The sequence below is a fragment of the Oryza glaberrima genome, chromosome 10 (genome assembly GCF_000147395.1).
Source record: "Oryza glaberrima chromosome 10, OglaRS2, whole genome shotgun sequence".
NCBI lineage: Eukaryota > Viridiplantae > Streptophyta > Magnoliopsida > Poales > Poaceae > Oryza > Oryza glaberrima.
The window spans coordinates 9,609,454-9,670,823 of record NC_068335.1 but is presented as its reverse complement, the minus strand read 5'-3'; the positions used below and the strand labels follow the sequence as shown (position 1 = coordinate 9,670,823).

Sequence of the window (61,370 nt, the reverse complement as noted above, 5' to 3'; positions counted from 1 at the left end):
GGGTCTGTTATCAAGCAGAAACTTCACCCATCAGGTGGGCCGGGTCCTAGAACGTTTTCTACCCACCCGAACCCATTAACCCGTGGGTGAAAAATACCCATAGGCCTCAGCCCAGCAAATATGTGCAGCCCAAGGCCCAACAACAACCCTAGGTATAAAAACCTCCCACCCACTTCCTCTCCCTCACTCCCTCTCCCTCCCCTGTAGCCTGTAGGGTGGATAGCCGACCGCCGCCCACGCCACCTGCGTCGCCGCACGCGAGCCCGCGCTCGTCCGCGCCGCCACGCGCCCGCGCAAAGCTCGCCCATGCTACCCCGCCGCCGCACTCCACCACCGCACGCGCCGCACGCCATCCTCACGCCGCTGCACGTAGTACAGGCCCGCGCGTCGCCATCCCGTGGGCCGTGGCTAGGGAAAGCTAGCCGGCGCGCGCACACGACACCACTGTCCTCGCCGCACGCACGGAGGCCATGGCCGACGCCCGACGCAAGCCGAGGTGCCGAGGCCACAACCGCGTCGTCATCTCTCACCCCCTTGGCCTCTGTGTGACTGTGTGAACACTTGAACTCCAAAACATGTATATGTGGCTGTTGTTGACTATTTAGGCTGTAATGTTATGTGCCATTGAATTGGTTGGAATGTTTCTGGATTGAGAGTTTGAGACTAGATGATGGATGTATCTTGAGAGTTTGAAACTTAATGGGTTATATTATATCATTGTTCGAATTATCAGTTGATTTGTTGGCTGTGCAATGTGGCCGGATGGTTTGTTTATGTGCCCTTTAATCCTAGTTTGTAAAAATCTTTGCTATGGTGCTACACTGGTGTCTAACTAATGGATTGGTGTGCTCAATTTGATAGCTCCAATGGGTATGGGTACCCAATGGGTACCCGTCACCCGTGCGGGTGTGGGTATGGGGGAATTTTTCAACCGTGAGTGGGTGTGGGTAATAGAGCGGGCGCATTTCATTTTAATGGGTGTGGGTATGGGGTATGCGAACCCGATGGGTACGCACCCGTTGCCATCTCTAGTAGTAAGGGGTCTTACTACCCACTTTTCATCCACATTGTCCTCTACTGCCCACTTTCACAATTGTAAAGTAGGTAGTAAGGGGTCTTACTGCCCATTTTTTATCCACATTATGGATGCCCTTAGTTCTCTTTGGATGATTGAGCTATGCAATTGGCCAATTGGCATGGGAGAAGAGCATATTATAGCTTACGAATTAGGCATTTGGTTAGGCCCTTGTTTATTGCTTCTGCTTGCATAATAACACAAGGAACGGAAATAGAAAATACTCTAGCTTCAAGCAACAAGCAATACAAACCTCTGTCTGACACGAGGCACCTCATCAGTCTATTATTCAAGAGCTTACAGGCTATAGCTCACAATTAAAGGGTAAAATGGGAATAGAAAAATCTCTTGCAATTTTAAAAGAAATGGAAATGGATAAGGAATGAACTGATATGTGGCAAATCTGAAAGAAACATCATGGAAAGATTGACATATTGAATTATCCCATAATAGAATTATTGGGAAGCATTATTAAAGGGGTGATAGAAACATGGAATAATTGATAACTCTAGCTATCAAATCCTATATAATAGTGGATACATTAGTTTGGAAGTGTAGTAGCTGATGTGGTTACACATGCAAGATAGTAGAATGAAGCAAGGGGAAACATTATATAAATGTGCTAATATGTCACACCCTGAAGTTCTTCTCCCAAGCCTAAATTTAATTTATAAGCGTCTTGAGAAATTACCGGTGTAAAAGCAAGAGTGAAACCCTAATTAAATTAATGCAAATAATAATCGGAAATGGCATGTGGAATTTTTCTTGAGTTTTACATGTCGAAATATGCTAACAAGATTTTTAGTGGAATTTTCAGAGCTATAGAAATAATTTTAACCAATTAAAAATGAGCACAAGCATTATTTAAAATCCCTGGAAATCCATTTCCCTTTTTCTTTTTCTTCCCCCCCCCCACCCCCCTTTCTCCTAATGGGCCGCCGGCCCATTCTTTTTCCCCCTTCCCCCGGTGAGCCGGCCGAAGGCCACGGCCCAGCCGGCCGCCCGAGCCCCTCCTCTCTCTCCCGGGGTCGCCAATAGGTGGGGCCCACCTGTCGGGTCCTCCCCCAACCTCTGGCCGGTGCCGCCGCACCCCGCAACCGCCGCCCCGCCCGCTCCCGCGCCTCCCGGGCCACGTCGCCCATGTCGCCGCCTTTCCCGCTCACTCCCCGCGCCCACTCCCTCTCTCTCCCGCCCACGCCCGCGTTCGAGACGGCCGAGATTCAAAAATTGAATCCCGCCTCTCTCTCCACCTCCACCTCCCCACGTCGGACGGTGAAATCGGGCCGTTCCCGGCCACGTCCGAGACCCCTCTCCCCTATTTAAGCATCACCGCTTCCCCCTCTCTCTTTTTCTCCATTTCGCCAAGCCCTCTCGTGCCTTCCACCGCTCTAGCGTCGTTGCCCTCCTTTCCGCTGCCGCCACTGCCGCTTCGGTGGCTGCTAGCCACCGCGCCAAGCCGCGCCGTCGACGCCGTCACATTCGCCGTCGTGCGGGCCGCCTCGTCTACCCCTCCTTCATCGGATTCCGCCACCGGAACCCACTCCGCACCGTGCACCAGTGAGTTCAGCCCTGGCCGCCGCCTTCGGCCGGCGTCCCCGCCTTCTATGATCTCTCTCTCCCCCTCTAACTTCTCCCATTTTGCTCCTTAGGTCATCCAGGACCCCGTCCGCCGCTCGTCGACCTCCCTCCGTCGTTCCTCGTCGCTGTTCGCCGTCGTCTCCCTCCACACTGGTCGGACCACTTCGGTGAGGACACCCCCCCCTCCTTCTTCCTCCTCTCTTTTCCTCTGGTAGCGCCGCCGCATAGCGGCCACCGCGCCATCCGCCACATCGCCGCGCCGCTCGCTGCATCGCCGCCCGCTACATCGCCGCCGCCGTCTACCGGTCACCGCCGGTGCCGCGCCGTTGCGCGCCATGGCGCCGGGCCGGCTTGAGCCAAGCCCCGTGCGCGCCGGCCACACGCTCCCGCTACTGTTCGATCTACCGGGGGTAGATGGAGGCCGTCCGCCTCGCCGCCCACGTGGCAGCCGCGTGGCCGCCATGCCGGCGCCACGTCAGCGCCACGTGGTGCGCTGTCTTTCCCCGGTCCGTGGACCCGGTCCACCACGAACCGCCACCCCAAGCCACTACCATGTGGGGCCCGCCTGTCGGCGCCGCCTCCTCTCTCTCCGATGACATCACCAGGGTTAAATATTGCGCAATAAATCAATTAAGGACTTTTCTCTTTACAGTAAAAACACAGTGAACCTTCTAAAATTCATAGAAAATTCATCCGAGCTCCGTTTAAGCACATTCAAGTCTCAGTAAATCAAGAAAAATGCAAAGAATCCACTAAAAATGGTTTTGTTCTCTGTTTCAGTAGTCTTGTAGCCTGTTTGTGTTGTTTGCTTTGTATGTCGCTTAGATTCCGGCTCTCCCACTGCTCCGGTGTACTTTGAAATTGTCACCGATGATCCTCCAACAGCAGAGCAAGGCAAGTCATGCTTGTCACTTGAACTTTTTTAAGCTATATTGCAAATGCTCTATCGTTTTCCCTTAAATAGTGCATTGTTTTATAATGTTACTATGGGATGTTTACCTACTGTTACAGCAATGCTATTTTTGTACCTTGCTCCTTTGTTAGCTTGGGATTGTAACATGATTAGATGTTGGATTAGGAAGTGCTTAGCCATGCTTAGTTCAACTAGCACACAATGGGGGACTACATTAATGCATAGATATCAGATTCTAGTAGTGATGTTGGTTTAGTGCCACCGTTCTGGTGTTGGTTAATTAAAATATACCATATGGTGAGCTGTGGGTGCATGGTTTTGATGGTCGTGCTTATGGCAATTAAGGACTAGTTCACGGGAAACCCTGGAAGAATTCCTCGTACTTACCACAAGCCAGCGTGGGCAATGGCTGGGCTTGTAGTGTAGCTTTCCTCTAGTTGACGCATCCATGCAAGGGTGGGCGTGATGGATGTCACGCCTTGAAAATCGCCTAATTTAATAATTCATTCTTTAATGCATTTTTTTTAGAAATTATTTTAAAAGCTTACAAGTTAAACTCTAATAATCTAGGAGAAATTGTAACATAAAACTGAGTTAGATAAAATCTCATTAAATACTTTTCTTGTTTATCTATTTTCTAGATTTTTCAGGGAATTATTTGAGCAAGGAAAGTATTTTTAATAAATGAAACACCATTTCACGAATTATTTTAATTGAAAAAGTTTTTAAATCTTCCCCTAAGCCATTGGGCTGATTCCAGCCCATCTCCCTCCTTTGGGTGCACGGCTGTGCAGCCCAGTTAGCCCAGCCGAGCTCCCCCTTCTCTTTCTTTCATTGCTTTGTTTTCAGCCAGCCCAAGACGGAAAGTCTACTTTCCCTCCCTGTCGCTAGCTGACCTGAGACCGAATTGGCTCGGTTTTTCCCCTCCAAATCCGGCCTTTCCTCTCGTGCATTTCTAAAATTAGTTGAGGGGAAATTATCTCCTCCTTATCCTCTTTCTTTCCCCTAAAGTTTCGGAGATCAATTTTGCCTGGATAAACCGAATCGAATTCGTTTTCGAGTTTATCTCTCCACCTAACCCTTGGATTTTCCGGCTCAAATCCTTTCGTTTGGAGTCCGATCTCCCTCACCCATGCCTATATAAAGCATCCCCTAGTCATCTTCTTCCGTTTGCCTCAAGTCCAAGCCGCAGCCGTCGCCCGTAGCGCCGCCGCCACGCTAGCCGTCGTCCTCTTCGCAGAGGTGTCCTCGGATAGCCCGGCCGAGTCCTCTATCGCCGGTGGTCGCGTGGTCCAGTGCCATGGCCGGCGATGATGTCGTGATGACATCATAAATCATTTATTTAATTCGTAATAATTTTATGTATTAGATGAAAATCTGATTAAACTTCGGAAATTCATAACTAAATCATCGTAACTCAGATTCAAGTGGTTCAAGTTGCTAAATTCATCTAAAATCAAGATCTACATGTTAAAAATATCCACATATACTGTTTATGCTTGTTTTTGTACTTTTTTTTTATTTTGTTCATTTGCTTTAGTTTCCGACGTTCCGGAGGAGAGCGTTTACATTGAGGAAGGTTCAGAAGCGTTTGAAGAAGCTCAAGGCAAGTCACACAGATCCCAAACAACCCTTTGAGCATGTTGAACCCGTTTAAAGTTAATGTTTTATTTCATCTTATGCATTACTTTCGAATATCATCGGGTGGTGAGCCTTTCCCATTTAATTATGGCCAACAATGACTTTATTTTCCTATGGGTAATAAATTGATTAGCTTGAACCTTATATATTGGTTTGGTTCAGCTAAATGCTATATATATAATTGCTTAGCCATGCTTAGAAACATTAGCTCATTAATGGGATGAATCATATTACATTATTATTTATGGTTAGATTTAATGGTAGCTCACGATGGTTAATCGTGTTATGATAATTAATTGATAATTAAAACCTGATTAAAGGTGGGTTGTGAGCACATGGTTTTGATGGTCATGCTCATGACAATTAAGGACCGGTTCGCAAGCTATTGTTGTGAAACATTAACCGTGCCAACCACAAGCCAGCGTGGGCAATAGCTTTACCTTTTGTATAGCATGATTCATTGCGGGGTACCAGACTGAGAAGCGGCGAGAAGTCCGTGGGGGTCCCTGGGGAGTCCATGCCTCTGGTTGTAGAGGGGGTGATTATGATCCAGGTATGGTGCACTGTGGTGAGTTGTGTTGTGCGAGGGGTATTGTCACAGTTCCTTTCCGAGGTACCGTGGTGGTATTGAGGCGTATGGTAACATGTTGTGGAACTGTGTCTTGTGGGTACAGTGGTACATCTCTGGCCAGAGTAAAACTATTCGAATAACCGTGCCCGCGGTTATGGGCAGGTCTAACAATGTTTTTCGTGATTAATCTCACACTACTCATTAATGATAATACTGTGATAATTAATTTGACTCCTGGTTTGGAATGATATATTCCTGGTATGGAGGTTTGATTTGTACAACTGGGTTGGTTGTTCAGATGAGGTTAGGCCTATGCAATACGGGTGTGTTGTATAGTGTTTATTTAATATTGCTTAATTACTTAACTGTTTTACTATTCTCTTAAATGTTTATTAAATGTTGTTTATGCAATTGAGTTGTATTATGCCATCCTTTGTTATCCTGTGCACTTGCATATTTGCTGTGTGGCTTGTTGAGTATGTCATATGCTCATTCTTGCAATATTCATTCATCAGAGGAGGGGTACTTTAGTGAAGGTGATGATCAGGAGGGTTAGGCTTTGTTCGGGTCAAGTTGCTTGTGGAGTGAAGTCGCCATAGCTGTTCTGTCTTTTGTTTTTATTTCCGCTGCGTAGAATTTTATTCTTTTGAGAGGAACTATCCACCTTTCTAATAATTTATTATTTTGCGAATATTAATTAGTAGTTTGATAGTACTCTATTATCAATTTGTTATTGTGTGCCTCGGCTGATTCCTGGACGAGGATTTAACGCACGTGTAAGCGTTTGGAATTTTGGATAGAAATTCCGGGCGTGACAATGGAGCGGGGCGGGCCCTGCGACGGCCTTTGTCGCTTCCGGATTCACCTAGGTACGAGAGGGGACTGCCCGTTGCCCGCTGGGGACGGGGGTGAAACCTGAGGTGTGGTGTGCTTGGCTAGAGGAGGTTATGCAAAGGGTCCTGTCACGGCCTCTTTCCGGTATGTCGTGGTGGCATGTCGGCGCACGGTAACGTGTCGTGGGGCTGTGTCTTGTGGGTACAGTTATACACCTCTGATCAGAGTAAAACTATTCGAATAGTCGTGCTCGCAGTTATGGGCAGTCAACCAGATTCACCGTGATTAGTCTCACCATAGTTTAGTCTAATGGAATTGATTAGTTCAGATGGATGGTTGGGCATGTTGCAACATGGTGTAGCGTTGGACAGTGGATGGTTAACATTAATTAATTATTACAATTGTTTTACTGCTTTCAACTACTGTTTATAAATGCTCGCTTTTATGCAAATGAACCATTCTAGCTATCCTTTGGTTATATCCTGCATCATACCCCAGTTCTGGTATGACTTGCTGAGTACAGTGGGTAGTACTCAGTCTTTCTCTATTTTCCTCAACCCCAGAGTTTGAGTATGCGTCAGATGGTGGCTTTTCTGAGGACTAGGCTTCGTCCGTGCCGTCGAGGATGCCTGTGGAGTGGTGTTCCCGCTGCAGTCCAAGTCAAGGCTTAGCTCCAGTTATCTTTTTATTTTTCCGCTGCATTTATGTAAGACTTTTATGATGTTTGTAAGACGTGGATCTGTATGTCAACTTTGTCGTTTGTGTACCCTGGCCGGTCCTGGACAGGGGTTTTAATGCACATTCTGCTTGGGATTCTATTCGGGAATTTCTGGGCGTGACATAATACTTCCCCTTTGAGCATTTGATGCCTAAGAGCAAGTACAATACAAGGTTGTAAGCCAGCTATAAGTACATGCGTCGGATGGTCGGAGATAAGAGATGAGAGAGAAAAGTGGCTACATATTTGTAGCCAGCTACAACACAGACTCCAAGACGATATTTATGTATGAGAGGTAGAACCAAGTATTAGTTGTGTAGTATATATTTATATGTAACTATTATACGGACATGCTATTCAATTTGTTGTAGATGATATATCAATTTTTGGAGCTAGTAGTTGGCTATAGTTTTGAGGAAAAAATGGGAGTCGAATGCTACATGTGAGTGATAAGAAGCAGTGTGTGGGTCCATGCGTTGAGAAATTGATGCAAGCTAGCAGAAGCATCATGGAGCGCATCATATCTTACTATAAAGTTATAACCCACTAACTCCTAAAGCTTAACATGCAAAGATGCCACGTCATTATCCACTAACAAGTTGACACATCATCATCCACTAACAATCAATACATTTAATACCATGCAAACATGCTATATTATCTATAATTTAAAATTTATTACATTTTAGAGCTTTTAAAATGAAAGCATATTAAATCATCATTCCACATAATTCACATAATATTTTCAATATATATCTTCATTATTTTTTATAATATCTTATGTACCTATGTAAGTTCATCCTCACTTGGTTAATGCTATTTCTCTCTTCTCTAATTAAGCCATATCACATCAATTGATTTTGGTGCTTATATAAGTTTATGTTGTTTAGCTATCTAACATATTATTATTACTTATTATTATCATACTGAACTCCCGCAGTAATGCGCGGGGTTTCATCTAGTAATTCAGATACTCACAACCAGCGGCCCATTTTATAGAAAAATAAGGTGGAGTATCCAGAGGGTCAAACCCATAACTTCAAGCTCTTCTTTGCACACTCTAAGCTGAGCTAGTGCAGTTTATTGGTATTAGCGTTATTTCATCTTCCTTTATACTTGCAAATGTCGATTTCAACGGTGAAACTCAATGTTTTATATGTGATCGGAATGTCTTAACAAGGATTTGTCTATTTTCAATATTTTATCTTTGATTTTTATAATATTAACTTGTGGATAACTGTTTCTTAGATTTGGGAGGAATCTTTCAACCATGATTGATTGTTTCTGTTTTACCATTTTAATATTTTAATTTTACAATTTTTGCCAATGTTTCTTTTTTTTTTGAGATTTAAGCGGTAAAAGATTTGCCGAATATATTAAGGAAGGGATGATGGATTCACTTATAGGTTACAAATTCAAGCAAGAAATTGCTGAGGAGAACATAGACAACTAAAAACATCTTACAAGGGCCCATTAGAAGGGCCTTTTAGAGAGGCTTATTTGGTTTATAATTTCCTGAATCAAGAAGGCCACCTGGTTCTCAGTTTTCTCAACGTGTTGAAAAATCCTTCGATTGCGCTCAATCCAGATATTCCACCATGTAACAATCAAGTCCCCAAGAATCTTCTTTCGTCTAGGTGCTGGAGAAATTTGGCATAGCATGTTCCACCACTCCGCGAGGGAGTTTGCTGTTTGTTGTTGGGGGATGTTGCAGTGTCCCTGCCATTGACAGATTTTATCCCACACTGCAGTTGAGAAGGGGCATTCCTTAGCTAAATGACAATTATCTTCAAAAGCGCTTGTACAAAGGCAACAGATCCAATCACATGGCTAACGTCTTTTGAATAGATTTTCTGTAGTTAGAGCCCTTTGATGAAGTAAGATCCAACCAAAAAACCTCTGTTTCGGTTCAACCTGTGTTGTCCAAATTGGTTTGAAAGGAGCATGGGTGATATACCCTTGAAATTGTGCTAAGTATGCACTCTTTGCTGAGTATTGACCATTGTCCGTCCATTTCCACGAGATGTCATCAGGGCAATCTTGTAAGAGTGTTACATTTTGCAATTGAGACCCTAACTGAATCAGTTCATCAATCTCTTCTAGAGAAGTAATCTGATTCAGCAGACTTAACCAGTGATTATTCTCCAAGTCCATCTTTAGGCAATTCGACTTTCTCTTTGCCAGTCAGTAAATTAATGGCGCCAGCTCCTTGGGCGATCTTCCATCCAACCAGTTATCTTTCCAGAACTTAATCTTCTTCCCATTTCCAATCAAGATAGAGGTGCCTGCTCTAAAGAGAGCTCTATCAATTTCATCACACGGCGTCTGCATGTTAATCCAAGGTTTTGAATCTTCTTTCCACTCAAACCAAAGCCATCGCAATCTGAGAGCTCTTGCAAATTTTTCTAGATTTAAAATTCCAATTCCGCCCAAATCTTTTGGTCTGCAAACATAATTCCAGTTTAGGAGACAGTTTCCCCCATTTACCTTCTCTGGATCATCTCCCTTCCAAAGAAAAGCCCTTCTGAAACAATCGATCCTTTTATAAAGCCATTTATTTTGGGGGAGGATTGTAAGATGATAGATTGGTGTTGCCGATAGAGTTGATTTTACCAAGACTTCTCTACCCGCCGAAGTGAAAAATCTACCTTTCCAACCAGGGATCCTTGATCCAATCTTGTCCACTAAAGGTTGCAAATCAATCTTGTTCAATTTTCTGGTGTGCAGAGGCAACCCAAGGTATTTGCAGGGGAAATTCTTTTTGTTTCCAGGGAAGAAGGTCAGAATGTTATCCAAATCTATATCAGAGCATGAGATTGGATAAATCTTAGTTTTACTCATATTGGTGTGCAGGCCACTAATTTGAGCGAAAAAAAGTAGAATCCTCTTCAAGGCTATTAGTTCATCTTCCATTGGGAGCGCAAACAGGGCTACATCGTCAGCATACAAAGAACAACAGAAGCGTCCTTGTCGCTGACATAGATTGGAAATTATGTTTGCATCCTCTGCTGCCTTTATTATCTGATGAAGCGGCTCCATCACCAGTATGAATAGCATCGGGGATAAAGGATCTCCTTGTCTTAGTCCTCTTGCATGGAAAATATGATCTCCTGGTATGCCATTCAACAAGATTCTAGAAGAGGAACTGCCCAAGAGATTAGCAATCCAGTTAATCCATTTCTGTCCAAATCCAAAATGTTGAAGAGTTTCTAAAAGGTAGGCCCAATTAACTGAATCAAAAGCTCTTGAGATGTCCACTTTGATTAAGAGGGAAGCTTTCTTTTTCCTGTTTAACTGTTTAACCATATTTTGAGTGTACAGGAAATTATCATGGATTGCTCTCTTCCTAATAAAAGCACTCTGATTTTGTGAGACCAACTCATTGAGCTTGGGAGCTAATCTGTTAGCTAGCATCTTTGAGATGAGTTTAGCGAAACTATGAATGAGACTAATTGGCCTGTAGTCTTCCAGGCTGCGGACTTCCTCTTTTTTGGGGATCGGACAGATATCTGCCGAGTTCAGGTCTTGCAGTCTGTGTGAGTGGAGATTCCCAAAATGAGTAATTGCCATCAAGAGGTCTGTCTTTATAATTTCCCATGCACACTTGAAGAAAGCACCGGTAAAGCCATCCGGCCCAGGGGCCTTTTCCGGCACTAGGTTTAAGATTGCATCCTTAATCTCCTCTTCATCAAAATCTGCTTCCAACTCTGACAGATCAACTGATGGAAGGTTTATCCTTGCCCAATTTAGTCTGTTCAACCTTGTACTCGGCACTCCCAATCTGAGATTGAAAAATCTGTTTAGCTCAATCATTTTTTGATCCTTTGTAACAGCCAATCCAGATGGAGTTTCTAGTGAATGAATGTAATTCTTTCTTCTCCTAGAGTTAGCTTTTAAATGGAAGAATTTCGAATTAACATCCCTCGTTTTTAGCCATGTTAAACGAGAGCGTTGTCGTATTGTGATTTTTTTCCATGCTAGCCAAGCCAAGAACCTTCAACTTTAGATCTTTTCGCAACTGATATTCCTCATCTGACAAAATTCTGGATTCTTGGGCTACCTCGAGTTGAAAAATAACTTCATTTGCAATTGCTAACCGAAGTTTAATGTCTCCAACATGAGTTCTGCTCCACCTCTTGAGATCCCTTCCTAGGCGACAAAGCTTTAGATGAAATTTTGCTAGTGGATTGGTAGCACCAATTGGTCTATTCCAGGATTGTGCAGTTACCTCCATGAAATCCGGCAACTTGAGCCAAAACGATTCAAAACGAAAGCTCTTATTTACTTCTCTAGGCTCAGAGCCAACAATGAAAAACGGTGCATGATCAGAGCTTGAGGAAGATAGAGCCGACATATGAGAAGAATCAAACATTAAATCCCAATCAGGTGTATGAAAAAGCTCTATCAATCTTTGTTTGGACTGGATTTCTTCCTTCTTTTGTCCAGGTAAAGCGACGACCAGATAGGTTTAGCTCCTTGATTCCCAGACGATCAATGGTGCCTTTGAAATGTTGCATCATTCTTCTGTTAAGACGGTCATTATTTTTGTGTGGCTTTGTAGATTAGATTAAAGTCTCCAATAATTAACCACGCTGGATGCATGTTTGGTTGTAGATCCTGAATCTTATTCAGAAATTGGACCTTCTGCTCTTCTAGTTAAGGGTCATAGACAACTGTGATTGACCAAGCTAGGATTTCCTCCTTCATCATAATTGTGGCTGATAGGCTATATTGCCTAAGGGTAATATCAGAGATGGAAAAATAGTTGTCATCATAGGCAAGCAAAATTCCCCCTCTTGAGCCATCCACTGGGAGGTAAGCATAGCTTCGGACAAAACAACCTATTAGAGTTCTCAACACCATAGAGTCTGAGACATCATCTAGTTTAGTTTCCTGAAGACACACAATTGAAGCTTTCATTTGATCTACTAGCAATTTAACATTATCCTTCTTCGCCGGGTTGTTGAGCCCACGTACATTCCAGTTCAGGATGAAAACAGATTTCTGAGACATAAGCAAAAGACGCCTTTAGAGATACATTCAGGTGCAAGACAGTAGATTGTAGAAGGAAGGCATAGACAATTGTCTCTGAAACACAACCATCAAAGGTGGCAGAAACACATAGAGACTTGTACTGTACTAAGAGCTTCCAATGGAGATGACTTGGACAGAGATCTTCTCGACCTGAGCTTTACACAAACTTCTTTTCCTTTTCATCGGCTCGAACAATCACCCGGTACTTTGGCGCTGGTGCTTACACCGGCGCTACCACCGCCTTCTTCCCTCCCTGAGCCGAACCGCCTTGCAACCTCCTTTCTCTACCAGGGCTACGATGGTCTTCATAGCAGCCGGGGAGAGCGGCTTCTTGTACTGTTGCAAGTAGAGAGATTTTATACGAGCATCAAGTCTCTTGTTATCATCTAGGACACCAAATTTATTTGCAAGAATTTCTTGCGCAAAGGATTCAAACTTTGAGTTTTGTCTAGCTTTTGTTGCAAGCCGTGCACTTTGGCGCTGCACTGAAATCGTCACCTTGTTGCGGCAAAGGCGTCGCTGTTTTTCGCCAGGCGCCGGGAGCAAGGGCTGCTGGAGTGGAGTGGAGAGGTCTGCAATGAAGGCATCAACCTGCTGCTCTCCTCAAACTGGCAAAGCCTGTGTTTCTTGCCCTGCACCAGAAAGAATGAAAACAGGGGAAACAGACGTGGAAGTGTAGTATCTGGAGAATACATTGCATGTGCCATTTCAGCTTCATGGATCATGAGGTCTAGGTGCTTCTCTAGGATATCTAGGACAGCACCCGAAACCTGCATTAGAGGGGCTAAATCAGGTGAGGCAACTGGGACAGTAGGAGAGGGGAGAGATGGAGCGGAGCCTGCATCCGGGCTCTTGCTTCTATTGCTTGAAAGAGACTTGTAGGGGGAGCCGACCTTTGTCGAGTTCTTGTTGGACTGCAGAGGAGCATGATTCTCTGAGGAGCGCTGAACTGCTGACACTGATTGTCTTCTAATTCTTGTTTCTCCTGGCTCGATCGAGCGAGAGAGGTGCCTGCTGAAGCCCCTACTGTCTCCTTCTTCACATGCCCTCTGTCGGCCTCTGTTTTCTTCAGTGAAAGTTCGTCGTCCTCCTTGAACTGGTTCCCTGCTTCTGCTAGATCGGCGGCCACCCAAACGATCCCATAGGGATCTGCTTCTGTGCCTTCTTCTTGAGCAGTGGTCACCATGATCATCTTCATCATCTGAACGCCTTTCCGGTGCAGGAAGGGTCTTGCAAGCTCCTAGCGGACGAGACACCATCCTTGCTCTAGCCACATCATCGGCCTCACCATAACGCCACTGATAGCCCCTGCAAAGGCGCGCCACCAAGTCTTGAACTGAATCAACATGAATGATAACTGGGTAAGTGAGTCCTTTCTTCGTGTCCCATGGTGCTGGCTGCTCCGGCTCGAGGTCGGGGAAAGGGGTGTCCACCGGCTCTCCTTCTACGTCAGGGTGGGTGATGGTGAAGCGTGACGCCTTGGGGATGGAGCTCGGGTCAGGCGTCCAAACCCAAACATCAAAAGTCCTGTTGTAGTTGTGACGTCGAGAGTACTCCTCCACATAATGCACTGAGCTCTTTGGACCAATAAGCTTTTCTACTGTTGCTTCTGATCTTGCATGCATAGGGACACCTTCAATACAGAGACGGACTCTGAACCGAGTGTCCACTGCCTCTGCATTCCTTCTCTCGTCCCAGGGACGAAAGAAGAATTAGATGCTTTCATGCATAACAGAAAACAAATCAACTAGAATTTTGACTGTGTTTTATTCAATTATTTTTTAGGCAAAATTGGTTATATAGCATCAAAAGTTCACGTTTTAGTTTTACAGCACCGAAAGTTACCAGTTCACTTTAAGAACACCCAAAGTTCACCCATTCCCATTTTCACACTTCCGTCAATTCTCGATCGTTTTCCATCTGCCTTAGATCGTTATTGACCTAGCCATGCACGCGATATGATGTTTCTACCCCTCACGAGTACAAGTAGAATGCATGGCAATGAGGGTTAGAGACGTCATATCATGTGCGTGGCTGGGTCCGTAGCGATCGAGGTGGACGGAAAACAATCGAGAATTGACGGAAGTGTTAAAAATGGGAACGGGGTGAACTTTGGGTGCTATTAAAGTGAACTGGTATTTTTCGGTGCTATAAAACCAAAAACATGAACTTTCAATGCTATATAACCAATTTTGCCTATTTTTTATATTGCATTGCATGATGATGACTACTCTCTCCGTCCCAAATTATAAGGTATTTTGGTTGGATAGGACATATCCTAATACTACGAATCTGGACATATTTCCTTTTCAGATTTGCATTACTAGTATATATCTCATTCAAACAAAATCTCTTATATTTTGGGACGGAGGGGTAATGTCTAAGTAACTTAATATTTTTTTTTCATGCTGTATAATGAATTTCCTTGCATGGTCAATCGAAATATTTTGATACCCTTTTTTCCTAAATGAAATGCTTGACACCTAGAAACCCATTACTAGTGTGCTTGTCTATATTCAAATCATGACATGTACAAATATAACAATTTAAGTAAATTACATGTACCAACTTGACAGGTGAGTACAATTTAATAAAAGAAACTTGAGAAGTAAGCGTTCTAGTGCAACAACTTGATAGATGAGTGTAATTTAGTGTAAGAACATAACAAGTGAGTATACGAGTGCACCAACTTGTAATGTGGGTGTGATTATGATAAAATAACTTGAAAAATAATGCAACAACTTAACATTTTCGAGTATTTTTCCCATACACATTCAATTCTTAAGTAATAATTTTATCAATGTACTTGCTCTGATTTGTATAAACATACTTCAATTGCGTCATTCTAATTAAATTGCACACACTGGCCAAGTTGCTATACTGCGTGCTATTTACTCCAATAATTTACTCTCTCCATCGTAAAATATATACATTTCTGGCTATGTATTTGGATAACGGATGAAATACAAATTTAACTAATACATTACCTACAAAGCTAAAAGTAGCTGCCTGGGCTACACATACTACGTAGCACACACCTTGGTTACAAACTACTTCCTGGTTGCTAAATAAAAACATTTATAATAGTTAAATTTGTATCCAGAGCATTTATTTTAATACTTAGACATTCTCAACCAATCATATACCTAGAAAAGGATGGAGCAGTTTAAATTTAAGACCTAAATGGAATCTTTCGCTCAACCATCATATTTTCTAAACAAACTAAAAGTCTATATATTTACAAATGTAAAAAGATTTATATTCAAGAAACGGAGGAAAGTACCTCCTATATTGCCCAAAGGCCAAAGGTTAAGGGGTGTTTAGATCAGAAGTGTAAAGTTTTGGTGTGTCACATCGGGTATTATATAGGGTGTCGCATAAAGTGTTCGGGCACTAATAAAAAAATAATTACAGAATCCGTCGGTAAACCGTAAGACGAATTTTTTAAGCCTAATTAATCCGTCATTAGCAAATATTTACTGTAGCACCACATTGTCAAATCATGGAGCAATTAGGCTTAAAAGATTCGTCTCGCAAATTAGTCGCAATCTGTATAATTAGGCCCTGTTTAGTTCACCAAAAACTTTTTTCAAAAACATCACATCGAATCTTTGGATACATATATGGAGAATTAAATATAGATAAAAAGAAAAACTAATAGCACAGTTTGTATGTAAATCGCGAGATGAAGCTATAAGTGCTACAGTAACCCACATGTGCTAATGACGGGTTAATTAGGCTCAAAGATTTATCTCGCGGTTTCCCGGCAAGTTATGAAATTAGTTTTTTCATTCGTGTCCGAAAACCCCTTCCGATATCCAGTCAAACATCCGATGTGACACCCAAAAATTTTCATTTCACTAACTAAACAGGCCCCTAGTTATTCTTTTAGCCTATATTTAATACTTTATGCTGCTGTTCAAACGTTCGATGTGATAGGACGAAAAATTTTAGGGTAGTATGTAAACAGTACCTAAGTTCACAAGATCGGTCTTGTACTCCAACTTCCACGTGGGCCATAGCGCGGTGGGACCAGCTTGTCATAGACATCTGAGCGGACCAGTAGGATGAAGTCATCATAGGGTGTGTTTAGTTCCTAAAAAAAGTTAGAAGTTTATGTGTGTAAAAAGATTTTGGATGTGATGGAAAGTTGAAAGTTTAGGGTGAAGTTAACGTGGCCATATTATAATGTTGGTAACACACATGAGGTTGTCTGTTCTCAAACCTGTTGGCGAACACTTCACTCCATTCCCTTATTTTTATTTATTTTTTTTCCTTTTTATAACTTGTGGCCGTTTGCTCCGCCGCTACAGGCTGCGGGGGCTCGTCGGCTAGTCGGCTCGGCTCGGCTCGTTCCCGATGGACGGCGACGGCGAGTGGGTGTGGGTGCGGCGGCCGGCGGAGGCGGAGGCCGTGGCGGCGGCGGCGGGGTGGCCGACGGCTTTGGAGGAGGCGCGGCCGCTGGAGGTGGTGTTTGCGTCGCCGTCGAGGTACTTCACGGACGCGGCGCCCATCGGGAACGGCAGCCTCGGCGCCCTGGTGTGGGGCGGCGTCGCATCCGAGAAGCTACAGCTCAACCGTGAGTAGCTCGATTCCCCCCCCCCCCCCCCTTCATCCCTAGCTCATCCACGGATGATGCTTCTGCTGCTGCTGCTGCTTTGGTTTGGCTCAACAATTGGGGGTGATTCACTCATGAACTGTTTAATTTGGGGCTGGTGATTTTCTGTTCGAGAAGGATGCGCCGGTGGAGGTTACATGGAGGATGTGGATATGTGATGTTTGTTTTGGTGGTTTTCGCTCTCCATTCCGTGCGGATGAGTCATGGACGATTGAATGTTGAATTGTTGATGCATTATCATCATAGGATTGGATATATAGGTTCAATGGGAATGTTGCTTTGGAATAAGTCGAATTGTACTTGTGCGAACTAAAATTAGGTGCCATAGGCATGGTTGGTTACCGACATGCATCCAATGATTATCTTCTTTATTTTTAACTTTTGGGTCTGCACACTGGCTCTTGCCTGCTAAAACTGTGTTTCCATATGATTTTTTCACTTAAGTAGGAAAAGTTTTGAGCTAAATTAAAAAACCATGATACTTAGCAGGTTACTCCTAGGCCAATCGGCAAAGTGCCAGAAACAAAAGTAGTCATTTGTCCCAGAAAAAAAGAGAGGCTACTGGATTAATCAAATTCATTGCTTTACTGTGAAGATGGTTGAAATTTACTATAGAACTGTTGGCTACATGTTCTTATCGCATGATTTGCTATTGCGCTGATAAGAACACATAGCCAATAGTTTTTCAGCTCAAGGTGTACAATTACCGGATTAATCAAATATAATCAGACAGAAATATAGTTTTTCAAGGTCTCCTACAGAAATATTGCTATTTAAAGTCTGGGAATGGATTGGGGATTGTTGACTGACTTTGTGAAAGAGCAAGGTGTACGACGATTTCAGAATGTAGTGTTGACAATTTCAACTTTATTTTTCTTTCATGATTTTTACTTTTTGTATTTCCATAGGTCTACCATTTTTACATACCATTCTTGAATATGGTTTGAAATATTTTAATTTTGAACTCAATAAGATGTTTCAAGAATAAAATGTAACATGAGCCAATTGTAACCTTGAGTGATTTTGCTTGTGATGCGCCTGAATTAGATTTACGATATTCTTTTTTTTCTTCTAGTGCTAGACAGCTAGAAGATGAGGGTGTATTTGACATGCCCTACTCTTCAGGCGCCCCATTGATTTCTGCAGTATGTTTGACCATACCATTGAATATGTGAATTCGAATTCTTCCATCATTTCATTGAGGATCCGCCCTTCCTTATGTTAATCCTAGTGCCAATATAAATAAAGAGCTTTCATACAGTCTATGTGGCATGTACGGCATGCAGATGAGACATGGCTTCAGTTGCCCACTTGCCCATTGCATTTATTTGTACTTGGTTTCAGTTGAAAAATGTGAATAGAAAAGGACATGGGTTGTGATAGGCGTCGCGTCCATTTTTGTATTTGTATGCTGTTTTTCTCCATGTGTGTATCCAGAGATTAGCAGCCTCATCAAGTGTGTTTGTGATGAATGCTTGAGAGAGATTTGAGTGATTAATTTCCAACAGAAAACTCAAGTTGGGTACAAATTATTGAATGCATCATCAAAGGTTGTGCTTTGACTAGTATGCACTTGAATAGTTGAACTGCTAACCAAATCATTTTCATGTGAATTGTCTTTGCTGATCTGGTTATGCCAGTATTCATCATTGCAGTGAATGAAACTGGTAGTGAACACAGATCCGAATCTTGCATGTGTTCCAAACTATAGTTAGATGATTTTTGTACTGCTCCTTTTGACTTCTTGTTCACTGATGCAAGCATCCACTTTGTTGGATTTCTTGTAAATAGCATCTGTAAGCCTGTTCATAGAGCTTATTTCTTCATATTAAACCTGTTGGTGCAGATGACACTCTATGGACGGGTGGACCTGGTAATTATACAAACCCAAAAGCACCTGCAGTTCTTTCTAAAGTAAGGGACCTTGTTAACAGGGGACAGTATGCTAAAGCCACAGCTGTTGCTTATGGCCTATCTGGTGACCAAACACAGGTACACATTGGATTATTTGGTCAATAAGAATATAAGATTGATATATTCATGTTGATCGTAGATTACTTATGTTTTAAATGAAGGTATACCAGCCTCTTGGTGATATTGATCTGGCCTTTGATGAACACGTGGAGGACACAAATTATAAAAGAAACCTAGATCTTCGAACAGCAACTGTTAATGTCTCTTACACCATTGGTGAGGTGGTCCACTCAAGGGAACACTTCTCATCAAATCCACATCAAGTCATCGTGACTAAAATATCTGCAGATAAACCTGGAAATGTCTCCTTTACAGTGTCTTTGACTACTCCATTGAACCACCAGATTCGTGTAACAAATGCAAACGAAATAATAATGGAAGGTTATTGCCCAGGAGAAAGGCCCACAGAATATGGCAATGCCTCTGATCATCCCGTTGGAATTAAGTTTTCTGCTATTCTCTATCTGCAGATGAGTGGTTCCAATGGCACTGTGGAAATATTAAATGATAAGATGCTGAAACTTGTTGGTGCCGACTCAGCTGTGTTGCTCCTTGCAGCTGCTACTTCATTTGAAGGGCCATTTGTCAATCCTTCGGAATCTAAACTGGATCCAACTGCATCTGCTCTGACAACACTAACTGTGGCAAGGAACATGTCATATTCACAGCTAAAAGCTTATCACGTGGATGATTACCAGAATCTTTTCCAGCGAGTTTCCTTGCAACTTTCACGAGACGCTAATGATGCCCTTGGAGGGAATGGTTTAGTTAATTTACCTGAGAATAGCTTACAGGAAACCTCTGTATCTGATTATGCTGTACAGATGGTAGAGTGCTCAAGATTTCAGGGGTTTAATAATTCAGGCAAGCCTACCGTAGACAGAATTCTAAGTTTTAGAGACGATGAAGATCCTTCTCTGGTGGAACTCCTGTTCCAATTTGGTCGTTATCTACTCATTTCTTGCTCAAGGCCTGGAACCCAGATTTCCAATCTTCAAGGAATATGGAATGATGAAACTTCACCACCATGGGAGTATGATTTCATAATAACATAATCATTTGTCTTCTCTTGTTATTACTATCTTCAAATAATAGTATTCTTTTACTTTTAGTGCAAACAAAAGAAAGAAAAAAATATAGTAGCTGCAGCATGAGGAAGTCAACTTTTACCACATGTTTTTGCCAATTCTGAATTTTATTTTGGGTCACACTTTGTTGAATTCTGTCCATCAGATCCCCACACATTTGTTGATTGGATTGCTATTGCCAGTTTTTGTGAAGTGTAGTAACTCTAATATGTAACCTATTGCTGCATGATCATATGTTTCAAAGCAGTCATATAGAAGTTCATCTCACTTGCAGTTAGAAGTTAAACGCCTTCTTTGTTTCCTTCACTTTTACTATTTTCAGCTGCTTTCATTTTGCTCTGTTGTTACATGATGCTGTTGTTACATGCTTAAACAATATTGTTCTTACGCGGTGGCTAATCATATTACTTGTATATATTATTCTACTAGCATATTATAATACATGCACGCACGCACACACATATATTGAGTTCCTCTACTACTAGTGTATAATAGTAACTGACGGCACATGAAGAAACTCGAGAGAAATGTGCACATTTTCTCCAAATGTTCCATATAATTTTTAGGTCGTATTACTTCAATTTTCAGATTTTTTTTTCCAATGATATTTTTTAAAAACGGTTTATTTGAAAATTTATCAACTAAATGACATATATATAGGTCTTAGCTTTTTTTTTTTCTGTGGGAAGACATATATATTGGTCGATTGACCAAAAACTTTATAGTAGCTAGTGGCTAGTGCTGACTCTTGCCTTCTGTACAAGTGAACGTTGACTTCTTAACACTAAATATATATTATACTTCAGTCATTTGCAAGTATATTTGATTGAAGTCATGTTTTCACTATTGAGATTTATCTATTTCCTTTTTCAGTGCAGCTCCCCATCCAAATATAAATCTACAAATGAATTATTGGCCGGCACTTCCTTGCAACCTTAGCGAATGCCAAGAACCACTATTCGACTTCATTGGATCTCTTTCAGTTAATGGAGCTAAGACAGCAAAAGTAAGCTCACAGTTAACGAAACTACCAAAAGTTTTATCGCTAAACAACACTAACTCCTATCTTGAGCAGTTCTAACATACTAAAAAAGTTCTTACAAAATTATTAGTAGCAAAGCTCTCAACTGTTTGATTTAATTAGTTGGAAGTTATAGAAAATCAAGATTCAATCATACTGTGCCACATCAGCGTTTTGTAAAAAGTTTGAAACATTTTTTTTTTGTATGTATAGATTCCTACCTATGAAGAACCTAGATGTTTTCTTTTGTTTTTGAACCGTAAAACTTGTAATATCATCTATGCAATTATAATACCTTAAAACCGTAGTCATGTTGTTATATGATTGTAGCTCATGAAATATCTATGTTCAATTTTATGTGTATATAATCTGGCCCACCAGGAGAAGTGATATATATCCTTTATTTTCTTTAAGTAAAAGAAAGTCTAGGATTTTTTTTCTTTTACAGATTAATGGAAGAGTTTATAGCTTTAAAAGTGAAGCAGGTTGAAATATGACCACTTATTTGGTGATGTATGTCTATATTTTGATTTCCCGTGTCTTTCATCTCTGTAGTAAACCAGTTTGACCTTATACCACATCTGATGGATGCTTGACTTGGTTATATCACTATATTTGGATTTTAGAGAATTTGTGCAATTCATTTCCCTTGCAATTCACTATATTTGGATTACATGACACTGTACTCTGAATTCAACATTGAATTTTGATGTATTTTCCTTTCAACAGTTAGCAAGGATAAAAGAATTGCAAAAATAAAGTAATGATATTTATCGTAAAAGATGTAACAAAATTATTAACATGGGCAGATCCAGCATATAAGGATTGGGGAAGTGACCCCAATACCATGTAGTTTACTGTCTAAATCCAAGTCAATGCTCATGAAGATATTGCAAGTCACCACTTCTAATTCATATCCATGATAGCTACAATGTGTTGGCATGACACTGTTGACCTCTCCGTGATCGACCCCTGGCAGTTAGTAACGAGAAAATTCTACATTACATCGAAAGCAATAATATCTGGTTAATCTTGCACCTGGAATGCATGTAAACTCCTTAAGTGGGTGTCCCATCCATTCTCATAAAACATTACAGCCTAGAACCCAAGCATTTTATCCTTAAAAACGTGTCCATGAATCTTCTTGCAACTTTTTGCTGTTCCATTCAAACAATTCTATTTATTATGTGTACCACATTTTCTATGAAATGTTCTTCGACTAATTTTTATGTCATATGTAAATTGCACTTCGCACATGGTAAAGTGCACCTTATTCGCTTTGTACCAGGTTTAACACATAATTTCACTTTACACCAGGTTGTATTCAATAAATTTCATTTAGCACCTGGATACATCATCAAACCAATTGAATTTTCATCAAATTTTGAAAAATTTGAATAAACTTTGAACATGATCTAACTTCAAGAAGTTTCATAAGTTTTATTCATATTTTGCAATATTTCCCTTTAATTATATGGTGCAAATTTGTGCAAAGTGAAACCTATTTCAATATACCCTTGTGTAAAGTGAATATACGTACTAAACTGGTGCAGAGTGAAACAAGGTACACTCTACCTGGTGCAAAATGTAGTTTACCTGTTACAAGTGGGCTCAATGCATGGTTTGGAATTTCCTTTTTCTGGGAACTTTTTTGAGTCGAAATCTCCCTTTTCCACATCTGCTGTGATGATATTTTTCCCTGACAGGTAAATTATGAAGCTAGCGGTTGGGTCAGTCATCAAGTGACTGACCTGTGGGCTAAAACATCACCAGATGCTGGTGACCCTATGTGGGCCTTATGGCCAATGGGTGGGCCATGGCTTGCCACACACCTGTGGGAGCATTACAGTTATACGATGGACAAAGTGAGTAATTACATAGACAAATAATTCCAGTCCTAAATGGCATGCATTACTTTCCTGTATAACATTTTGGATTGTGTATACTGATACTTCAAAGTAAGATATGTCGGTTGCAGAATCATGACCATTTGGGTTGATAAACTCTGGTTGATATTCAATTTACCTCGCTGCATATCAATTGGGAAGCATCATCCACTGTTATAATGTATTTTTGTAAGATGCATTCTTGCTGGCATGCCAGGATCGATTTTCTCTGAACAGAAAGAAAGTGTGTTTAGGCCAAACAAAGTAGACATGATTGTTCTGAAAGATGCCAAGAAGGTGACAGACATTAGATGGCCGGCAGAGCTAGTGTCTACTGCCTAGGATTGCCTAGATGGTAAGTAAAGAGAACAAGAAAGCACACAACAGGCAGGGCAGAGATCAGAGGCAGAGCCCCATTCAGGTCAACCGCCTAATGCCAAATTGCGATAACCACCCAGCGCTTAGTACCCAATAGGCGCCTAAGCACTGCCTACAATCTATTCCTAGAGCACTGCAAAGATGTGTTGATTTCTTTTGGTAAGGCATCAAGAGAAATCCGTTAACACTTTACACCAAAGGTTTCTGCTTTGGTACCAGGTTGAGCATATGCATCACCTAGCTACAGAAAATTTAATATGTTCAAGAGTAACGTAACATGCAAATTACTTTAACAATATACTAGAAGAAGCACTAGAATATCCTCTATGGTTATAGATACTTGCTATGTCTGGTTTGTTTTATCCTTTCCTCTGTGTGTGCAATTGACAGATATTCTCCTGGTCTTGTTGTCAAGATTAGATGGGATCCACACTGATCATTTTTTCACAAGCTGCAACACGCCTTCTATTTGACATTGTCAGAATATTCATGCTACATCAATAGCACCAAGATTACATCAGCTAATACTTAATATATTCAATTCTTTATTTGCAGCAATTTTTGGAGAAAACAGCATATCCCCTTTTGGAAGGGTCTGCATCATTTCTGTTGGACTGGTTGATTGAAGGAAATGGAGATTATTTGGAGACCAATCCTTCCACTTCTCCAGAGCATTATTTCATTGCTCCAGATGGTAGGAAGGCCTGCGTGAGCTACTCAACAACTATGGACATGTCAATTATAAGAGAAGTTTTCTCAGCTGTTCTTATGTCTTCAGATGTAAGCCTTTTCACCTCTTAGCGTTTTCTTGAATAGGCAGATTAGTTCATCATGAATGAATCATAAAGCCGTAACTATATTATACTATCAATAGCTTTGTTTTCATTCAGTCAAGCGCATTTGTTTGAATACTAATGGATTTAAGGTATTTCCTTTCTTGCTGTCAGATTTTAGGAAAGTCAGACTCAGACATGGTTCAGAGAATCAGAAAGGCAATACCAAGGCTCCCACCAATAAAAGTTGCAAGAGATGGTACAATCATGGAGTGGGTCAGTTGATGATCATTCTTTTCTGTCTCTCTGAAGTTGTGTATTTCTATCCAGTTATTTTCTGAATGCTTGTTTTATGTGGACAGGCACAGGATTTTCAGGATCCTGAAGTTCACCACAGACATGTATCTCACCTGTTTGGTCTTTATCCAGGACATACTATGTCACTTGAGAAAACACCTGACCTTTGCAAAGCCGTTGCAAATAGTCTCTATAAAAGAGGTACCTGTTTGTATAAAAATGTGCATAGTTCTAGTTTTTTCTCCTTCTCAAGTTTTCATTGTCTTCACCTTAAATAGGATATTTGTTAGATTGGAACTAATTGTTGCATCTCTCACAGTCATTTCGGTTTGCCTTGATAATCAACTTCTCTTTGTGACGGGTCCATATAGAGCAAATAACTCCTGATTTAATATTGGTGATCATTTTACAGTTTTGTGCAATTCTTCTGGCATACTTGTTGGCACGACTGTTTCAAGTGAACTAGAAAAAATTTCCAATGAGGTTATACATCTTCAATCAGACGCTGATCATCCTGATCAGCTCAGGTGCTCAATGATTTATGCATAGAAAGATAACTTGGAACAGTTGGGTACACAATATAATTGTGATAACTGCATATATTTGTCCCAGAGAATTGAAATAACCAATAGCTCTGATTCAGAATGACTATTGAATAATGAATACTTCAAATATGAACAATAGCTCTCATCAAATATTTAATTTATCTCTTCATTTAAGTCTTAAATGCATAAAGACTACAAATATGAACAACTTATTTGGAAAACTCAAATGCGAAATATATCTAACTTTTGTGGATGGAGGGAGTAAAATTCAAGAAGAGAGTTAAAAGAAGAGAAAAGACTTAAGCTAAGTGCCTTTGTTCGTTAGGAATACTAAACGTTAGAATAGTTCTGTTTGAAGTCATAAAGCACTTTCACATCCTACTTGCAAAGGCTCCTCACCTTATTCATTTGGACAACATGTTTCAACTATCGAATTATCTGGTGACACAGTAAATGTTCTCTCGTGTAGTCGTATTCAAGTTTTCAAGTAATGTTAATCTTACTTTTCAGTTGGATAGGAAACCAGTCTTTAATAGTTATTAATGATTTCTTGACACTTGAAGTGCTAGAAACTTTTACCTTGTATACATTCAACGACTTTCTCAAACATCTGTTTTAAGAACAATTCCAATTCAGTCTATTCTGCCATGAGATCTGACTTGTCATCCACTGATTAGGTGATGAAGGTCCTGGGTGGTCCACTTCCTGGAAGATGGCCCTTTGGGCCCATCTTCATAACAGTGAGCATGCATATAAAATGATTCTTCAGCTGATCACTTTGGTAGATCCAAAACATGAGGTTGAAAAGGAAGGAGGCCTATACTGCAATCTGTTCACAGCACACCCACCTTTCCAAATTGATGCAAATTTTGGGTAAACCTGATTATCTAGCTCCATCAATAATTTAGAACCTTACTAACCATGCATAAACATTATGGAATTACATCTCTCTTTGACCTGCCATCTTAGAAGTTAAAACAAACTGCCAGAAAATTATGCCAGGCTATAAAGAGCCCTAATACTCCCTCCGTTTCATAATGTAAGACTTTCTAGCATTGTCCACATTTATATAGATGTTAATGAATCTAAATATATATGTGTCTAGAAAGACTTACATCTATATGAATGTAAGGCAGGGAGAAACAGTTAACATCTATATGAATGTGGGCAAGCTAGAAAGACTTACATTATGAAACGGAGGAAGTAACAGTTACATCTGCTCACTTTCTAATGCAGTTTATGCATGTCCTAATTGTTCTATTACAGATTCCCTGCTGCACTGTCAGAAATGCTGGTACAGAGCACCGGGAGCGACTTGTACTTACTCCCTGCCTTACCCCGTGACAAGTGGCCTCAAGGTTGTGTGAAAGGTCTCAAGGCCCGAGGCGGTGTGACCATCAACATCAGGTGGGAGGAAGGTAGCCTCCATGAAGCTCTGCTTTGGTCCAGCAGCAGCCAGAATTCACGTATCAAGCTGCACTATGGAGATCAGGTTAGGACGATCAGTGTCTCGCCTTGTCAAGTTTACAGGTTCAGCAAGGATCTGAAGTGCTTGAAGACTTGGGCTCTCTGAGAATGTACAGTTGCTGGTTTTGAAAGGGGAAGCTAACTCGGGGGTAACTCGCCAAATCTCCCGAGCCAACTGCCAATAAATAAATCTCGTTAGTTCTTGCACATATCGAACTTGTTTCTCTGCATTTGTTTCAGCATTCCCTTGAGCAACTATGCAAATAAGCGTCATGCGGATTTCATTGTGTACTAGTTGAGTCTGTGTGTTGGTGTAAATTTTGGTGTTGAAATAACCTATAAATGCACATAAAAAATGTGCTACTTTCTAGTGCGTTAGTAGCAAGAATACAACATGGTTTCTATTGTAACTGCTAGAGCTGAATCGGTGTTTTATTACCAGTCATAGGCCTTATGTGCGGGGAAACAACGTCATGAATGAGTACATATATTACTGAAGAACATTATGCAATCAACATAGTACCCCTCTGGTTTTCTTATTTGACTATAGGAAGGGGCGGGCCCAATTTTCAGATTTTGTATTGGAATAAATTCATCAGAGGTCCCTTCAACCGGAAAACCAGATACATCAGGTTCCTTAACTATTAAAACTAGTACAGACGAGGTCCCTCGGCGGTTTAGATGGCGGTTTTGATTAGCGTGGCGTCTACATGGCTAGTTTGACTCAGTCTTCGTCTGACGTGGCACTTACGTAGCAATTCGATCTGGAAAAATAATAAAACTTGTGGGACCCACATGTTAGTTTCTAACACAAAATAATAAAAAATGATGGGATCTACGTGGCCCACATATGTCATCCCTCTTCTCTCTATCCCCCTCTCTCTCTCTCTCTCTTCCCTGCACTGCAAGTCACCGGGGCAGATGCCAAACCAGCGAGGCAGTCGTTCCCAGCGGCACGGGAAGGGGTCACCGCAGTAGATGCTCACCCTCTCTGCTTTCTATCTCTTCCGGCTCTGTGCCTCCCTTTCCCTTCTCCCCTCTCCCTGACATGTGGCTAGCAAGAGAGCAGCGCCCAGCGAGGAACCGCGGCGAGGAGGGAACCGCAGCGATGAGGAGGCATCGCGGCGGGGAGGCAGCCATGCTGCGTGGCTCTCGCTGATAGTGGCCGCGGCCGGGGAGATGGCGGCCGAATCAGATAACCTGTCCTGATAACTCGTGCTTTTTATATTAGTCTACATCCACCATGCGCGGGGATAGCGGCGACGTGGGGATGTGCGACTGGGAAGAGGAAGTGCTAATGACTGGTTAATCCCGCGCTAATTGCAATAGTGGTGTTAATTGCACTTAACAACTCATGCTTTTTATATTAGTCTAGATTAAAAAAAAATTTGAATAAGACGAACGGTCAAACATGTTTAAAAAAGTCAACAGCATCAAATATTTTGGAATGGAGAGAGTATATAATTTAGAGACTTACAATTTAAACACATGCCGACTATTTTTTTTTAAGTCCCACCGTACGGTTTGGTGTCGATCGATCGCCGGCCAGATTACACAATTGGTTTGTTGCAAAGCCTGTTTTATGAGCACTGTGGCTACAAAGTCCCCTTTTTTTTGACAAATTGACCCTTTTGGAAAACTTATTTCGAAACTAACCCCTGCCAAAAACTTCAACCAAAAATAGGCCGTCGGCTCAGCGCCCAAACACATTGGCGCTGAGGTTGGCCGTGTCAGCGCCAACGGTCCTGGCGCTGACCTCGTGCCACCGTGGCGGCCGGGCCGATCCCCCAGCCGATGTGGCAGCTATCTCAGCGCCAACCGCTTCGGCGCTGAGGTGCCCAACCTCAGCGCCAACGTACTTGGCGCTGACCTTGGCTACTTAGAGCCCGGCCGAGGCCGCCCCAGCCAGTTATTCCTCTGTTTTTCCCCAGCCGCCCGCCTAGGGTTCGGTCGCCACCGCGTTCTCCTCGCCCAATCTCCCCCCAAAAACCTCTCTAATCGAAGGTGATTTGTGCGGCATTGAGTTGGGGATCGGAAGAGAAGGTAAACCCCTCTATAAACCCTAAGTTCCCCAAAGTTTTATTGGATATTTTGCATTGTTTTGGTTGTAGACGTGGTTTGATAATAGTTGGCTAAGGACAGATTATTAGATGGATAATGTGGGTGGGGATGAAGTGTGGAGGTGGCATATCTTTATCCATTTGGTTGTTGTTGATACATTTGATAAAATATATTTGGGATGGATGTTTGGTGATGCACTAGGGTTTGATGGGAGATGGATGTGTGGTGATGGCCTAGGATGTGGGATGGATTTGTGGTGATTGAGAGGGTTTGAAAGGGGTTGATGTGTGGTGATGGGTAGGTAATTTGTAGGAGTAGAGTTTTTTTTTATCAATAATGTGTAGTATTTGAGTAAGGTACTTATTTATTGGAAAAATTAGACATGTTGTTAGCTTTTGAAGTACTGATATTGCAATGGTAATTACATATTATTTTCAAGTAATTAATGTTTATGCATGGGTTAAAAATTGTAGATGGATAGATTGGTCCGGCTTCATTATGGTGGTTGTGTGGTAGAAGAAAGTACACATGGAAGCCAATTTGAGGGAATGACAGTTAGACAATTAGTGTTTTTTGCGAAGCCTATCTTTGAGGAGTTAATGTCTCACATCAAGCATGAATTGGATTGGAGTGATGAGTCGATTGGTATGCAAGGGAGATACGATGTGGGCGGCGGTGTCATGTCACATAAGTTTATGTTAGACTTGAATGGAGAGATTGAATGGCAAACATATATAGATATAGTATTGGGGTCACATTTCAAATCTCTTGAGGTGTTTGCATGGAAGAAAGATGGTAGGATAGGGAAGAAAGAACTTATAGACCTTAATGAAAGTCCACTCATAGAATCACCCATTAGTTCTCACGAACTGTTGGAGAGGTGTAGTAGGAAGGAAGAATTGATTGAGGAAGACGTGGAGGGGGGCGAGGGAGTAAATGATATGGCGGATGTGGATGTCAGGGAGGAGAATGTCCCGGTAAGGGAGGAAGTACATGCAGAGGAGAATGTGCCATTAAGGGAGGAAGTACATGCAGAGGACAATGTGCCATTAAGGGAGGAAGTTAATGTGGAGGAGAATGTGCCGGTAAGAGAGGAAGGAGATGTTGAGGATGGTCGGGAGGTAGGAGATGATGTGGAGTTGCCTGAGGAAGAAGTGAATGCTAAGAATGTAAGTATGGGCCTAAGGGAGTTGGTTAGGCTGAAATTCTATACCCGAGAGGAGTGTGAGGAGGCTATGATACGCAGTGGATTGAACCCAGGCTAGTTGGAGTATGATACAGAGGATGAATTGGATGAGTCCGCTTCCGACTCTGATGATGATCGTCCAGTGCGTAAGATGTCAGAGCATGAAAGAACTGTGTTTGTGAAACTGGTGGGTAGAAACCCGGAAATAACACAATTCGAGGATCTTACCAGATCCGGGCTAGCAATTGCTGATGGGGATCCACAGTATGACGGTGCCTTCGAACCAATGTGTGATGAACCAAGGAAGGGGTTGGAGTTTCGATCGATGGATGATCTGAAAATATGGCTGCAGAGTTATTCTATCCGTGTCCACCGGCCGTACCATGTGAAGAAATCTAACGCGTCAGTAAAGTATACTGTGGCTTGTCTCGATCGCTAGTGCAAATGGCAGATTAATGCAAGGAAGAGTGGAGGAGATAGGTGGCGGGTGACTAGGGTGGGCGAAGACCACACATGCTGTAGTGCGGAAGTAATCGGCAAGCATTTGCAACTTACTTCGAGGTTTATTGGAAATAGGTTACAGGCATTTGTGCGAGCTGAGCCAACTTTATCTCCAGCAGCGATTGTGGAGGCAGTTGAGCAAATATGGCACTATCGGCCTACGTATGGCAAAGCATGGCGTACTAAGAAAGTTGCTATGAAGGTCATTTGGGGAGATTGGGACGAGGCGTATGTTCGCTTGCCTACACTGATGCGTGCCATCAAAGCAAAGAACCCTACCATGCATTTCCATGTTGAGGCTCACCCCGAGAAGTCAAGGATGGTGGAGGGAGTACAGAGGCGAGTATTTGGACGTGCATATTGGATATTTGGCCAGTCCATAGAAGCATTCAAGCACTTGAGGCCGGTGCTAGCAATTGATGGCACTTTCTTAACCAGTAAATACCAAGGTACATTGCTCACGGCAATAAGGGTCGACGCCGGGTTACATCTTGTTCCCTTGGCGTTTGCTCTGGTAGAGAAGGAGAATACACCCAACTGGGAGTGGTTCATCAACATGTTGAGACACAAACTGATCGATCCTAATAGAGAAGTGTGTATAATTTCTGATAGACACCCTGGCATTTTGAACTCCATCAACCACAGCATGCCTCATCACCTAACCATTCACCACAGGTGGTGCATGAGGCACTTCTGTGCTAACTTCTACACAGCTGGAGCTACGACTGATCAGATGAAAGATCTTGAGCACATATGTCAAATAAATCAGAAAGCATTGTTCCTAGATGAGATAAAACGCCTCTTGGGTGTGGTCGGAGAGAGGCCAAAGAAGTGGCTAGAAGACCATATGGCACTTAAGGTCAAATGGGCAAGAGCATTTGATACCAACGGGCGTCGCCATAGCATCATGACTAGTAATATGGCCAAGAGTTTCAATAATGTATTGAGAGGCATTCGGAAACTGCCGGTTACAGCTATTGTGGCATACACATTTTTGAAGTGCAATAGTTGGTTTGTTGATAGACACAAAGAGGCAACTGTAGATATCCTGAGTGGAAAGAAGTGGCCCACAAAAGTTAAGGACATGTTGGAGGAGCAGCAAAGATGAACCTTGGGGCAAAGAGCAGCATGTTTTGATTTCCCTTCGATGAAGTATGAGGTCAGCGAGCAAGGCGGAGTCACGGCGGCTGGGGTGCAATGGGGTGGACGTCACTACATCGTGGTTGCGAGAGATAACACATGTAGTTGTCAGTTCCCTCAGCTCCATCACTTGCCATGCTCCCACATGATAACCGTTTGTAAGTTGCGAGGTTTGGATGTGGAGGTGGCCCCCCGAATGTGTTATGAAGCTTCCAATAAGGCTGTGCAGGACTCGTACTCCCCTAGGTTTGAACCTTACCTAGATCCATCACAGTGGCCAAGTTATGATGGAGAGTTCTTCGTTCCCGACTTGTCATTGAAGAACAACACACGAGGAAGAAGAAGGACAAGAAGGTTCAAGAACGACATGGACAAAGCATACAAAGGCTCAGCCAACCGACGGTCATTTGTTAATTTTTTTGCAATTACTAATGATTCCATTTAATTTCCGGTCACAGGTGACACAGCGTCGGGGAACTGGAGGGAGAGGGTCGAGGAGTACCTTGGTCTGGAGCCTCCAGTGGCACCTGATGGTCAGAGGCAGACGAAGACATCAGGGGTTCCTTTGAGTTGGTTGCGAGCCAACTTCGGTCAGTGTCCCGCTGAGGCAGACGAGGCCACGGTACAGCGATACTGCAGGGCGTACGTCCTGTACATCTTCGGCAGTATTCTGTTCCCTGACTCTGGTGGAGACATGGCTTCTTGGTTGTGGCTGCTGTTGCTCGCGGACTGGGACGAGGCGGGTACCTTCAGCTGGGGGTCTGCTGCCCTAGCCTAGTTGTACCGGCAACTATGTGATGCTTGCCGAAGGCAAGGCGGGGACGCGAACCTAGCAGGCTGTGTTTGGTTGCTACAGGTAAGTTCACGCATGTTATGTTTCGTAACATTTCAATTTCTTGCTAACATGTTGGAAGCTAACGTATGTGACGCAGGTTTGGATGTGGATGAGGCTTCCAGTTGGTCGGCCCATGTGGAGGACCCATCAGGCTTGGCCGCACCAGGATGCCGACCGACATCCCACTGTAGCTCACCTGTGGGAATCGGTCCCATCTCCAGTAGTAGGCCGCAGGAATTTGGCCTACTACCACTACACAAACGAGATGGACTACCTATAGCCAGAACATGTAAGCAATTCACCGTTCTATCACACATGAAGATGGTTTCTTACTATATAGTACTAAATGTGCTTCAATGTGTTTTATTTTTGTTGCTGTAGGTGGTGTGGATGCCATATGAGGCACAGGAAGTGCTCGAGCTAGAACTAAATCCCATGTGCCATATAGAGGATGCGTTGAAGACCCTACGGGTGCCCACTGATCTGCTTCTATGCAGTGGAGTTCCAGATGTGCCACCGCGTGATGCGGCAATTCGGGAGGCTTCAAACAATCCCGCACCGTTTCTCCACAAGTATCGACCTACAGAAGTTAGTAATTTCACTTAAGAATTTATTTTGCTTGCCCAATCAGTCACTTCAACATTTACTAAATATTTGAGTTGGACATTTTGCATACGTGCAGGGTGGACCGTCGGAAGAACAAGAAGGTGACTGATTGGGCTTACTACCATCAGTATCATATCACGCAATGGGAGAAGTTCGAGGAGAATGGAGTACCAGACCAGGGTCAGCACAATAGGACGGAGTTCGACTTGTACTTGGCATGGCTCCACAGGACCTACCGTCATGTCCTACGTCCGGCCTGGACACTAGCCGACATAGCGGATGACCCCGAGGATGTTGAGGAGCAGAACGAGTACAATACTCGTACCCGTCAAGGTACCACGGTCGAGACGGGACCTGTTCACGACAGAGTGGTTAGTTTCTAGCATTAATGATGTATATTACTTCATTTCAACGCCATAAATGTTGTGACTTACTTCATTTCAATCCTATAGGCTCGAGAGTTCTTGCGGACCGTCAACGACGCGGGAGTGGCGCTAGGCACGGCTCCTGGCTCAGAAGGAGAGGGCGGCACCCTCCGCAACGCCCTACAGGTAATCGTTGGAAATAGAAATGAAACTACGGTGTTTTCTTCCAAAAGCGATAACTTAACAGGGATTATTTTTTATGCAAAGACTACGGCAGCGATGTCGGAAGTTGGCAGCAAGGCTCGGCTGCAGGTCGACTGATGTGGTCGAACATGCTTATGCCCACCAAGAGGGGGATGAAGAAGGGGAGGTGGGTGACGAGGAGGGCGAGCAAGACAAAGAGGCGGAGGAAGAAGGAGATGAGGAGGAAGAAGGGAATGAGGAGGAAGAAGAGGAGGGGGACGAAGAAGAGGAGGCGGATGAGCTCGGTCCCTCGCAGCTGGAGGACGCACCAGAGTCGTCACAGCCGGATCTCTCGCAACTCGGCCCGTCTCGACCACGATGCCGGCGGGCTCCTTCGCAGGGTTGGAGGTACACCCCCGACGTGCCTCGTCCTCGCACTAGAGGTAGGAGGAGGTGAGTGCATGGTTCAATGGATGGATGGATTGATGGATGGACTTGATGCATGGTTCGATGGATGTATGGACTACGACTTTTGCTTGTGTTGTGTATGGATGGATGGAAGGATGGATGGGATGTTTTTATCTCTTATATGTATGGACTTAATGTATGGATGTATTGATGGATTCTGTGGATGTATGGAATGATGTTGGGATTGATGGATGGATGTGTGTTCTGTATGGTTCTCTGGATATATTACTGCCTGTGAATTTTTGTGATGTGATGTCTGCCTGTGTTGTGTGCAAAGTTTTGCTAAGTTTAGCAGGGCTGGGACCTCAGCGCCAGGTAAAATGGCGCTGACATGTCAAACCTTAGCGCCAGTGCACCTGGCGCTGAGATCCCAGCCCAGCCATCCAGAAGGCTTGCTGGGCTAGACCTTGGCCGAAGCGGCCAAGTCCCGCCTCAGCGCTAGGTGGGCTGGCGCTGAGCTTCCCACGGTCAGCGCCATTATGGCTAGCACTGAGGTCCCATCCCGCAAGCCATCCAGAAGGCTTGCTGGGCTGGACCTTGGCCGAAGCGGCCAAGTCCAACCTCAGCGCCAGGTGGGCTAGCGCTGAGCTTCCCACGGTCAGCGCCAGGGCGGTTGGCGCTGAGGTAGCTGCCACGTCAGCTGGGGGATCGGCCCGGCCGCCACGGTGGCACGGTATCAGCGCCAGGACCGTTGGCGCTGGCACGGCCAGCCTCAGCGCCAATGTGTTTGGCGCTGAGGTGACAAACTATTTTTGGTTGAAGTTTTTGGTAGGGGTTAGTTTCGAAATAAGTTTTCCAAAAGGGTCAATTTGTCAAAAAAAAAAAAAGGGTACAAAGTCTCTAGAATAGTAAAATTGTACAGGTCAAGCGTTTGTCCAAGCTAACCAATTAATTGCAAAGCTAAGCACTCTCTTTGACTCGAATTAATTACCCACCTAAACAGTAAACGGAACCTTCTACGAGTAAAACATAATTAAATTTGAAAATATAATGTTCATTTAATCATTTTTTAAAAAATTTTGGGATGTAAATTTTTTTACGAAAATATACCATCGATCTCGCACAATCGTTGCGCGAAAATGACTTGAGCATGACACCGCGGACGGTATCGCGCGGTCTTAAGAAATGGAAGAGCAAATAAAAAAGCGATACTGGCCAACGGCTCGATTTGATTAGTGATTAATTACTTAATTAATAATTAACTAATAATAATTAGTGATTAATTATCTTGATTAGCGATTAATTAATAATTAATTAATGGATAATTAGTCGCTAATTAAATCGGCATGGCACAAGACCGTTCGGTAATTAAATCGGTATCGCTCATTGCTTTAGGAAAATATCGCTCTTCCATTCCGCCAGACCCGGTCTCGCACTTTCACCGTGCGATACCGTCCGCGATATCATATCCACGTCATTTTCATACAATGGTTAAATTTCAGTAAAAAATTTTGCATCTCGAATACTCCTAAGAAAAAATTTTAAATGAACAGTATATTTTTAAATTTAATTCGTAAAACACACATGCCCAGGGCAGTCAGCATCGAGTACTATTTTTTGTCGTAGCAAAACCACACGTGAAGTCGTGAACATTATCTAGTTTATATTACAGAGAGAGAGAGAGAGAGAGAAACATAGACTAGCTGACACGATACAAAACAAAAGTTCAAATCAACAATTCCACATTAGCTAGTTGGGAGAGATTATCTATTATGACGTTGTGGCTGACGGAGTGATTTTCTATCTATGTTGGCGATGCAGGATTACACGGCGAAGCTCTCGGACTTTGGGCTCGCCAAGGGGGGACCCACAGGGCGACGCGACCCACGTCACGACACGCGTCATGGGGACCCACGGGTACGCGGGGCCGGAGTACATCCTGACGGGGCACCTGACGGCGAAGAGCGACGTGTGGTGCTGCCCGAGCTGCTGACGGGGCGGCGGGGCGGGAGGGAGCAGAATCTCGTGGACTGAGCGCGGCCGGAGCGGGTGAAGTACCCCAGCCTGGAGGGCGGATACTCCGACAAGGCGGCGAGCAAGGCCGCCATGGTGGCGTATCACTGCCTCCACAGCGTGCCCAAGTCCCGCCCACACATGCGCGATGTCGTCGCCGCGCTCGAAGCCTGCAGACGTGCGGCGACGTGCCCGCTGGGCCTTTCGTCTACACCGTCCCGTAGGCGCCGGCGCCCGCAGCCGCAGCTGCCGTTGTTGTTTCCAAGGACGACGAGAAGATGGCGTCGTCCGACGAAGCCGACAGCGCGAAGCCCGCCGCCGCGGTTGAGGACGGCGAGGAGGTACGTCGCGTCGGCGGTGCACGCGGAAGGAGGAGCTCCGTGTCCGGCTCGCCGAGGCAGAGCTGGGAGAGGGGCGCGTAGCTTGACTGAAGCTCTCAAAGCTTTCAACGATGGATGCAAGCGCCGCAGTGCGAGAATTTGCCTGTTATTACTGTGTGAGTGTATATATGTTTTGTTCGAGAGCGTTTCAAGTGTACATAGTGGTAACTAAGCAGGAGGTGCAGTAACATGTTCCTTGATTCTTTTTCTTGGTGATGCTATTTTTGATCCCAAGAGCAAAATGTATTTACAGTGAACTGAGTAGTACCCAAAGATCCTGAGTTCAAATCTCCTATAGAGTTAGTGAATTTTAGATTGAGTTGTTTGTGGAACTAAGTTCCCTATCTCAATGACCGTATATATCCGGTTGGATATAAAGGCTGGGTAGAAAATACCCTTCTCTAAAAAAAATAATAATAAAAAAGAGCAAAATGTATTGTTGCTTTTGTTTTCTTAAGGAAAAAAGTGCTCTCTTTTTTTTCCTATTCTCTCTCCCCTTTTGTTATGAAGAGCGCCAGAAAGTAGTATAGCAGTTACGTTTTTGCAACCGTTGCACCATCAGATCACGAGAACAAAACTGACGCAACAGAAGATAGTTATTTTTCCATGGCAAATGCTTAACAGTCTCTACAACACTATGTACATCTGATGATCTGAACATAGGACAGGTGGACACCCAGGGTCCACGGTGGTTTAATTTTCCCCTAGAAACAATTGTTGCTTTGAAACGACATCCTACCATTTCTGTTACAACCTTTTCAACCCCGGATAAACTTAAGACTACAAGCCTAACAACCATACAACAGTTCAAAAGATAACGCTACTAAAACCTGGGAATAAAAATAAACGAATCTTCAAGGCAACCCCAACCATACTATTAGACAGGCTGTGGATCATGATGCTTGAGTAGGAGCTGTACTGATGCATAGTGATGAAGAGATTCTGGAAGTTCTATATCTACATAATCTATTGCAGGGATGGCAATTGACAAATCCTCTGTAGAAAACGGTATACTGAAAGAAAGCATCACATACAAGTGCAAATCAACAGACGGTAAAGCATGTTCTACAATAAGGATAGTAATGATTTGGCTGTAAAATTTTAACCAGGAAATCACGCATACCATAAGTCGTCATCTAATAAAAAGGAATTTGATACGAGATTCTGAGTATCTTTGTTTACTTCCTCCCTCATTGCAGAAACAACCTGCCAGATCCCAAAGTTTTCAGAATAAAAAATCATAGTGAATCTCTAAAAAATGGAAAGCCTCTAAACCAAAAGAGATTACCTCATTTGATATTCCTTGGGTATTGTATTTGTCGTCCCAGTACATTGAGCATATCCTGTATATTTGGCGTACACTCAAGTTCTACAAATAACAGGAGCAGAAAATAACTAGTTAAGGTATGGCATAAATAATGGCTATGCACAAAATCAGAGGTCATACATGCATTAGTCTTACCGGGCAAAGTTCGTTCCTAATCTCCTCAAGCTTCTTCTTCCTTTTTTGATGTATGACCTGTGTGATGCAATTAGTGAGATGTTAGGTAGACATACAAAAGAAGCACAGAAACATGGAAACAAATGCAGCATGCACAAGAAATTACCAAAAATCCGACAGCTTGTCTGATATAATTTAGCTCATGCATAGATGTTCCTGCAAACTGAAAGTACAAGGATAATAAACTAGTAAGCAATGTGAAAAAGTCGGAGCCCCAATAAAATGTACAATATTTGCTTGCACCTAAGTTCCTAAAACACGAGCAGTGGCGGAGCCAGGATAAAATTATAGCGGGGGCTAAACCAAAATGACCAAAAGCAACTAAGAGAAATTTAGGGTTGGGTTAGGATTTTTTGGGTCTTCTTAGCCTTTTGGGCCTTCTAACAACCTCAAACAAAGTCTATATTAGCCCCTCATCTATAAATATATGGATTAAAATTTTAGGAGGGTATTATGGGGTCTCTAATGGTATATTAGGGGGTAGGGGGGGTCTAAAGACCCCCCCCCCCCCCCCGCCCCCACGCTGTCTCCGCCCCTGAACACGAGGTATATCAGTGAACTAGGAAGAAAATATAGCAGGATAAGCTAAATAATTTCATCAGGTCTTTTCATAGTCCCTTCTCAAAGTGTAAAACAACTTCACAAGCAGAATGCAAACACCTACCTCATCCGTGGCATCAGTAATCCATTTCTCCAGCAATGACAGACCGGCTTTGACATATTCCCCATTGGAGAAAGTACAGCATTCACGCCGAAGAAGAAGGCTGATCCAACAAAGGGAAAAGGACTGTTAATATCATTACAAACCATAGGATTTCTTGTTTTATTTTTACCTACAACGTTATCTCAATTTTCAAACATAATACAGCACTGGTTTTTTCCAAAGTAATTCTACCGCCATCTCCTATTATAACTTTTAACCAACAAAATTCCATCACTTCAATGTCAAAAAAGCCCTTTGCTTATATCATAAATAAAAGGTGCAATGACCATGCTATTTGCAAAACTAATGAAGATATAATTCTATCATCCAAGGAATAACTATTCGCTCAATAGCATTGACTGGTTACCATGTGTAAATTGTTTTGCTTGCTTATATGTAAATGTAAGTATACATTTCAAAATTGAGGAAATTACCTGTTAAAAAGCTGTATATTGATAAAAGAGAATAACTGAGTGATAAGTTTACGTATAAAGAATGATGGCACCTGCAGCAAACACGAAATTAGGTTATTAGATTAACCAGGAGAGCCCTTCATTAAAGTTTCCAGGTGATTATAAATCCATTGATAAAGAAAAAAAGTTTAAGAAAATGCTCACATAATTTTCATGTAAAGTGTCCATAAGCAAGTCCAGAAATTTGACAATATTGTCCCAATGGGAGTTTGATGGTGGTTGGGCACCAATCCCAGGTGATTTGGTTGCTTTTCCAGGCTGTGCACGTGATGATTTTGGAGCCTACATGAAAATTTTCAGATGGGAGAGGGTGTATGGGCATATCTAGGCATCCAACATATCTATTAGCCATCCAGATTTTTAAGTGGTCAAGTACCTGAATGCAGACACTAAGAAGTGGTGATATTTCCTTTTTCAGATTATCCCTGAGTTGCCCAAAAATCTTTTCAACACACGCAGTTAGTTGCTGTTTGAATAATATGGCTGGATACCGAGCATCCACTTGTCCAAGATTATCACTGCGTCCCATAAGCTTTGAAGGAGATCTGAGTGTCTGCAAGAAACAAAAAGGAGCCATTTCAGTACCAGAGGAAAAAATAATTTTATCGTACCCAACTCTTTTTTTTAAAAAAATAAGGAAAACAAAAATTGCACAACAAATTTCTATACCAGTAAAATATGTTACTGCGCTTATACAGTTGTGCAAATTAAGAATACTTGAAGAGCATGATGTTTCCATTTCCCCCATTATGGGAAGCAGCATAGCTCTCTTCAGGCACACATGGTTTATGAGATCTGCCCAGCACAGTAGAGTGGCCTGTCAAAAAGGAGGGGGAAGGAGCTTCACCATGACAGTCCAACCAGACTGTTTTGGCGTGAACTGACACAACTGCTGGCTTGCTCCACCAGCTTAAAGTTTCTAAAAATGTGTGCTTCATAACCAACTAAGGTAGCTACTTATTCCAGTTGAACCAAATAAGCTATTTAAGACCTTGCTATTTTTGCCACTAAAATGAAACCAGGAACCCCATCTGTAACAAACAGCTCCAACCGACCCAATATCTTGAGTTGTTGATTGGGTGAATAGAGAGGTCACATCCAATAATTATGCATAAACATGAGACATGATAAAATAATATATGTTAAACTAGACATGCTTTGAAAATATCACTTCATATGGGTCAGCACACTAAGCATAATTCAATACTTCCTCCGTCCCATAATAAGATCATTTTGGGCTCCTTTCGTTTGTCCCAAAATAAGTTCATTTTTGAGCGATCATTGCATCAGAGTTTGTGAAAGTAGGGGATAGATACATTAGGAGTAGATAAAGTGGGGAATAATTGCTACAGGATTTGATAAAAAGAGGGCATTCTAATCTTTTTTAGTTTTGTATTGGTATGTGCGGAATGGGTGAAAAATGAACTTATTTTGGGAAGAATGTAGTACTGATAAGAAATTGATCCATAATGTTCAGGGTTCCTTACTTGCACTATCTTGTCACCAATCCCTAGAGTTCCACCAGACCTGCGGGATGGTGTAGCAAATAATCCATTTGACCGTAAATTCTTCTGCAGAAGGCATAGCAATGAAGAGGTATTGGACAACCAATAAGGTAATCTACCGTCAGCCTCTTCCCCCTGGAGTAAGAACAGGAGAAATTCCATGATTATTTGACATCCACAAATAACATCTAGCACAAACAGCAAAATAGATGGGTCTAAGGTAATTTTACCTTGAGAACATTATTTATGGCTTCAATGACATGATCAAAAATAGCAGTCCTCTCAGATTCAAAAGCACGCCAGTGTAAAAGGCAACTGTAGATAATGCATGCGGTGACTGGTTTACCATCCTTGAATCCTAGATTTTCCTTTATGCATCGTAATAAGATTTCATGATTTTCCTGCATGACACAAAATCATCACCAAGATGCATAAGAAATTTTTTTGAATAATGTCACATCATCCAGAACAAATTATTGGCCATCTTATCTAAGAAGGTATCAACAGAGCTAGAACAAGCAAAAATTAACAAATGAACAACATAATGTGGAATTTACCTCCTGCCTTTCAACAGGCATCCTGGTTCTCCTTGATCTAGTTAAACTCTGTGGAAGTGAAGCGAGATATTTTGCTGGTGGTGGTGTTTCCTACAATTCAAAATTTTAGATCCAATATGTCAGACTAATCTATAGCAGTTCTGTACGTCAATCAAAAGAATAGGCTTACATATCCGTGCTTCTGCTCGCCATTTGGAAGCCCAATCGGTGTAGCGAATTTCTGCATTCAAGCAGCATGTCAGTAAACTATTTAAGAAGAGATGCAAACTAGATCAGTACTCACTGTCGCAAATATGAGTATCAACAATAAAAGAACCTTTAAATGTTGGATCAAATATTAACAACAAAAAACAGATAACTGAAGCAATTAAAGAGCAAAGAAAAGAACCTGAGGAAAAGCCTTTGTAGTCATGGGCATATTGTTCAACGGAGACATGTTTAATGCCTTTTGCCTAAGAACATGATTTTCATTTTCCATGTTTGTAAGTTTTTCCTGCAATCTGAAATTAGCAAACCAGTAACTTTGCATCCCAATACTAGAAGAGCAGAAATAAACCTTAGAATACTATACATATTCTTCTAGCACTCTATGGTCTAATAAATGCAAGGGAAAACATACTTGTCCAAATTTTGCTGGAGATGGTTGCATTTTCCCTCTACGTCTTTCAATTTCTTCATCGTAGCATCACTACCTTTACGAGCTGAGGTGAGTTCATATTCAAGTGATGAATTATTCTTTGACAATGATTCAACTAAGTTCTGCACAGAGTAATATAGAATTATTTCAGCCAAAGATAAAGAGGAAAAAAAAGCATATTGCCAACAGGCAAATTACAGCAGCAAGGAAAACTAATGGTACAAACTAAATAAAAAAATTATTGTGGTGGTTTTATCACATTAGAAGTACAACAATTAGACAATGGAAAAAATCATTAAATAAGAGATGCAATGAAAGGTGTTAAAAAAACAGCAGAGAATAACTGTGTTGTCAACCAAGCATCATGGCGATTAAAATGGTAAGGGAAGCCTCAAACCTTCAGATTGGAGTTCTCCCTTTCTGCTTCTGCTGTCATAATCTTGCTACTCCGCAACATAGTTATCTCTCTCAATGAATCATCCAACTGCCTCTGGAGTAGCAGATTTTTGTCGTGTTCGCTTTGAGCAGCCGACTTGGCAGCAGCACATTCGGCACTTAATGATTCTATCAGTTTGTCGCGCTTTAATATTTCTACTGACTTCGCTTCCTCACCAGCAGCCTGCATTTTAAAGTTCATGCCCCATGAGGTGAAATATATTATTATTGAATATGAAAATAAAGTTCACAGACAATTGGTTTCTGAAACATTTAGATTAATCTCTAGATGTGACTTAATGGTATGGAAGCATTAAATACCAAATAACAGATATAAGTGTCATAATAATGTTAGGAACAAGCATATTGGTAAAATATATAAATTGCGGTCTCCTCTCAACAGTAAGTATTATTAAGTATTACTCCCCCCGTCAGAGAATATAAAAAATTTTAGCTATGAATCTGGACAAGTGCATGTTCAAATTCGTAGCTAAAAGTTGTTATATTTTGGGAGGGAGGTAGTAATTAACAAATAGAGCACAAAGGTAAAAGTGATATACAACACTTACCCGCAGTCTCCTTTCCAGGGTTAGTCTCAGAGTAAGATCATCCAACTTTTTCTCAAGTTTATTCTTCGCCTCACGCAGTGCACCTGCTTCATTTGCAGCCTATAACATAAAACAAGCATAAGGTTGTGTACAAATGAACGGTTTGGGTTAGTTTTTCACATGCGAGTAAAATGAGGCGAGCCATTAGCACATGGTAAATTGAGTATTAACTACTACAAACTTACACACACACACACACACACACACACACACACACCATTTTGTTCAGGGAGCATGCCCACAAATAACAAGGTAGTAGCTAACCTCTATACATAGAAACGAACTAAGCCTAGAGTATTCACAATGCATGAAAATAAAAGGGTAGAAACAAAACTAGTCTGTACACAGGATAATAAAACCTGCCAGATGACACAAAGGAAGCAAATCAGAGTAACTAGAAAGGTAAATTGGACCAGATCATACACAAAAATGTGTATCCTCATGAGGATGTGTAGGAAGATTATGTATAGAATAGGCAATACGGCTCAAAAATCGCCAAAAGATTATATATAGAATAGCACAGAAAGAATTTACCATTTTGAGTCTCCTTAGTTCTCTTCTTGCAACTTTCTGTCTCCAAGCACACTGAATTGCCACAGTGGCTTGCCTGTATTGTTGGAAAAGAATGATAACCTTCCGTTTTCTCCACAAGGACTGCAATTGCCAACAGAAATCAGTGTTGAAAATTCAACCATATCAGTCTGTTTTTTCTCATATAAACAATTGATAGCATCACAATACATTCCATCCCAAGTTATGAAATTAATATTCTAATTAGTCTAGACTTACCTTAGCCAACAGCCCAACAACAAATTAAGGAACATGCGTATGACTTCTAAAGAGAGATTACCAATTATTTATTTAGTATCCTAGCACTGTTCCAGATAACCAAGTTGAAACTTAAGAGGAGGGACACACCTGTATCACCAAAGCAGCTTTCTGCTCTCTGATAACTGAGAAATAACGGCGAGCGATAAATCCTCGAATACAGGATTGAATAAGAAGAGCTGCTGAATGAGATTGCTGGTAAGTCCGATGAAGCCGCCATCTCCTGACATACTTTTGAACAATTATAGCAGCCGCTGTTTCTCTTTTAACCATATACTTCTTCCTTGCCAAACAGCCTGAGAGGTCATTAAAATTAGCAACCAGAATGTAGCAGCAATTTAGCATTGAAACCAGCAATATACCATAATTCATGGAGGAATTAATATAACAAAGCAACAGAAATTTTACCTCTGCAATATGCTTGTATAGAAATTGAAGCCTCCCTTGTTTTCACAAACTCTTTGCGTGTAATGAATGTTCTGAAACGACCTTGAATGTGGCGTGCAGCGTTCTCCAAAACTTCAGCACGACGCATATCTAAAATTGCGATTTGACCAGCTCTAAGGAAAACCTTAGTGCTACCAAGCTATTAAGTAAAACAAAGTAACCATCAATAAATTATAGTCAGTTTTCCAACACTGAACAGTATAAACATAGAAAAGTACAAGACGGCAACTATCAATCACTTCAGTTGGAAACAGAATGAAAATCTGTGTATAAAAATCACTACTGGAATCAGGCAATATTCATGTATATAAACAAGAAATAATACAGAATGATAATAACATAAAATTTGTTGAGTAGATTACTTGAAAATTATCAAGCTTCATCTTTTCAAGAATTCCCTTTGTCAATGCCCTCTCATCATAACTGCACAGTTAAGCAAGGTAATGCAATCAAAAACAAAGAAATAAGCAGCTCCTTTTTGCCAATAGCCCTTGATAAACTCCCTCCCAACTTTCACACAAAACATTACAATTTAAAGCTTATAGTCAGATTGCCATTCCAGAATAAGAAAGTGGGTAGTAAATATAGGAATTTAGCATCGAACAGGCAAAAGTTGGCAACCATTTGAAAAGATAGGATATGTTTGTGTTGCTCCAGAATTGTGGATACATGTGCATATGTTAATTCAAACTGCTAGGCTAGCGCTGAACTATACCATAAACTAATAACGGGATTACATAAAATGTCATTAAAATCCATTGGTTGGTTTGGCCTACTGTAACTGGTGAGGGAATGCTGGATCAAAGTCACACCGTGAATGGCTTATCATTATCGGTGACACACATACAAGTTGCCGTATATATAAGAGATATCAGCTCCACGACGTTGAGCAAAAAGTGATGTTTGTTGGAGAACATTTATATCAGATTTAACAAACCAACTGATTGTTTAGGCCAAAACAGATGAACAAGAATCAGCCATAAATTGTACCAACAACAAATGGAATGATTTGCAGCTGTGATTAAGATTGCCAAAACTGTAACTAGAAAAGAAGAAAGCTGCCCTTGCAAATTACAATGTGAAGCACAAACTCAAAATTAATTTAATGAAGTATAAATTGCATACCTTCCAAGCATCAACTCGGGAACCAGAACACCAAACCGGTCAACGAATTCAGCATAAGTCCTTCTGGTAGGATAGCCAGCAAGACTGATGCGAACAGCCTCTAAAACACCCTGCCAAATGATCAAGTTACAATCTTCAGGGAACATTTACCAGTTCATGCATGAAGCAACAAATGGAATTAAAATTTCAAAAGTGATGAATAGCTTGAGGTAAATAGTCACACAATTGAAGGAGTTTTCTGGTGTATTGCTAGAGATGGTTCAATAAAGCAAAAGAATATCACGACATATAATACAGATATACAGTTATGAAAGAGTAAACATCTTATTAAGTGATCTTATGAATGTGGCTCCATATACGACCCAAAAACATGAATTGCTTGTGACTATAGCCTACTCAAGTAACATGATAGTTTTCTGTACGAACAGTACAACATGAGCCCAGACAATGAATCGGGTAAGTTGGCATATGACCAACAAATCATCCGCTAGTGCCAACAATTGATAAAGGTATTACTTATCAGTTGCACAATGAATTGGGCAAGTTGGCATAGGACCGAAAGAGGCTTTACATTGCACAAAGGTATAACTTGAAGCACACACAATTAACATTAGCATTTCGACATTCATAGTGCCATACTGCCAGCAGCAAACTGAGGTTTAATGTTTAAGGCAGATGTGTTGCTCAAGAGGTGATGACGTGATGTATGGGCAGATGTACTGTTCAAGAGATTTATGGAGAAGAAACAAATACTATTGCTTTGGTGTTTAATGTACAAGACATATGTTCTCACTCCGCAGCGTAGTTGATGCAGGACACTCTGATTTTCAAAAATCTGAGGCTGATTAACAGAGTTAGGCTTCACACAGCGTACGTAGTGAGGCTCTGTCGAGTTGAGGGTTTCCATGAGGGCTTGAAGTTGTTGCTACAGAAAGAATGAATATAATATAGCAGTTAGGAAGATCACAATATTATGGTTTCGATAAAATCCAACGCAATCAATAAGAAATGAAAAATATAGCAAGTCAGTGCCTTAATTTATATAGGAATGAAAGGAAATGAATAAAATAATCAAAGCTAGTACAATTATGGCTCAAACTTCTACATGTGCTGCAACTGCAAATGAACCTCAAGGAAACATATAATTTTCAAAAGTGAAGTAATCAGCCTATAAATCAACAATGAGCATATGTACTGCAAACTTTTTTTTTAGTTTTAAGGAAACAACAATATTTGAAGGAAAAACACATGACAAAATATAACAATCCCCTTTACATGAAAATCCCTTGCAAAAATAGCTTCTAACAAGTGCAATCCCCTTTACATGAAAATCCCTTGCAAAAATGGGATTGTGGAGAGATTTTTTTTTTTGGTTCCTTTCCTTACATAAGCCACACTACTCATCACTACCTAGATCATAATGTGGAAGTAGATGCATTTAACAACATTTTTTTCTAGAGTAAATAATATTTTTATGGCACATGCGACCAAATAAACCATGTAAGGCAGACATAAATTTCAATAACCAAGAAGCAAAGAAATTTTTACTGATACCTTAAATCTTGAAGCAACTGATGAGAACTTGTACGACGATCTCAAAGATTCTTCTGGTAATGTACCAAAAAGTCCAGAAACTAAAGGGCATCTTGACGAAGATAAAAGATTGCAGTGCTCTGCAACAATATAATCTCTATTCTTCTCCAAAAATGATTCTGTTTGATACGTCACCTGCAAAAGGTCAACTTTGTTATAGTTGATACCTGATACAGGAAAATTAATTAAAATTACTTAACATACCTTCCCAGCATAATGGGAGATAGTAAAATCTGTCTCCGAGAATTTTGTCTTCTCAAGCCTATGATGCGAAGAGAAATTCCTGAACATCTTTGTTGCAAAGGTCTCATGAGTAGATTTTGGGAACATGCTAGAAAATAACAACCATAGATTAGAATGGTTATATGTTTGTTAATAAAAAACAGCTGTTTTCCAGAAGAAATAAAAATAATGATTTACCAAGCTTCATCCAGCAGTGCAATAATTCCAATCGGTTTCTGCAAGGACATACAATTGAATTAGCATTGGGCTGCCAAAAATATGTTATAAGGGCTGGTGCAAAAGCAAAATAGAACTTCAAAAGCGACACCAATCATAAATTACTGAACACCAAACTGTCTCGCATAAGCATGCACCACTCGCAAACATAACATAGATATAATCTGAACACTAATAACCATATTTTTTTATAATTACTGCACTGAACACTATTGATGCAGTAGATATTAAAGCTTGCAGAAGCAAATTACGGTTGCCACGATAAGCATATTTTCTCAAGATTTTTACAAAATAGCATCATTGCATAATTATATTGAAATCACCAATGTGCCATTTTGGTTCTTTGGGCTTGCAGACATTTTGCAAGTGCAACAGTTGTATGCAGAAATGCATTCTACAATCCAAGCCATGTTGAATGTTCGTTCTGGTCATTGAAGTCTATATGTTTCTAGTTATTCAATGATGGAAGTTCGAACTGTTAAGAGTAATGGCATGGAATAAATAGGATCTGTCAAGCCTAGCTGATGTTTCTTTCTAATACATTGTAAAAGCTTTAACATAATTGTTGTGTGCTTAGAACCCGGTATAATACTATAACTGATGACAATATGTGATAATACTTTAGAGGGATGTGACATGCCGGTACTAAGGTCGAGTTGGTGCTAGCAATGGACGAACGTGTCAAACACTCAACAACTACTGCTAATGTGATGTAAGTGATACCCCGCATCAGCTAACTAATTCCACCGAGACTGGCACAAAGAACAAACATAATACCAGCTCAAAAACATGACTAAGTAACTTGTAAAAGTGTCATTATATGCAAATACATGAGGACAATCTGATCAATATAAAATGGCATATGAAGACACAAGTTGATCCAGAGAGGGGAAAAAAAAGAAGGCAGCTATTACAACAGTAAAACAAATTACGAAGCATAAAGTGATTTGTCCATACTGAACTTGGTAAATAAATTTGCCAAGACAACCTTTTCGATTAAATCCAAAACATCTTGGTTATCAATAAATTCAATGTAGCTCCAATCGATTTTCTCGCTTTTGTACTCCTCCTGTTCCATCTTGAATACATGCTGAAGAAAGGGATTTGTAGTATTTAATGATAAGAAAGACAAGGTAGATAAATATTTAAATACAAATTAATATTGTGTTTCCATTAAAGGGAATGATGCACTATACCTCATTGAAATGTTGCTGAAGCTTTTCATTGGCGAAGTTGATGCAGAATTGCTCAAAACTGCAGCAACAAATAAAAGACGATTCATCAGGAAAAGGGAAACAGACAAAAATGCAGCAGCCAAACATCCCATATTTTTCCCACAATTTACCCAGTTGGCAGCACAGATTAAATAGCTTGTCTGCTTGTGGACATTTAAAAGGCCAGCTTAACCAAACAAGGAAAAAGGCACAAAATTACTGTAAATAGGTGAATTGTGAACAGAAATGCTGACACAAAACAGTCAGCAAGGACCTTTTATTTGCTAATAATATATTCACGAATCAAATATAATAAAAATATTCGATTATGAATCGCTATAAAATTACTGTAAGTGAATTAAACTAAATGACAGAATACTTAATTACCTGTTATTTTTGAAGCTCTCAAAACCATAAATATCCAAGATACCAATTTGTACTTTGGAATCAACATCTTGACCAATAGATTTGTTAATATTCTCAACAAGCCTGGAAACAATTAAAGAATGTTAACTTACAAAAACGCACAATATCCTTGAAAAACGAAGGCAGGTGAAAATACCAGTCAAATAGTCTTGCATATACAGTCTTTGCTAGAGCATCACGATTAGCTGCTGCTGCAGAACAGTCTAATGCTTTTATAATTGCTCCTTCGAGAGTGTTAATGGCGCGTGTACATAGAGTTGAGACCAACAGATCTGGATCACACCTAATTCAAATAGAAAAAATGAAGCAATAAGGAACAAATAAAACTGTGGAAAGGTACTTCCACTCCCAGAGTATTAAATAATTTCTGCTACGTGGAAAATATATGATTCAAAATGACCAAGAATATTTTAGGCATAACAAGATATTATCCATGCATGCATTTTCCTTAATGTACATTATCAACATGTTCACTTAATTTGGTGTTTATTCCATGATCATTTTCCAGAAATGCATGTCAAAACAGTAAATGCGGACAGTTCAAAAATGTAAACTTTGCTAATCAGGCAATCAAAATTCATCAAGACAAGCTAAACAAAATATCTAAAACGATTCAATTATAATATCCATAAATGTATATAGCATGTACAGGAGCGCAAACAAGCCAGTTTTTAATTATCGACCATAGGCTGTAATCCACATTTACAGTAAGTCATTAACATAGGGTGGAAAGTGTATTCTTTGCTTGTGACGTCTGCAAGAAACCAAAGATCGAAACATCTACGTCCATAACCTCAATGCCCTGGAGCATTAAAATATAACGCTTCAAGAATCAAGAGATTGGAACTCGATACAATTTTTGAGTCATTGTTATGGACCAATGAGGACGATGATGGGAAAAAAGGGTCACAATCATTTATGTAAAAAAAATTCATACATGAATAGTTTGGCTGCCATTTGAAGGTGAAAATTTGATGTTGGATCCTTAATTTTTGAAGAATCAATTTCCTTTCCAGGAGAAAACTCAATGTTGCCAAGATGAAGAATGGCTGCCAGTATCCGAAATATAGCATCCTGAACAAAGTACAACATACACATTCATTTCTGGAATAAGAAAAGGAAAAGTATGCATAATATGCACTGGTTTTCTTTAGTTATTCTTTTTCCATGAAACATCTGAGTATGTTCAGGTTCTGTAGAAACCTGATCATTTCTGCTAATTCCGACAATATCCATTGCCCTTTTTGTCTTCCAGTACTCGTCTTCATTATTTGTTCCTTCCAATTCATATGTCTTACTTTTATTCAAGTAATGGAAACTCCCTGGGTGACCAAGCTTGTACAGTTCTGCATCCTTCACGAACAAACAAATGCAAAATTTAAAAAACAACTCAGAACTGTGTGGAATCAACTGTACAATTAGATATAATATACTGAATTGAAACAGATTATACAACTTCTAGAATACAATGTTCTCCGTGCTTAACTAAGGCTTTGATATTGAGGTGGATTACGATAATCTCATTAGAAGCAATCAAAAAGAATTAGTGTTTGGGTAACTACTTGTCTTTAAAACTAAGTTCAAATGGATATATTATTCGGCAAGAATCTCATTTTTTGGTAGAACAAAGGGGGTGTTTCAGCAATGAATACATCTTTCACAATTTATTCTCTGATATGCAAAATATTTTGGCAATAAAACTAATTTCAGTAATAAATTGCAAGCCAAAATTCTTATAAGTTATATGACAGAAATGGGTGTCACCATAAACACATACCAGTTGAACCAATAACTACTAAAATGGGTGAAATGAATAAGGTGTAGGTTGGAACGGGCCAACGGGATACCAGTATATTTTAACTCTAAGCAAATTCTTCAACATTTAATGCAGAATTCACAAATAGCCCATAACCAAACCGTGCGGCAATGGAACTCACACGAGTACGCACATAATAAGTGAAGCAAATGTGCAATAGCAATGGTTGGTACAGGTACCTTTCCAGACGCACATAACTGATAAAAGCAATGAAAATTTCTTTCAGGATCATTAATCTGCACAACACGGGACCTTTCCAAAAGATAGGTCCTAATAGCAGCCCCAGATATTCTACCATTTGCATCAAATTGCATCTCCACAAATTTGCCAAACCGGCTGCAACCAAAAAGTGTTGTAAATTCAGATTATGCAAAGAAAACATTGAGAAAGGTTGAGCCCTATGAATTGGTAAAGCCATAGTATATTCTGCGAAATATCATTTATACTCCCTCCATCCCAAAATATAAGGATTTCTAGAGTTTTGCAAGTTGATCAAGGAAATAGATGGAGTTATATGGGGGTGGTTGTGATTAATTAAGTTGAGGAAGTAGTTGGAGAAATTCAATGAGAGATGGTTGTGATTGGTTGAGATGAGGGAGTAGGTGTAGAAGTTAATATATTTTTGGACAAATTTTGAAAGCTAGAAGTTGCCATATTTTGGGCCGGAGGGAGTACCATGTTTAATGTCGAGGAATATATTCCCAACTATTGCATATAATTGCAACAGCATTGTGCAAGTCACCTTATGACTGATACTCACCTTGAGTTGTCATTTCTAACTGTTTTTGCATTGCCAAATGCCTCCAGAAGAGGGTTAGACTAGTAACAAGAAACAAAAGACTTATGAGTTATGAGTTATGAGAAAATGCCTTGACAAGTATCAACCAAAAATACTTTGGACAACTAAATATGCACAACTCTTAGTATCCATTTGTTACAGTGGAGAAAACATAAGGTAAAACTTACTTCAAGAACCTGCTGTTCAACAGTTCGATCGTCAATAGCAGCTCTACCACCAACATACGTAAGATATTGCATGATAAACTTTGTTGTCTCAGTCTTGCCAGCGCCACTTTCACCACTAACCAGGATTGACTGGCTCCGGGAATCATTCACCATAGCCCTACATTAACTCAATAAACGTCAAGAAAACAAATTGTACATGCAAACAGAGGCTAAGGGCACTTAAGCTGAATCAAAATGTAATCCAAACCTGTATGATGCATCAGCTACTGCAAAAACATGTGGACTCAACTCCCCTAGTCGGACACCCTTGTATTGCTCCATCATGTACTCATTGTACAGGTGAGGAAGCCTCGTGAATGGATTAACAGCAATCAAGATGCTTCCAGTGTATGTCTATCTCAAAAAAAAGTGAATGAAAAGGCTGTCACAAAGAGAAGCTAGCAGCAAAACAAAAGTAGATGTATTTACTAAGACAACACATGTTGAAAGAAGATTATCATTAATAATTATAATCATAAGGACAGCCTTGTCTCATGAGAAATAGAGAATTAGATGTGAAGTGTGTCTTAGCAAAGAAATTCCGACGAGGATTCACAGATCAAAAATATGTTTTCGTTGTATGCAAGTGTCACTCGACAAATAAAAACAACAGAGCCAGTGAACAACTTACATATATCTCATTCAATGCATATCTTCTCTTCAAATTGTATAGAACACCTGGTTCATTAAGATAAGTCAGTTTGGTCATGTCATCGACATGCCCCCCACCTAGATCTTCATCTGTGTCCCTGGGCAGACACTTCTCTGCCAAAACTGTAATCTGAAAACCAGAAGGGAAGAATAAACTAACTACATCAAATTTTAATATTAAAAACAAATAAACTTTCAATAATTCTGTTAGAAAAAACTATATATTCATTTATTCTGTACAGAAATAAATACATATATCAACACTAGCCAAATGCCCGTGCATTGCAACAGATATTGAAAATAGCAAAATAATGTCCTTGTTGAAAATAATTGTATTCAATTGGTTGAAACAAGATCTTTCTTCTTAAAGAACAAAAACAAAAAAAATTGACATGCTTGGAAAATTCAAGAGCTCCAGCCTACAAAGTTCATAGACTCACCCAAATCCCAATGTCCTCTCCTCCTATAGACTACGGCCTACAGCCTAACAAGTACAAAGAGCAAGCAGAATATTGACATGTGTTGTACTATTGTACTATACCAGGGCCCATGTGTAAGTGATGGTGGCGCTGGCAGACTCACGACCACCACTACTGTCTTTTAATAGTATATAATATAATACTAGACAAATGCCCGTGCTTTGCTACGGATAGATAAAAGGAAAATTTCATAATATTGCCTAAAATAAGCAATAACATATTTTTGATGAAATGTATATGTTACCTGCCTTTTTGCAATAGGGAATACCCACCTTAATTTAAATTTAAATGTGGTTCTTCACTTAGATTTAGTTGCTATGTAATATTAAGAAGTTTAAGGGGTAGTATGTAAAATCTACATGGGAGTAGGTGGGGTGGCAGATTCATTGCCACCATCATTGGAGTCCTTTTAAGGAGTATAGATAATAAAATAATAAAGTATAGATAATTTGGTTGCAACGTGAAATTACTTCAATGTTTTCACTGAGGATGGCATGAAATCCGGAAATCAAGAACCCAAATAGATCATTGGGTGTAAACAGAGTGGATCAGAATTCATCGGTAAAACAATTTTCCACCCTCCATACAAAATTATAAAGAATGCCAGGACAACTACAAAATCAACAGCCGAAGAGAGCCTAATCTGGTAAAGCAGGGCATTGCAAACCAAAACGATAGCATAATACAGATACAACTCAAACTAGTTAAATTTTAACTGATAGCACAGCTATTTCCAGTTAACTAAAAGGAAAAAGTACGAATTACCCCCCTGAACTATTGTGGTCGTCCGAATTACCCCCCCCCCCCCCCCCCGAACCACAAAACCAGACATATTAAACCTCAAATTATTGAAACCGGACAAATTACCCCCCTCACTCAATCTGAAGCGGTATTGATCCTACGTGGCATACACGTGGCGCTGAGGTGGAAATCCAATCAGCATTTTCTTTTTTAAAAGTGGTGGGGCCCACCTGTAAGACCTCATCTTCCATCTTCCCCCCTCTCTCTCTCATCATCATCTTCCACGCGGTCTTTGTTCCCGACGGCGCGCGGCCACGGCTCCGTGTAGACGACCCCCGTCGTGCCCGCCGCCTTCCAGTACCCCGACGGCGTGGTCCGGCTCGGTCGCCCGCCCCACACCTCCCGCTCCTGCCGCAGGCAGAAGTAGGTACACGCGTGTGCTGGTACCTGAGAGCTGCAACAGGTCGACGGAGTAGATGTCGAAGACGGGGATGACGCGCTCGATGTCGTCGCGGAAGCCGTCGAGCTTGTTGCGGAGGTATAAGCATATCAGCTCCTCCTCCGTCGGGTAGAAGCGGAACACGGGAGCCAGCCGCCGCCTCCACCTCCGTCTCCGCATCCCGCGCCGCCGCCCGCACCCGCCTCCATCCGTCCCCGCACCAAGGGCGGCTGCTCGTCGTGGCCACGGCCGCGGCCGCCGCTCCGCGTCCCCCACCTGCGCGCGTGCGGGGGCGGGAGTGGGCGGTCGGCCGCAATCCCTCGCGGCGGCGCGCACGACGGCGCAGGCGCACGCAGCGCGTGGAGGCGGGCCTAGGGGGGCGGGGGGCGGGGGGCGGGCGGTTGAAGACGAGCGGCGGTGCGAGCGGCCGCGGGCGCGACTCCGGTCGGCGGTGAGCCCACCGCGCGTCCGCCCACCGCACGCCGACGAGGAGGAGGAGCCTGCGGTGGCTGCGGTGGCCCACCGCGCGTCAGCCCACCACGCACCGACGACGAGGAGCCCGCGGTGGCGGCGGTGGCCCACCGCGCGTTCCCGCGCGCTGCCGCCCACCGCGCGCCCGGTCAGCCTCCCCCTCCATCGCCGGCCGCCGCCGTCCTTCACCCCCCCGCGCGCCGCCGTCCTCACCTCGCCAACCGCCTACGCCGACCACGCTCGCCTCCTCCGCGCGGACGGAGCTTGGGGCGGCGGGCTCCCGGCCGCTCGCTCCCCCTTCTCTTCCGCCACCGGACGCACGCTCTGCCTCCGCCTCCGCCTCCGTCATCGGCCGTCCGAGCGAGCTCCGCAAGGGCGCCTCAGCGTACACCCATCACCACCGGTCGCACGGCCCCTAGCTCTGCGTCCGCCCGTCACCGCCGGTCGCACGCCTCAAGCCGCCGCCGCTCGCCACCCAGCCGCCGCTCGCGCCCGCCACCCAGCCGCCCTTCCTCGCCGCCGCTTCGCGTCCTTAGCTGCCGCGCTCGCCTGGCCGCCGTCGCTGCCTCGCCTCGCCGTCTCCGCCCGCCGCTTGCGTAGTTGACAGTGAGAGGAGAGAGAGAGGAGAAGAGTAAGAGAGAGAAGAGAGAGAGAGGATTAGTGGAATAGGAGTATGACATGTGGGTCCTACATTTTTTTTAATAAATAAAATGCTGACTGGACTGCCATGCGTACGCCACGTAGACCAAAACCACCGCGGATTGGATCAAGGGGGGTAATTCGTCCGGTTTGCATAGTTGTGGGTGAAGAATGTCCGGTTTTGTGGTTCAGGGGGGTAATTCGGACGACCGCGATAGTTCGGAGGGGTAATTTGTACTTTTTCCTAACTAAAAATATGTTGATAATTGTCCACAGTCATCGATGTCAATGCATTTGAATTTCACAGATCATGGAATCTAGGTAACTTGCAGAACATAACAAGTGAAGTTACAAATTCATACAACTATCTAGAAGTACTCTAACTGAAGCATCAAACTAGTTCTACAGAATTACAAACAAGCTGATAAAATTCAAAACCAACTGGCAAAGGATTTCAAGATTTTGATCCAAATTACAATACCCCGGGAATGCTACCATTTGCACTTCAAAAACTCCCATCGAGCGAACTGGTGACCATGTCGAATTTATTGTGTAAATTAGCAATAGATTTAAATTAAACATCTGCAACCACAACCTCCACCATTTCGATTCAGTTATTTCTCCCTGTGGTGTGACGTGCAAAGTTTACGCCAAAGCAACTCAAAAGATACATATTAGAATTTTGAACTGCCTCAGTTCACTGAGGTTAACTCATGATCAAACTAACAACAAAAACAGGCGCCTCTCCCTATAGTCTCGAATCATACTCGAAGCAAACTCATACGGAAACCCACGAAAAATCCCAAACAGCACGACGCAAACTTAAACAGCCATAGAGGCAGAGTAGGGGATTGGATTGCCGCACCTTCTTCCGATGGCTGGTGAGCATGACGATGGCCCTGTCCTTCACCTCCACCACCTCCGCCTCCACCCACCCCTCCCCTTTCTCCTCCACCCACACCTTCGACCCCTTCCGGTAGCTCATCACGCTGAAACCAGGGGCGGATCCAGTAAAAAATAGTAGTGGGGCTGAACAAACTACGCCAGCATAAATCGAAACATGTCTCACATGTAAATTGGCTAAATGTCTAGTTCAAAGTACACTTACATACCTCACCGCCGGCGCGGCAGCGCTGGACCGCCGCCTGGCGCCCTGGCACGGCTCGCGTCTCGCCACCTCCCCGGCGGCGCGCCGGCGCTCGACCGCCGCCTGAACGCCTCCCTTTCCACCCTCCGGGGCCCTCGCCCGCTCGTGGCTCGCCGGCCGCCGCCGCCTCCCGAGTCCCGCCTGCTTGCCGCTCGCCGCACGCCCACGGGGCCACGGGCCACGCCGCCTCCTGGCTCCTGCCCTCGTCAGCCGGTGTCGCCGCCGGGCGTTTGCCGCCTCGCCACCTTGCGTCCTTGCCGGTCCACGGCCGCCTCCCGTCGGCCGTCGGCCCCGCGTCCACGGCCGGTCGAACGCCTAGGGTTAGGGATTTCAGAGACATGGAGAGGGAATGGTGGAGAATTGGGGAATTGGCCGAGTGGGCTGTGGGCCGGCTTGAGCTGCAGGTTGGGGAAGTGGGCCAGGCCAAATTTGGAAGATTGAGCTCGTGGGCTTCTCTTCATAGTCGGCCCAAGTCGTGAAAACTTGGTCTTCAATCTCCAGCGGAATAAGTTCACTTCGTGACCCTCAAAACCGATCTAAATTTAATCCGTAACCCTAAACCACAAAACCGGATATCTCGACCCCCAAACTCTTAAAACCGGTGCAATTTGACTCCCTCGATAGTTTTGGAGGGCGGTTTCATGGACGTGGCCGCCTACGTGGCGATATTGACCGAGTCTTCATTACACGTGGCGTTAACTTGACATTTACGTGATATTAGAATTGAAAAATATATGTGGACCCATTAGTCATTCAAAAAAAATGTGGGGCCACCGACATATGGGGCCCTCCTCCCTCTCTCCCATCTCTCTCTCTCCCCTTCTTCCCTTCGGCCTAGCTTCGGCCGGCAGCGGCGGCGCGCAAGTTAGGCCCGGAGCATCGACGGCTGGACGGGCGAGCGGGCGGCGGCAGGGCGCAGGTGAGGGGAGCGACGGGAGGACGTGGTGGAAGAACGCCACCGTCTCGGGGAGCGGCACGCCACGGCGGAGCGCAAGGAGGCCGAGCGAGAGCTCCGGGGGCATTCTCATCCTGCTTCACGACGGCGTCGAAGGCGACGCTTCCCTTGGTGTCGACGGTGAGCGCGAGGATCTTCGAGCCGCCCTTCTCGTCTTGCCGGCCCATGCCGAGCGCGTACTGCGCGACGTGGATCGGGTTGTGGTTCAGCTCGCTCTCGACCTCCTCCTCGTTGTCGTCGTCGTCGGCCACCTCCGCCTCCTGCAGCAACGCTAAGAGGAGGAGCAGGAAAGAACCCAATGAGTTGATCAAGAAGCCGCCATGTAAATTGTTCTCTCGATCCATCGCCTCGGTCATTTCTTCTCCAGCTATTTCATCTTTGTCCTTAATTACCTAGATTTGAATTGCCCAAGCAAACAGGATATAATCTGAATTATTTGTCCAATTGCTGCAACTGTTTCTGAACTGTTCAAGAAATCAGTCAATTATCACAGTCCAGTTGCTGCAACTACTCTGTCTCTGAATTGGAAGCAGTCAATTATCATAATCCAATTGCCGCAACTACTCTGAATTCTTTACTTTCTGGGGGCAGAATTGCTAGTGCGGAGCTTAAAGAATCATTTTCTAAAATCTTAATCACAAAAGGGTTCAATTTTTTTTCTCAAAATTCAGAACAACAACTAAGCAGTTGGGAATTAATTATTGATGGATGAATCTGTTTGATGATTCCAGTGCCGGGGCCTGGCAGTGATCAGGGGAAGGCGTCAATGAGCGGGCTGTACAACAGCAGCAGGGGCAGGGGCAGCGCGACGCAGTTCCAGAGCTCGGTGTTCTCCATGGAGGAGATCCTGCACGCCACCAACAACTTCTCGCCGGCGCTCAAGATCGGCCAGGGCGACTTCGGCGCCGTCTACAGGGGCGTCCTCCCCGACGGCATCTTCGTCGTCGTCAAGTGCGCCAAGCTCCGGGCTCCGGGAGCGTTCTCACCCTGCTTCACGACGGCGTCGAAGGCGACGCTGCCCTTGGCGTTGACGGTGAGTGCAACGATCTTCGAGCCGCTCTTCTCGTCGCGTCGGCCCATGCCGAGCGGGTACTGCGCGACGTGGATCTCCGGAAAGGCCCTGCCGTCACCGAAGTCCTCCGGCCACCGCGGCACGACCCGCCACGCTTCCCGTACGACGGCACGGGCTTGGAGGGGCCCGAAGGCTTCGCCGCCGCCGCCGCGGCGTCGGACTGCGCCGACTCCCCGCCATACCGCTCTGGGCCTCACTTGCGCGCCGCCGCCGCCCGCTCTCGCCGCCCGCCGCTCGCTTCCGCCGCGCCACCGGCCGAAGGGAAGAAGGGGAGAGAAAGAGAGGAGAGAGGGAGGAAGGAGGAAGGAGGATTGACATGTGGGCCCCATATTTTTTTTTGTGTGAATGACTAATGGGTCCCACACATATTTTTCAATTCTAATGCCACGTAAGTGCCACGTGTAAGGAAAACTCGGTTAATATCGCCACGTAGGTGCCACGTCAGTGAAACCGCCCTCCAAAACCACCGAGGGAGTCAAATTGCACCGGTTTTAAGAGTTTGGGGGTCGAGATATCTGGTTTTGTGGTTTAGGGTCACGGATTAGATTTCGATCACTTTTGAGGGTCACTTATTCCATCTCCAGCCGATCTCAGACCCCATCCATATCCAGTGTATCCATGGAAGAAATATTCAGTGGGGGATTAGGGGTCCCATGGTCCTAGAAATGGCGGGGTTTCTTGGATTTTTTACAATTTGTTTATTTTTGAAAACTTATTTCATAAATAGATCCCTGAAAAAATATATCCCAAAAATGGTCCTTTTTGGCACTAGAGTCACCGGCGTCGTCGTCCAACGGGATGGCGCCAGTCTCTCTGGTGCTGTGCCCTTGCCACCTTGGGCACACGAACCGACGTGGCAGGAGGAGGGCGCCAGCATGGTTGGCGCCGCCTCCTCCTCCCACACCTCGCCTCACCTCCAATCGTATTTCTCTCTGTGGAGGGACAACCTTTTTTATATTTTTTTTACACTTATAAGATCTTGTGTTAACAAATCTCTAATATAAAAGAAACAATAATTCACACCAAAATGCTCATAAATAGGAGAGATGTGTAACTTTATTTTCTCTCCCCCTCGAGTGTAAAGGTGTTAACCTCGAGATCATCATTGGCCTAAAATCAATATCGGCCTCAGAGTTTTAGGATCGGCCGATGGGAGTCATCAAGTCACCAGTAGTCGGATTCCTGCTATATTCGGTTAAGGAAATTAATCTATTCAAAGAAGCTTATCCAGAAGAGACCGAATTCAAAGAAAATACGGTGTGGCAAGTTATCTATTAATTAGGAATAGTTTGTTAGTAGGAAAGTGTGTTTAGTGTCCTATAAGGACTTTATGTTTTCCTTTTATCTTTTAGGAAAGTTTCTTTCTTATCCTACAAGGACTAGTATTTACCCATGGGTATAAATATGTACACCCGGGGTTATTGTAAACTATCTCCACGATCAATACAATTCGGCACATCGCCACCTTTTACCTTTTCTTCTTTTTCGACGAGTTTATTCCTGTCATGGCGCCTTGCATCGGCGGGGCTAGGGCTTCGACACTCTGATCTTGTTAGTGTAAGCGTCTAATCTATCATATATCTTAGTTAATCTAGTCTTAGTATCTTGATTTACTTGTATCGGCTGTTATTCCCTTTAGGGTTAATGCCGGTACCGGCTAAATCGCTTTACTATATTAGATTAGCTAAGATATCCACCACCCTAAAAATTAGTCAAAGGCTTGATTGTCTAGATATTATGTTTCTTTGCATACTCTAAGTTGCATCGACTTTAGTCGTGCTTAAGAGTCATAATCTCTAGTTTGTCTTTGATACAATAAGGGTTTCATCGGGGTTTCAGCCGATGAGTTATCTGGACGTTGCATCAGCTTACAAAGATTGCATATAGATTGGATTTAGCCGATATCGACAGAGGTTTCACTGTTTAATCTAATATTGTAAATTTTATGACATCGGACCTTCAGCCGATGTATGTTTTAACCTTCGGATCAGTGATTATTCTATCATATCATTGCTAGCCGATTGGTTTCTACTGGATTATATTGTTATATATTTTATCACATCATTATTAGCCGATTGTCTTTATTCCCTCCGTTTCGTTTTATTTGTCGTTTCCGACAGCATCGGCGAAATTAAGGTTCACGTGAATTTACCCTTTTGCCCTTCCTCTTCCCCGATTCGTTCCCCTTCTACGCATGACGGCGGCGGCGCTCCATCTCGATCCCGAGCGCCGCGGCAGGGCCGATGGTGGGAACGGCGGCGCTCTTCCCCTCCTCCCCTGCCGTGGCTTCCCCTTCCCGATCTTCTCCCCGCGCCACCGGCCGAAGGGAAGAAGGGGAGAGAAAGAGAGGAGAGAGGGAGGAAGGAGGAAGGAGGATTGACATGTGGGCCCCATATTTCTTTTTGTGTGAATGACTAATGGGTCCCACACATATTTTTCAATTCTAATGCCACGTAAGTGCCACGTGTAAGGAAAACTCGGTTAATATCGCCACGTAGGTGCCACGTCAGTGAAACCGCCCTCCAAAACCACCGAGGGAGTCAAATTGCACCGGTTTTAAGAGTTTGGGGGTCGAGATATCTGGTTTTGTGGTTTAGGGTCACGGATTAGATTTCGATCACTTTTGAGGGTCACTTATTCCATCTCCAGCCGATCTCAGACCCCATCCATATCCAGTGTATCCATGGAAGAAATATTCAGTGGGGGATTAGGGGTCCCATGGTCCTAGAAATGGCGGGGTTTCTTGGATTTTTTACAATTTGTTTATTTTTGAAAACTTATTTCATAAATAGATCCCTGAAAAAATATATCCCAAAAATGGTCCTTTTTGGCACTAGAGTCACCGGCGTCGTCGTCCAACGGGATGGCGCCAGTCTCTCTGGTGCTGTGCCCTTGCCACCTTGGGCACACGAACCGACGTGGCAGGAGGAGGGCGCCAGCATGGTTGGCGCCGCCTCCTCCTCCCACACCTCGCCTCACCTCCAATCGTATTTCTCTCTGTGGAGGGACAACCTTTTTTATATTTTTTTTACACTTATAAGATCTTGTGTTAACAAATCTCTAATATAAAAGAAACAATAATTCACACCAAAATGCTCATAAATAGGAGAGATGTGTAACTTTATTTTCTCTCCCCCTCGAGTGTAAAGGTGTTAACCTCGAGATCATCATTGGCCTAAAATCAATATCGGCCTCAGAGTTTTAGGATCGGCCGATGGGAGTCATCAAGTCACCAGTAGTCGGATTCCTGCTATATTCGGTTAAGGAAATTAATCTATTCAAAGAAGCTTATCCAGAAGAGACCGAATTCAAAGAAAATACGGTGTGGCAAGTTATCTATTAATTAGGAATAGTT

At 42.7% G+C, this 61,370-nt stretch overlaps 2 protein-coding genes and 3 pseudogenes across 3 annotated transcripts; 3 read left to right on the top strand and 2 right to left on the bottom strand.

Moving 5' to 3' along the window:
* Window positions 1-12,595: 12,595 nt before the first annotated feature.
* On the bottom strand, window positions 12,596-13,989 carry LOC127785817 (uncharacterized; annotated as a pseudogene).
* Window positions 13,990-16,613: 2,624 nt separating this feature from the next.
* LOC127786404 (alpha-L-fucosidase 2-like) lies at window positions 16,614-26,985 on the top strand. Its single transcript, XM_052313809.1, has 10 exons — window positions 16,614-16,943; window positions 18,829-18,974; window positions 19,058-19,989; window positions 20,918-21,050; window positions 22,772-22,930; window positions 23,885-24,109; window positions 24,277-24,378; window positions 24,465-24,600; window positions 25,622-25,817; window positions 26,211-26,985. The coding sequence occupies exons 1-10, from the start codon at window positions 16,724-16,726 to the stop codon at window positions 26,515-26,517; spliced, it is 2,556 nt and encodes an 851-aa protein (XP_052169769.1). The 5' UTR covers window positions 16,614-16,723; the 3' UTR covers window positions 26,518-26,985.
* Window positions 26,986-35,468: 8,483 nt separating this feature from the next.
* On the top strand, window positions 35,469-36,541 carry LOC127753180 (serine/threonine-protein kinase RIPK-like; annotated as a pseudogene).
* A 126-nt stretch (window positions 36,542-36,667) lies between these two features.
* On the bottom strand, window positions 36,668-56,308 carry LOC127753178 (protein OPAQUE1-like). 2 transcript variants are annotated; one of them, XM_052278646.1, is made up of 39 exons: window positions 55,950-56,308; window positions 55,707-55,830; window positions 52,053-52,202; window positions 51,630-51,775; window positions 51,383-51,539; window positions 51,177-51,235; window positions 50,596-50,752; window positions 49,804-49,953; window positions 49,538-49,674; window positions 48,737-48,883; window positions 48,562-48,663; window positions 48,157-48,214; window positions 47,949-48,050; window positions 46,922-46,959; window positions 46,706-46,832; window positions 46,463-46,636; window positions 45,702-45,833; window positions 44,909-45,018; window positions 44,146-44,206; window positions 43,745-43,922; window positions 43,427-43,632; window positions 43,043-43,162; window positions 42,470-42,568; window positions 41,863-42,084; window positions 41,448-41,587; window positions 41,217-41,328; window positions 40,998-41,048; window positions 40,829-40,918; window positions 40,502-40,672; window positions 40,254-40,406; window positions 39,143-39,319; window positions 38,911-39,048; window positions 38,728-38,798; window positions 38,255-38,354; window positions 37,697-37,753; window positions 37,552-37,608; window positions 37,378-37,458; window positions 37,213-37,295; window positions 36,668-37,102 (listed from the first exon to the last, which is right to left on the bottom strand). In XM_052278646.1, exons 2-39 carry the CDS (start codon window positions 55,824-55,826, stop codon window positions 36,967-36,969), a joined length of 4,569 nt encoding a protein of 1,522 aa, XP_052134606.1. In that variant the 5' UTR covers window positions 55,827-55,830; window positions 55,950-56,308; the 3' UTR covers window positions 36,668-36,966. The 2 variants fall into 2 exon arrangements, with proteins under 2 accessions (XP_052134606.1, XP_052134605.1); XM_052278645.1 differs by having other exon boundaries at window positions 55,954-56,308.
* A 514-nt stretch (window positions 56,309-56,822) lies between these two features.
* Window positions 56,823-58,330, top strand: LOC127753179 (uncharacterized; annotated as a pseudogene).
* Window positions 58,331-61,370: the final 3,040 nt, after the last annotated feature.

Excerpts from the sequence above, each read along its gene's own strand:
- LOC127753178 (XM_052278646.1), bottom strand. The coding sequence starts at position 55,826 with ATGAGCTACCGGAAGGGGTCGAAGGTGTGGGTGGAGGAGAAAGGGGAG. Across the intron at positions 42,569-43,042 it reads AACTAAGGAGACTCAAAATG|GCTGCAAATGAAGCAGGTGC; the intron begins GTAAATTCTTTC and ends TTTATGTTATAG. Across the intron at positions 40,919-40,997 it reads GCGAGCAGAAGCACGGATAT|GAAACACCACCACCAGCAAA; the intron begins GTAAGCCTATTC and ends TTTGAATTGTAG.
- LOC127786404 (XM_052313809.1), top strand. The coding sequence starts at position 16,724 with ATGGACGGCGACGGCGAGTGGGTGTGGGTGCGGCGGCCGGCGGAGGCG. Across the intron at positions 19,990-20,917 it reads GAAACTTCACCACCATGGGA|TGCAGCTCCCCATCCAAATA; the intron begins GTATGATTTCAT and ends TTCCTTTTTCAG. Across the intron at positions 24,379-24,464 it reads ATGGTACAATCATGGAGTGG|GCACAGGATTTTCAGGATCC; the intron begins GTCAGTTGATGA and ends TTATGTGGACAG.